The sequence below is a fragment of the Molossus molossus genome, unplaced genomic scaffold (assembly GCF_014108415.1).
Source record: "Molossus molossus isolate mMolMol1 unplaced genomic scaffold, mMolMol1.p scaffold_m16_p_16, whole genome shotgun sequence".
NCBI lineage: Eukaryota > Metazoa > Chordata > Mammalia > Chiroptera > Molossidae > Molossus > Molossus molossus.
Genome location: NW_023425351.1, coordinates 33,694,193 through 33,766,281, shown reverse-complemented (window position 1 = coordinate 33,766,281; position 72,089 = coordinate 33,694,193). Strand labels below are relative to the sequence as shown.

Sequence of the window (72,089 nt, the reverse complement as noted above, 5' to 3'; positions counted from 1 at the left end):
GTCTCTAAAAATAGGTCACTCTTTCATTTAGAGGTGGACTGAAACCGTTTCCCTAAACTCAGCTCTGTCTGACCACGGTTCTGCGAAGTTACTGTCAGTTGAAAAATGGTTTTGTGTTATCCTGAAAGTATATATATATAAAAAAGACAGATCTTTGAAATTCTGCAGATTTTTATTTCTGCTATGGTCAGAAAATTTGGAAGCACGGTCCAGAGACTGTTTTTGTGCATTTACTTGAAATTGACCAAGTCTGAGGTCATGGCAGCAGTCCTTTCCTCGTGAATTCTCCAGGTCAGAACTGCTTGGATGATGGCTGAACTCTGACCTCCCGGAGAGTTCCCCAGGCCGCCTCAGTCCTAAACCACAACGGGCCAGTGAGGAATAAAACCAAGGGTGCTGAGGAGTCTGCTTTACCAATGAGAAGCTAGAATGGTGGCCCTAGGGAAGTAACATAATCCTCTGTGAGGTTGGCTTTAAAATTACGACACAATTTTCATTCTGCAAATCTCAAGATACAACTTGGTCTGTGGATGAGCGGAGGTCTCAGGGACGAGCCTCAGGTTGGTGATGATTTGTGTAACAAATAATCTTTTCACTGCTTCGCTCCCTGGGCCCAGCAGCAGCCTTCCCGGCCCTACAGCTGTACTCCTCACACTTCACATATTGGCCTCATCAGTCTAAGCACTCACATCAGAGCTGGAGTAGGAGAACATTTTGACAGGTCTCAGAAACTCCACCTTTCTTGATGGGAGGAGGTCTCTTGTATTAAAATACCCAAAGATCATTAAAAAAAATTAAAAACGAACTCTGAAAGACCCTTGAATACGTTTTCAAATCTTTCCCTTCTTTGGCCGGCAGAGAAGTGAGCTGAGAGGCTCAGATTTCCGTCACTCGCGCCTAACGGAATCCTAGCACACTGTCTGCATTTTAATGAACCAGGTTATCTTTGAGGCGGAGCCTGCTAGTTGTCTGCTCAGTATCTCTCCTGGCTGTCTTCCTGAGTGACAGATTTTCAGCTGAGCACGTTGCTGCCTTGAATAGCACCTATTTTCAGCCCCCCGCGTGGCTTGGATCAGCCGATCGGTTCCAAGTGGAATTTGTTGGAAGGGGTTTCTGGAAAGTGCACCTAACGACAGGCACTTTTCCTTGCCCGGCCTCACCAGATTCCTTCCTGGATCAGGGACTTGAGGGCTAGAGCTTCAGCACCAGAATGGACCTTGAGGTTGACCTTGAGGATGGAAGCTCCTGTGCCAGGGATGGTGGAGCTGAAATAGAGGAGTGTGGAGCCCTGATTCTGTGGCGCCGCCATCGCCCCGTAGACTGCTTATTCCTGGACTTCACTCCTGTCAGGGGATGATGGACTTTTCTCTGGTTTAAGCCACTAATCCCATCGGATGGACTGCACGCTGACCCTGCTCCTGGGATCGAGAATGAAATATATTGGAGAATTTTACTAACCTAATGCTGGTTGAGAGCAAACTCTTTTTTTAAGTGCTTACCCGAGGATATATTTATTGATTGTAGAGAGAGAGAGAGAGAAACATTGATGTGAGAAACATCCTTTGGTTGCCTCCTGTACCCAACCCCATCGATAATGGATCCCACAACCTTTTTGTATTGGACAATGCTCCATCCAACGGAGCCTTCCGGCCAGGGCAGAGAGCACACTTTTCTTGGACTAAATGTGATATTAGTATAAAAACATAAAAAAGCATCAACCTAGGTGCCAAATATAGACCTTGACTTTTAAAGCCTCTGCTAAGAAATCATATATTCTAATTTCCTTAGGTAGCAGGGAAACTGTCAACACACACATGCACACGAATGCACACAGGCGCACATGCACACGGTCACGCCCACGCAGCCCTGTTGGCCTGCAGCCCAGGCAGAACTGTGCTGGAATTCAGGGCCTCTGGTCCGCTATCTGCTTGGTCAGCTGCGTGACCTTGGGCCAGTTACTTAATGTGCGAGCAGCCTCTTTGTTCTTCACCTAAAAGTTTGGGGAAAGGAGTATACACTTGACATTTGTGGGGATAGTCAGATGAGGTCATCTGTGCACAGCAGAAGCCGGTAAAATGCAGTGAGCAGAGCTGACATGGTAGAACGTGGGAGAAAGATCAAGAGAGTTGAAAGGAGGGACAAATACTAAACATAGACTTGGTAGCCCTTCTGACGGACCACAGTCCCTTGTTGACATACTAGTTGTTCTCTGGCTTCTTCTTCCTCTCCTGTGACCCAGCCACTGCGTGGTCACCACACAGGCTTCTCGGGCCTGTTTCCGCTTTGTGACCCTGTGGCCGCTGGGCGTTTAGGGTACTGGAAGATACTGTCAGCCCTGTCGTCTTTGTCACACCTGGGGCTTTGAAACCTGAACCTTCCGCTCTCAGTGTCCCCACTTCCTTTGAGGTCCCACATATTTCCATCTCTATCCAGAGCGCCAGGGACGAGCTCTCCACCTGTGTAAACCTACAAAACCACCTGGAGCCCCTATCTCCCACAGGTCCCTCCTCGGCCATTCCTTCACTTCCGACCACCAACCATGCAATTCAACAGTTATCTGAAGCTGGAATGCCCCCCCCCCATCCCCCTGTCACAGAGCTGGCTTTATTTGCTAGACTGTTAGAATCATGTTCGTTGCATGTTTGACCAGGGGGTGATGACCAGGGGGTGATGGTGCTGGGTGGCTGTCTGTCCAGTGGCTCACAGACAGCCCCCCACAGACAGGCATGTATCTCCCTGCCTCCAAGTCGAACCTTCCGTCCTGCAGGTGCAGAGTCCTCATTGTATTTATCTGTTCACTTTGCAACTGGTGGCTGAGTTTACCACGGGCACTGGGTTTCTAGCAGAGCCAGCCTCTCAAAGGCAGACTTACAGGAACTAAGACCATTTGTAAACGGAGTAACCAAGTCAGTTTATAAGATCCAGCCCTGCTGAGGGGACGAGGGGGCGCTCTTGACCCTCAGCTGGTGCACTGTCCCTCCAGGGGCTACTGGGAGGATCCTCACCATCAGAGGGGCGTGGAGGAGTTAAAGGAACTGCGTTGGGCTGCAGTCTGCTGCAGCACCCATCTCCCGTGGGGCTCCGCATGCCCCTGGGCTGCAGGAACCCTGCTCAGTACTGGTCGTCCTGACCCTGGATATGACAGTTGGGCATTGCCAGTCCTAGGTTAGTTGTTCAGCCTGCTGCCTCCTGGCCCAGCCCAGCAAATGATTGACATATTCAGAGAGCCATTCTGACTCTGTAAGGTGGTTTGACCTATTTTCCAGTACTGACTTGACACCTTATCTCTGGAGGCCTGTCTCACCTCCTGTGTGTGCTTTCTGGGGGTGGCTAATGCTGCATCTGCTGCCGTGCCGAGCCCGGGGGTTTTGACAGACGTCCGTTACTGCATGGAGACTGAATTGAAGGAGCACCAGCAGGAGAGGTACACTTTGAACACAGTTAGATCTCATCTGTGTTCTGAAAGGTGGGGACTAAGGTTAGTTGTGAATCTTAAATGACTGGAGTTGGAAAAGAGGAGTCGTGCCCTGGCAGGTTTGGCTCAGTGGTTGGAGCATCGGCCTGTGAACCAGAGAGTCCGGGGTTCAGTTCCCGCTAAGGGCAAGTACCAAAAAAAAAGAAAAAGAAGAGAGGGGTCATAGTTCCACTGCTCACTCACCAGCTGTTTCAGTGTCTCTGGGGGCCCCTCTCTCTGCGCCAGGCCACACGTGCAGAACATGGGTGGAGGAAAAAGGAAACCCCAGACTACCTCCTGGATTATTGCATCTGCCCTATGCTCAGGGGACCCCTCAGAAGCGTCTGCAGCAGGAATAGCAGTGTCTGTGGCAGACATGGACATGGGCATGGTGAGCGGTTCCTTTCCAGGAGAAGAAGGGAGATCTGGGGGTTCACACCGCCACCCCGGCTATGAGATGCTCCCTGACGTGCTCACCAGGTCTCTGCGGAAGAGGTCCCGCTCTTGTTGTTTTGTCCAACAGGACATGACCTACAGCAATTTAAAAGCTGTTTTTCTTTCCTGTTCCTTGAGACAGCTCATCCTGCCTCTAGCCTGCGAGGGAAGAGAGAGGAAGGAAAAGAAAGAAAGAGGGGATGAAGTTCCTTCCCCGCGTCCAGTGACCCGTCTCCTTCCCTAGAACATTCAGGGACTCGTTTTGGCAAGTCCTCCCCACCCCCACCTCCCCGTACACGTCCCATGTCCCCTGACTCAGCCTCCCCAGGGGTCACAGCTGGCCACACAGATCCCCTGCGGGCAGCTGACCCTCCTTCTTCCAGACAGTCTGCACGGAGCCAGGAAACAATGGAGCAGACCCCAGCGCTCCGTCTCGTGTCAGGCCTGGGCCTTCAGACATCCTCGCTGTTCTGCTAACCGAGGGAGCTATCCCGCCGCTGGCCGCCGGGATGCTGCCTTGTGTGGGCTTCCTGGTCCCCTGCCTCCTCCTGCTGCTTGGACAGGACATCTGTGGCTGACTTTACAGCCTGAGCCTGCCCCCTCTGTGTGTCCTGGTTTCTAAACCCACCATTCTGCTTGGGACGTTACAGCAGAGAAACGTCCCGATTGTGTGTGCGTGTGTGTGTGTGTGTGTGTGTGTGTGGGGGGGGCTTGTATGTGTTTTGAGAGGCTGTACTTATGCTCCAAGTCTCCATAGCATTTCCATTTTTTTGATGGGGATAACAGACATTTTCTCAATCCTATGTACAGTGCATTATGCATTTAGCTTTTCTGGTCCTCTTCCCTCCAAATCGATGCCTCAAGGTCCTTCCTAAATGGACATTCGAGACCTGCCACTGCCATCGCCCCTCTGACTGAGACCTGCCTTCCTGTTTCCCTAGATCGGAGTCCGTGTGACCATCCGGCTGCGAGGCTGGGGCCCTGGGCCCTGCCCACTGTCGTGGTGGCTGCTGTTTGTCAGACCCGAGGGTTTGCCGGCTGCCCTGTCTGTGCTTCTGGACCAAATGGTGGCGGGACCAGGGGCAGCTTGGACGTTCGACCCCCTTCCGGCTGGCAGCCTGTAACTTCTGTTCAACAGGGATTTAGTGGGGGGCAGGAACAGCATTGGAGGCTGTTTCTAATTCACTTGGGAACCTTGCCTCCTTTGTGGCAAGGTTGTCATTTGACCTAATGAGTCCCGGGTGATGACCTGAGATGCTACACGCCACCTTTCAGATGTCTTCCAGTCTGAGGTTACCAGTTCTTGCAGACAGAAGCTCCAGACATCTCGGTGGGGCCCTGGGCCTCTGCCAGTCACGTTGGCACCTGGACATCACCCATCGCCAGGCTGTCTGCAGGGGTCTCCAGCTTGCTCAGTTTTCTGTGCTAAGCTTCTTGCCTGCCTTCTAGCCTTGAGACACAACCAGCACTTTGCAAGAGAATCATAGCTTAGAAATGAGGAAAACCCCTGACATACACTCAGTCTGTCCCCTGGGGCCCACTGGAGTGTCCGCAGGCTCTCCTGGGTCCAGACGAAAACGACCGTTCACAGCAGCCATCTGATCCCTCAGAACGTGGTTCTACTCTCCTCAATGGTGCCGTCAAGACAGTTTTAGGGAGAAAAGGCCATTTTTGTGTCTTCTCCAGGAAATTGATTCTGGCATATCCATCCTCATGGGAAGATCCTGACGGAAGACCCTTCTGTCCAGCTGAACAACAGTGTGATGTGGGCTGGACCCAAAGGTCCTCGAAAAAATAAAGGGAATGGCCAAATTTGTTGAGGGAGGATCTAGTTCATGACAGACTTTCAGGTTTTGAAAAGAACACATATGACTCGTTTCAAGGGGCCCCACAGGTCGCGGAGAATGAATGGCCAACTGTATTTGGAATCTGCTCACATGAAATGCAGTATCAGGAGCCACACTGACCATTAGGCTATGTCCTTGCTCAAGGACCTCCCCCAAGCCTGTGTCCTGCCCCGGCCCGGAAATGGCCCTTGCTCTGTGCTCCCGGATGGGTCTGTCCCGCCTCAGCGAGGGCATGTAAAGCATTCTGTTTTAACTAGATTTTCACTTTTCTCCTTCACTAGGTGGAGCCCTCATTGAGAGGGGCAACCATTTCTTATACAACCACCACCCCATAATAAGCACTGATAGGTGTGTGCTGTTCTAGCCTACTCTCCATACAATATTAAGATGCCGTTTAAACTCACGGCAGCCTCTGGGAGTCAGAGAAGTAGCCCCGTCTGCAGAGAAGAAACTGAGTTATTAGTTATCTTTCCCATGCCATGCACTGAGAATGTGGGGGAACCAGGTTAACAACCCACAATAAAGACCCAGAACATGATTCCCAAACTCCAGCCCTCCAGTCCGATGCTGGTCCCTGAGCAGGGCTGGCAGGTGTCCAGATCCTGTGGTTGACTGACGTGCCGCTGTGTCTGACGTCGCTGATAAGGAAAATGAGTTCCTTGTATGCTGCTGTCCTCCAGGCCTGGAGCTGGTTTTCCCACCGCACGTATCTCTTTCCCAAGAGGTACTAAGTTACCAAGCAAAGGACGCGTCGTGTTTCCACCTCTCCTGTTCTGATCGTACTTTTAAAAAGTTCTTTTCTGGAGCATTTCAAATCAGTTCTGGATAAAGATATACAGCTTTCTGAGAAACAGGGCGATTTCGGCCGCTGCGGGAAAGCGTGACTGGCCTCGGCCCGTCTGTCCTGGCCTCAGATGCGCGCTGGTGTAGGAGTGTGGCCTCTGCCTCGCTGAAGATAAAACCAGGCGCACGCGGGATTCAATGTGACTGTATTGTTTCCAGACCTCCCGGGACAGCTAGACGTGTCTTCATGAACCGTCTACCAGGGTAGTGAGTTTTGGGGGGTAGTGGGGTGTGGGGAGCCAGAAGAGTGGATGCAGGGGAGCGGAATTAGCAGGCCCCAGTGGCCCAGTGATTTTAACGAGTTCCAAGATTTCCAATATTGTGTTTTGTGAGCTGACACACCCCCGGTGAGGTGTGAGGAATGACCTCAGCTCAGCAGTGGGAGGTTCGGAGGCAGAATGAGAGGCAGGGGCCTGCTGACTGGAATCCCAGAGGTCGGGAGCTGAAAGAAGGGTCCGGCCAGGGGGGGCAGAAAGTCTGAGTCCTCCCAGGAGGCTGGGCGGGGAAGGCTGCCACCTAGTTGGGGAGCCTAGCCACTGGGCCTCAGATGGCCACCCCAGCACTTGCCACTGGGTTGACTCCTTACAATCAGTAACGTTAACCGGGTCCGCTGGCCTCGCCCGCCTTCACGGCCAGAGCTCACAGTGATGCTGGGACAGGAAAGCAGAGCCAGGAAGTCCAGGTCATTCCCGTAGAGGAAGGTCAGTGTCGCAGCCACCTGTGCAAATCTGAGAAGGGATGAATGACTTTTTGTCAAGGGACTACTAAATTACAACAATAGCAAACACACACGTGCACACCTGTGAGCGTGCACACATGCAACCAAATGCAAATGCCGTATGTTGAATCCTAAAGCCACTGCCAAACCGCTGGCCATGTGTAAATTATTTTACTTTTTTATAATGGTTGATTCAAAGCTCAGGTGTTGCTGAAGAAATTGGGTAGGATCTTGGTCCTCTCTTCATTTGGGTGTCATTGATGGTCGGCTGGTATCAGAGAGTTAGGGACTTGCTAGCTGGTCCCGAGCAACCAGTTTTCCGTTTTATTCTATGGAGCACATGAGCTGTTTAACTGATGACTCGTATTCAATATTTGATGTTTTACTGGAGACCTGATGTGTGTGGGTTATATCTCTGAAAGTTGGGTATCATCATTCCCATTTTATAGAGGAGGAAACTGAGGCCCGGAAGGCTAAATGACTTGCTGCAAGGCCCCAGAGCTGGTGAGAGCTGGTGTTCAAATGCAGGTGTCTCCGAGTGTCGGTGACGCCAGGCTTCCCGGATCTGCTGCTTCTGGGTTCGCTGCTGGATGGCTAAAGCCAGATTCGTGGCTTATTTCTAGCGAGTGTACAGAGTTCGCTAAGATGTATAAAGTGTGTACAATTCAACTGTCTTTCTTTTATTTACACTCCCTGTATGGCCCCATGTCCAAGATGTATTTACCTACTTATTTGTATCATATATATGATATGCATGTATAATAAACTGACTAAAATGTTTTTGAAAGAAGTTGAGGAGATATGGGAAGGGAAAACCTGTGCATATAATAACTGTCTAGACCCAATAATTGCTAATGGTTTTCCACAGACTCACACAATCCAGCATATCTCGCATTTTCCATTTCTTTACCTCTCCCTTTCTCTCTCTCTCTGTCTTGCTCTCTCCCTCACGCTCACTCTCTCATTCTCTCTCTCTTTCTCACCACCCCACCCCTTTTATGAGTTGCAAAGCCTAAAGCTATTGCACACGAATTATTTTTCTTTTCTAATTGATTGACTCAAACTCAAATGTTGCTCAAGAAACACTTGGTGGCTCTTTCTGTTCTTTATTCTGGAGTCATTGACGTTCAGCTGACTTTGGTTACGAGCAGTCCGGCTGTTTTCTAAGAGATCATTGGCCCAGGCAAAGTAGCAAATGAAACCCATGATGTGAAGCTGGCAAACAAGATAGTTTTCTCTCTTTGTTGAGAGAGAACAAAGTGACCATCTTGGTCACTGTTGCGCATTTTCTTTAACCAAACACATTCTCTGAGCCTGAGGCCAACTTAAATCCTTCCAGTTGATGAAATAGCCCAATGCGTTCCTGAGAGATAAGGTGGTTATGTGCACCCCTTTCCGGAACATCAGAGGCTCAGCTCACTGGTAGGTCCCGTGAGAATGATGCCTCCTTGTAGCTTGACCAGTGGTGCACAGAATGTGCATAATTGGCCCAAATGGGGGACTTTTTCAAGTTGTATTATTTTAATATGTACTAGGAGAAATATAATGAACACATCAAATCTGTTATTTTAGGAATAAAATCCCTTAGTGTAAATCTAAAATTTTAAATATGAGCTGATTTTTCAGATAGTAATAAGGAATTAATTATTCTGGTTGCTGCACATGGGAAACACTTAAGGTGATAGGCTAATAACACAAGCCTGGGGCACCTTAGTGAGGACAGTCATTCATGGGGAAATAGGTGGTGGGGTGCAGTTGAGGGACTCCTGGGGACCTGCAGTGACAGAGCCTGTCAGATACTGGAAGGTCCTGAGGCTTTTCTGCCCCTCTTCACCTCTTGAAACTTTGCCAAATGTGACCTTTTTGCCCCAAATAAAGGTCGCTTTGATTTTTGTTGTTAGTGACAGTTGATGTGTGTTTTGATTATCAGCTTCTTATTGTGCAGCAAATCGCCTTTATGTCTCTCAGATCGTAGCTTTTCTTTTTTTCTTTGTTGATTTTTAGAGAGAGATAGAAACAGCGATGAGAGAGAACATTAATTGGCTGCCTCCTGCACGCCCTCCACTGGGGATTTGGCCCACAACCTGGGCATGTGTCCTGACCGGGAATCAAATCAGTGACCTCTTGGTGCATGGGACGACACTCAACCACTGAGCCACACTGGGCTCAGGTCAAAGCTTTTTAATCAGAGCTCCGGTCTTCAAGACGTTGCTTGCATATCTTTTCTCTGAATTTGAACATTTAAAAATAAAAGTCTATTTTTTCTTCATTGCAATTTTAAATAGTTGTCAAGGATTGACTTGCTGGTATTTTATAAATACTGACACAAATATATAACTTGCATATCACTTATTTTAATGAATCTAATGAAGTATAATCCTACAGAATCATGACCCATTTATGAAAAAGGTGCAGGAGAAGTTTCTTCCATCCTAGTCAAGAAGTTTACATTCTTCTTTTCCTCCTAGAACTTTGCCTTTCTGTGGTCTGCATATGCCCTTTGTATGAGTCATGTTAAAATTCCCAATACAGAATAACTCACTGGGATGGCCAGACCCCATTCTGTAGGTATGCCTCTTTGGGGCGGAGCTTCCCACCAGGCTCCTGGTTCTCAGACCTGTTTCGTCAGGCTGTGGGCAGGTGGGGTTACCTGGTAAAACGCATGGCAACCTATGGGTTAAAAAACTCTGTGAAGAAGATTGAGGCAGATCTATAAGGGGTGATCATCACAGCTGAAGATGTTACACTGAAAACATCTATAAGAATTACCTAGTCGAGCCCTGGCCGGTTTGGCTCAGAGGTAGAGCGTTGGCCCGCGGACCAATGAGTCCCAGGTTCGATTCCAGCCAAGGGCATGTACCTAGGTTGTGGTTTGTCCCTGGCCCTTGTCGGGGTTGTGTGGGAGGCAACGGTCGATGTGTCCCTCTCACATCGCTGTTTCTCTCTCCCTTTCTCTCCCTCTCTCTACTTGAAGATAAATGGGAAAATATCCTCTGGTGAAGATGAAAAAAAAAAAAATAGCCCAGTTGATTTACCATACTTACATAGTAATGGATTTTGGATTCATGCTTTTTGTATTCCTCATGTGTCTTGGACATAGAAAATGCCTAGTAAATATTTTCTGGTTGGCTATCTTTATATCTGATTTGTTAAGTAGCCACAGCCTATGGGGGATCATAGTAGCATCTTGTGTTGTGATTTGGGGTAGATAAACCAAAAGAGAACCCCCAACCTTCTCCAGATGTTTTGAACTTAAGAGCATCTGAACTCAAACCCTGAATATTTTTTTTTTATCCTCACCTGAGGACATTTTTGCATTTATCTTCAAATAGAGCAGGAGGGAGAGAGAGAGAAAGAGAGAGAAACATCAATGTAAGAGAGACACATCGAGTGGCTACCACCCACACAACCCCAACTGGGGCCGGGGACAAACTCAACTGAGGTACATGCCCTTAGCGGGAACCAAACCCGGCACTCTCTGGTCCATGGACCGACGCTCTAACCTCTGAGCCAAACCGGCCAGGGCAGGAATATTTACATTTCCATTGTTGCCTTTTATGATTACTAGAGTTCCTTCTGGTATAATGTGTTTGTGTGTTTGCATGTGTTAAATTCTATTTCCAGTGGGAAGCTTGATATTTATATATAAATCCTATACTAATGATGGACTAATGGCACTTAAAATGGAAAACACAGAATGCCTTCCTGCTTAAAGGTTTATTTCATTCTGTTCTGTTCTAAGTGATATGCAGAGGAGAAAGATAAAGAAATGTCAATGTTGGCAATTCTAAGAGCAATGAGTGACATGCTGAGTCAGCACAGCGTATAGAATTTGCAAAGTACCGAGTCACCTCTAAGAGCTTTCTGGGCACCGTTTTCGGGGTAGCCACAGTGAAACGGGCCAGACAGCATTAGCTGACCCATTTTATAACAACCCACAGTTCTCTTAACTATTCCACTCTGAAATCCCTCAGTGGAAAACTACCTTTGTGGAATCACGACATATACTAGTCTCAGCTGCGGAAGGGCAAAACCTTAAGTATTTCTGCAGTTTCTGGTCTGGTAAACGTGTTGTGCAGTTTATTTTTCAAAAAGTGACACATAAAACACTTAATTCAATTTAACAACAAGGGTTGGCTCCTCGGCAGTTTCTCGTGTGTGACTTCGACAGGTTTTCTTGGGTGGACTACGGGCATTTGTAAAAAGGATCGCATGAGTTAACGATGGCTGCGCACACAAAATGGAGTGTTACCTCGCTATTTTTGCTGCTAAATCCCTTGGTGCAAATCCCAACGGAAGACCTCCTTCTCCATGAACAATTCCTCGCAGAATACCCTTCCATTCTGATACTGGGGCGAGAACTTAAAACATGTGAGGAAAGAAAACACACCGGGCTTTCTGTTCTTTATTACCTCGGTGGAGCGGTCTTTTTCTCAAAGCCATAAAGCTTTTGCTGCAATGAAATGCTTCCTGCCAGGTTGCCCAGAAACAGCTGAACCCCAGTAGTTACAAAGTCAACCCTGCGTGGAAGGAGATGGGACTCGTAAGAATCCTCTGTGTCGTGTGTTTATTCAAATTAGGAGACCAACAGTCCTGGTTTCTTGGGAAGCAGAAGACCTTAGCTCAGTCCTGTCTGGTCTCCATTTCTGATTTAGTTTGGTGGAGACGCATGTGGGGTGTTTGGTCAGTGTCACCTTGGGAGCAAAATTGGGAAGAGAGACATGCTGTCTTCAAAGCCAGCTCCGATGGAATCTGATCTCTTCTCAAAATTAATTTGTAATTGCACGGTAACACACAAACACATTCTCTTTATAAAAATGCAAGGATAGGATCAGTCTGAGTTTCTCTTGACCACTCTTCCCACGCATAACCTGTTCCCAGAAGTCTCACTGAGCATCCTTCTAGAACGTTTTCTGTGCATTTGCATACATACATATGCACATGTAGGGTTATGGGACATGTGCGTTTGCTTCACGAAAAAGGAGCTCATACTCTGCTTTGTTCGGTCATTTGATTTTCTCAATCAACATGGAGCTCTTACCATATACCGATCTTTTAGCTGCTGTGTATTCGCCGTCGTGTGGTGAACACGCAAGAGTTGACTTAGCCCTTCTGCCCTGATGAGCAGGTATACTGTTTCCAGGCTTTTACTGTCCTGTCTCCTAGAGTTGGCCAATTCCTTATAACTCTCAGACTCCCAGGGTCCATGCATTGTCCCCTTGAGGCCAAGAAGGACTCACTGAGTCTACTGGGTCACCTGCTGTCATGTAAAATTTCCCTTCTACCCACTGGATTAAACCAATGGAACATAACACCACATTTTGCAGGTGAGGAGTCTGGTGCTGGAGATTTGCCCAAATCCATCTAGACAGCAGCTGAGCTGACTTCGATGTGTCATCAATAGCTTATGACTCGAGCATGGACTGCCGAGACCCCCTGGCCCCTGGAGCCTCACTACAGGGTCACTGCAGGTGACAAAAGCAGAGACACAGGCTGCTGTTCACCTGGGTAGCAGGCGCACAGTGTCCCGCTGGCTGAGGCTCATTGGGGATGACTGGGACCTTTGGTGCAGTGCAGGGGATCTGAGTCCCACGTGGCCAAGCTCCCTGGAACCCACGGAGGGGAAGCCACCCACTGTCTGTGCTCGTGGACTCTGGCCAGAGACCGATTCACCGACACTTGCTCTCCAGCTCATGGGAGGCTGAGACACGCTGTTGTGACAGGTGCCCAAATCTGCTCAGCCAGCCAGGCTGTGTCCCGGCCGGAGCCTCAGCTCACCACTGTGCCTCTTACTGGCAATGGGCTGCTCGGCCAGGACTCCAGGGATGTTTGAAGAGGTGCTCGTGTGACACATGGGAGGCTGGCTGAGGCTGGTTTGCAGGAGGTTGTATGTGTTAGAGAAAGGATTCCCAGGCTGGAGTTAGAGCCTGGAAGAGGAGTTCCAGCTTCGAAGGCGAGGCTGCCTGACTCCAGAGCACAGGTTGTGTTGTCCACGTCCCAACACCCACGCCACTGTGACTTCCAAACTAGGCATTTCTGAGCCCTTCGCTTTACAGAAGAGGGAGCAGGGGGTCAGCGAGGTCAGCGAGGAGCTCACTCTATGGCCAGACTTCGGGTCCTGGTCTGAGGCCTGCCAGGCCCTACTCTTTGTCTTGCGGGGTGTTGTTTTTTAGACTGGCTTCATATCAGAGCCCAAACTGATGGCTTTTAAAATGTTTTGCAAGTTTCATTTTATTTCAAACAGCAAGCGGTCAGGGCCTCACTCACTGGCTGTAGGTAGACACCGCGGTGCCAGCCCTCACCTGGCCGCCGCATGAGGTCGAAGTTCATGCTCTGCAGTGAAGCAGAGGAGCGGGGGGGCAGGCGTGATGGGGCGCAGGCCTGGCTGCAGTCGAGTGTTCACGGTGGTTTGGAAAATGAGAGAGGCGTTGTGACTCTGGGATGTGTGGTCAGGAAGGGGAGCGTTTCAGTGGTAAGTTTGCTCTCCCCACTGAGGGGTTTTCCTTTCACACCCGCTCACCTGACATGGCCCCACATCGCCCTGCTTGCTGTGTGCCTGCTGTGCCTCAGTAGGTGCGTCCCGTTGCCCAGCGTCTGAGTGTCTGGACGTCAAAGCAGGGCCCAGGAATGCCTGCTGGGTTTGGGGGCAGTTTCTGCCCAGGGCACGGCATTTTGGAGGGTAAAATATGCCCAAGTGTTTGTAGCTCATGTGACCCAGACATAACCTATTTGAAACAGGAGAGCTGGGATGACAACCATGACAATATAGCAAGGATACCGTTGTAGCACTTGTCCCCTGTGTCTCCTGGAGGCTTGCAAGTGAATGTTGTAGATACATCTTATCTCCGGGCGGCAGCCATTACTGGTGGCCTGTCAACCTCCCATTCACCCTGTGGCAGATTGTATTTTCCAAAATAAGTCGCAGCAACGATTCTACTCCCATATAGTCTTCCAGAACCTTGCCCTGGGACCACCAAGATGTGGGATTTATGTTCCCTCCCTTGAACCTGGGTTGGCCTTTGTGACTTGCTGTACAAAGAGAAGGCAGGCCGAGTCAGAAAAGGCCATGCAGCACCCCTCTGATTCTTCGATCGTGGGACTGTGCCTTCAGAGCCCTGAGCCACCGTGTAAGAAATCTGGGGAGTTGGAAGCCGCCTTCTGTCCCAGAGAGGCCACATGGAGACCACACAGAGACCGAGACACCGAGGCGCCCCGGCTGATCGTCAAGCAGCCCCTCCCCTCCTGGCTGATGCCACGTGGAGCAGAGGTGAGCTGCCCCTGCTGAGTCCCACCGGCGTCGCAGACTTGTAAACTAAAGACGGTGACTGTTGAGAGTGTTTTGAGGCCACCGAGATTTGGGTGGTGTGCTCTGCTCATAAGTAACCAGAACATTACTCTTCCTCCTTCCTAACACAATTTCAGTTTGTTCAGCTCTCCAGCCCTTTCCCATCAGTTCGAGCGCCTGGCCTGGAGGAAGCCGGCCCCACCCCGTTCCAGGGGTGGCTCTATTCGGTCTAAGGGTATTCCTGTCCACTTGCCAGTGATTGTTTCAGGATTCAATTCAGGTCCAAATACAAGGGGAAAGGTTTGTTGGGGACTTCTTTGTATGTTCTTCTCTCTTCTGGGAAAACTACTGGAAGCCACTTTTTCTCTCTCTTTAGATTTTTGTCATGTACAGACACGAGTTCCAGAGCCACAGCACCTACATCATTACCAGCCTGAGATGAGTCTCCCTCAGGGAGCAGACAGAGACCAAGAGGATGGCAGAGGCATGGAGCCAGAGCCACTAGATCACACCATTCCTGAAGCTCACCCACAGCAGGACTTCCCATCATACGATGTATCATTAAGGTTAGCTTTTGCTGTGAGTCAAGCAGACCCCAAATAATAATGACTTCAGTAGAATAGAAATTTTAAATGCTAAATTCTTTTTCATGTAAAAGTCTGTAAGAATGCAGATCAGGGCTGGTGTGCTGACCACACTCTATGAAGTCCTCTCTTGCCCATATTTTCTAAGGTTAAAAAAATCCAAGGAAAGTTATTTCTTCATTGAAAAGGGGGGATCTGCACACATGATCCCTCCCACTTTGCGAGTCCTGGGGACTCTGTTACACCACACTGCGACTTCATGATGCCTGTCTAGGATGACGGGAAGATATGGTGGAGCAGGCACTGAAAACTCAGCTGAACCACTCTAGGGGACTCTTGTCTGGCCCTTGACAGCAGAAGTCTGGCTTCCTACACTTTCATCTCCTGGAGCATCCAGCAAGGTCATGGAGTCCATGCTCATTCAGCTCAGACCGTGGAAATGCAAGACTCTAGTCTGAGCTGCCTGTCTCCCTCGTGCTGCTGTGACCTTCCAGAGGAAAGAGACCATGTCTTAAAAAAACAACTGACACTTTAAGTTCCACACACTAGATGTTGTCTGGCACAATAATTAAACTGTGGTACATGGTTGTGCTCAGTAAGTGATGATACAGTTGAATTTTAGGTGTGTAAGCAACTCCTGGGCTGCATTTGAGCATATATACAGGATGTCCCCCAAAATGTACGCGTACTTTGAATAATCATAAATTGCAATGGGTTAAATCTGAAAAGAAAGAAACATCAATTGAGCTATCAGCTGTTAATTGTGTATACATTTTTTGGAGACATCATATATATACGAAGGGGCATATAGTATATTAGGTGATCTGTTTATTCTGCAATTTTATTTATTTATTTAAAAACTTTATTGAATTTATTGGGGATGACATTGGTTAATATAATTATATAGGTTTCAAGTGTACAATTCTATAATAAAACATCTATATACTGTATTGTGTGCTCACACCCCAAGTCGTCTCCTTCTATCACCATTTATTTACCCCCCTTTACCCTCTTCAATCTCCCCCCACCCCCTCCCCCTCTGGTAATCACCATACTATAGTCCATGTCTGAGCTTGTTTTTTTGCTTACTCAGGTATCTTAAAAAAAGGGTAAACGGGCACCAAGAGGGCTATAAGCTTGGCCATATATATCCAAATGTCAGTGGCTGTGGCTTATTGACTTTTCTCTGTAGAATGCTCCAGAAATCTTTCAGCCACGAACACCTGGCATGTGGACATCAGTGTCGCATGAGCCTGTGTGCAGGGCTCTGCAGGAGACGCCAGGTGCAGGCGTGAGCAGGGCAGGACGAGCAGGCACCAAACGGACAATCACGAGGTGGGCTTTTGGCTACAGAAACTTACCGACTTTTGGGTGAATAGAAAATGCTGGTAAACCTATCGTCTCTTGCCACCTGACCATGCGTATATGGGTGGTTCTGCATTTTTAGCTCCTCAGTAACCCTAAAGAAGCTGTTTTGAGGCTGTTAGAATTTGCTTTCTGGAAGCAATGACAGATCACTAAGTTTTTCCAAATGAAAATGTTTTTCCAGGCGCCTGTCTACACAGCTGTATTTTATTTTTTTATTTAAATGGAAACTATTTTTTAAATGTTTTTCCTTTATTGATTTTAGAGAGGGAGAAGGTGAGAGGGAGAGAGAGATAGAAACATCGATGAGAGAGAACATCGACTGGCCGCCTCCTGCATGCCCCACACTGGGGATCAGGCCCACAACCTGGGAATTGAACCAGTGATCTCTTGGTGCAAGGGTCGATGCTCAACCCTGAGTCACACTGGACGGACTACACAGCTGTATTTTACACATATGCACGCACGACACACACACACACACACACACACACACACACACACACCCCTCAAGGTTACCTTCGTTAGGGTGGGTCCTCTTTGGCCTTGCCTGAGTTTTGTCACATTCCTTCTACAAATAGTGATGACTACAGACATCGGGTTTTCCTAACAGCTCCTGGTAGCCCAGCTCATGGATGCTCTGGGCAGGCTTATTCTCACCACGAGGTGAATTCACCTTCCTGACATGTTCTCAAGGAGCTACTTCTCAGGGAGCGGGATCAGGGCAACCTATGTAGTATGTTCTACCAACAAGTCCAAAGCCGCTGTAGACAAAGCCCCATAGATCTCAGCACGCCTTTTCTTTGGAGGAAGGTGGGGTCCCGTTTAAAGGGAGGGAAAGTGAAACAGGTGAAATTCCTTTGTTGAGGTCCTGGGTGCTTGTGCAAAGAGGAACAGGAGCTCGAGTAGGCTCTCTTTTCCATTACAGCGTCCTGCCCTCAGCTTGAGGACCGGAACGGCTGATTTTGACTCAGAGCAGGTCCTCTGATGGAAGGTGATCCAACGACGAGCGTGAGCTCTCCTGAGCTCTCCTGAGCTCTCCTGAGCTCTCCTGAGCAGCCCGCTTCCCTTGGAGTCAGGAAGGAACCCTATGTGCTGAGCTTTTGCTGAACCAAATACAGGGGTTCGTATTTCTTCCTGGTTCAGTCTTGGAAGGTTATTCTTTTGTGATTCTTTGTATTTCTGTGGTTTCAGTTGTAACTTCTCCTTCATTCATGATTTTATTTGGGCTCTCTTTTTTTCTTGCTGAGTTTGGCTGAAGGTTGCATCCATTTTATTGATCTTTTCAAAGAACCAGCTTAGTTTTATTGATCTCTTCTATTTTTCAAGATTTCTATTTTGTTTACTTCCATTCTGATCCTGTTTCTTTCCTTCTGTTTACTTTGGGTTTGGCTTGTTCTTCTTTTTCTGCTTCCTTTAGGTGTAGAATTAGATTGTGTATTTGGGATTTTTCTTGTTTCTTGAGGTAGGCCTATAAGCTGTGAACTTCTCTCTTAGAATTGCTTTTGCTGCATCGCACTTTAAAAAGTTGTGCTTTCATTTTCATTTGTTTCAAGATGGTGTTTGATTTCCTCTTTTACCTATTGGTTGTTTAGTAGCATGTTGTTTGGTCTCCACAAATTTGTGTATTTTCTCACAGTTGATTTCTAGTTTCATGCCACTGTGGTCTGAAAAGATGCTTGATATAATTTCAGTTTTCTTGAATTTAGTGAGGATTATTTTGTGGCTAATGTGTAATCTGTCCTGGAGAACATTTCATGCCCACTTGAAGAAAATGTGTATTCTGCAGTTTTTGGATAAAAAGTTCTATAAATGTCTATTAAGTGAATCTTGTCTAATGTGAAATTAAGGCCATTATTTTATAATTAATTTTCTGTCTGGATGATCTATCCATTGATGTGAGTGGGGTATTAAAAACACCCTATGATTATTGTATTACTGTGGATTTCTCCCTTTATGTCTATTAATAATTGTTTTATAGATTTAAGTGCTCCTATGTTGAGTGAGTAGATATTTATGGTTATTATATCCTCTTCTGGGATTGACCCCTTTATAATTATGTAATGTCCTTCTTTGTCTTTTTTTACATATCTGTTTTAAAGTCAATTTTGTCTGATATTGCAACTCCAGCTTTCTTTCTGTTTCTACTTGAATAAAACGTCTTTTTAAAATCTCTTCACTTTCAGTCTGTGTCTTTTGATTTGAAGTGAATCTCTTGTAAGCAGTACATGTTTTAATCCAGTTATCCAGCCTATGTCTTTTTAGTGGAGCATTTAATCCACTTATATTTAACATAGTTATTGATGAGTACGTATTAACTGCCATTTTGTTAACTGTTTTTTGGTTTTGTTTTTTTCAGATTTTTATTTTTTAATCCTCACCCGAGGACATTTTTTTTTTCCATTTTTTTGTTCAGATAGAGTGAGAGGGAGAGAGAGGAGAGAGAGAGAGAAACATTGACGTGAAAGGGACACATCGAGTGGCTGCCACCCGCACGACCACCCAGGGCCGGGGACAAACTGCAACTGAGGTACGTGCCCTTAGCGGGAACTGAACTGGGGTCTCTCTGGACCGCAGGCCGACACTAACCGCTGAGCCAAACTGGCCAGGGCTGCTTTTTGGTTTTTATCATTGTCCTCTGTTCCTTTCTTCTTCTGCTGATCTCTTGTGGTTTGCTGGTTAGTATCTTATTTAGGTTTCTTTCTCTTTATTCTTTGTGTGTCTTTTGGAGGTTTTTGGTTTGTGGTTTCCATGAGGTGTATGTATCTCATTCTTTATCTATAGCTGATAGGCATTTAAGTTAAAATATATTCAATAAGGAATACACTTTTACTTTCCCCTCCACGTTTTGTTACTGGTATCATATTTTAGATCTTTTTGTGCTGTGTATTTCCTAAGTACTTATTGTAGTTTGAGTTCAATGTGATACTTTTTTATTTGAACTTTTCTAGTAGCTTTTAAGTGTCTGACTTGCTGTATTTATTGAAAGTTTGGCTGTAAGGTTTTTCTCTCCCTCATATTTTCTTATTTCTGGTTATAGCCTTTCCCTTTGTACTTAAAAACCCTTCGCCATTTCTTGTAAATTGGGTTTAATGGTGATGACGTCCTTTAGTTTCTCCTTGTCCTGGAAACTCTTTATCTCTTCTTGAATTCCTGGCTGGGTGAATTTTTCTGGGTTCAGCACTTGAAAGAGGTCCTGCCACTCCCTTCTGGCCTGTAAAATTGCTGCTGAGAAATCAGCTGACAGCCTTAGAGGGTCTCCTTTGAATGTAACTTTTCTCTTGCTTCCTTCAAGACTGTCTCTTTATCTTTAACTTCTGCCATTTCACCAACAACATGTCCTGGTGTGGGTCTCCTCGGCTCCTCTGGTTGGGAACCCTGTGCTTCCTGGACCTGAATGCCAATTTTCCATAACTCTTTTGCTTTCTTCTCCTTCTGGGATCCCTATAATGCAAATGTTTGCGTGCTTGATGTCATCCCAGAGGTCCCTTGAACTATCACCTATTTTTGTAATCTCCCCGCTGTTGTTCTGATGAGTTGATTTCCACTAGTCTGTCTCCAGGTCACTGCTTCATTCTGTGTTAGCTAATCTACTGTTGATTTTCTTCTAACGTGGTTTTTATTTCAGCGGTTGTATTCCTCAGCTCTGCTTGGTTCTTTCTTACTTTCTTACTCTTTGTTGAAGTTCTCCCTCAATTCCTTTACTCCACTCTCAAGTTTGGTGAGCCCCCCTCATGACCGTTTCTATGAATTCTTTGTTAGAAAGTTACTATTTCCTTTTCCTTAGGGTTTTTTTTCCCCCTGAAAATTCTTGTCCCTTTACTTGAGAGATACTCATTTTGTTTGACATTCTATTTTTGTCTATATGAATTAAACAAAGTAGCTGTCTCAGCTAGTGTAGAAGCAGGCTCAGTGTAGACCACGTGTTCTGGGTGGTGTTGGCTGGTGGGTGGAAACCGAGCTGGTGTGCAAGGCTTGGGGGACACGGGCCCACCCAGGGGAGCTGGAGCAGCGTCGGGTTGGGAGGCCGGGTGCGGGTAATAACGCCTGTGCATCCTGCCTGCTCCCTCTGCTGGGGCCCGAATGGCTCAGGTAATGTGTCCAGCAACACACCCCTGTGACCGCGCAGGCGGGTCAGAGCTCCCGGACATCCTGGCCTGCCCCGTGGGGGTGGAGGGGACATAGGCTCTCACCACCCTCACTGACAGGAGAGTCCCTGCAGACCCCAGAGGACTCCCCAGCCTTCTCTCTCCAGGCTCTTTCTCTGGGTCCTGGTACTCAAAGTGGTGGATGCAGAAGCGTCCCGTGTGCCCGCTCTAAGAGCCAGGCGGTTGTGGGAAGGTGCTGGGCGGAGCATGCGCTCAGGGCACCGGCAGGGCCTGCAGGGGGAGCCAGGTGGGGGTGCTGAGGCCTGTTTGTGGATCCTGCTGCTCCCTTCCTTCAGAGGCCAAGGGCTCCAGCACCATCGCAGAGGCGCAGAGCGGTGATCCTGCAGGTAGGCCAAGGCGGTAGAGCTCCGGCCGCCCTGCCCAGGTGGAGGGGACCGTGAACAACCCGCAGAGAGTTCCCATAGCGCCGGAGGGCTCCCTCTGCTGCCCAGGTCCCCCCGCCCTCCGGCCTTCTCTGTTCGGTTCCTTTCACTTGTTTGTTGTCAGAAGCTGGACATTCGGTGCTTGGTTGTCTTGCAGGAGCAATTGCTACCTCTTTTTTATTTTGTTCACAGGAGGGGCCAATTCATCGCCCTCCCACGCTGCCTCCGTCTTGGTACTCCCTGGACTTGAAATTTTAAGTTCACCTCCAGCTCTTATAACAAGATGCTCATTCAACTCTGTCAAGTCCAGGCCTTTCCTCTCTATACCCAAAGCTGGCTCAATACTTACAACTTTACGGGGAAATACTCCCATTTTTCAGGCGTGTGATTCCTTCCAGGTGGACACACCATTTGCGGTGGTGTGTTGGGTTATGCTTGGAAGAATGAAGACACACTTCACGGTGAAGGTTGTGGGCGTGGGACCCTGGGCAGGAAATCTCAGGGCTAGAATAAAGTCAGGTGGGATGTCAGGCACCAGGGAACAGGTGGGTCCGCTGGCAAATCTGTGGAAATGAGGAAAGAATTCCACTAACAGGTAGTTGCTCCATATCACCCATTTGACAGATGATTTGACCACCTGCAACAGACCAGAAGGTGAGGGTGTCAGGCGAGGGGCTGTAGGGGTGGCAGTCGCTGGGGCGAGTGTTGTGCTCAGAGGAAAGCATAAAGAACAGGGCAGCTAACTATAAAAGCATCAGAGACTTGGGTTTTATTAGTCAGATTAGTTTTCTGAGCGCTCTTCCTGTGTGTCCACTTGGCTTCTCTTTTACGACTCAGTAAAGATTTTTACAGGTTTTGACTTGTGTCCGTGCTGCCAGGGCAGAGCAGACCTCCCTCGAACCCACATGGTGGTAGCGATGGATGGGCTCCAAGGGAAGGCACCCAGTCAGAGCAGCTGTAGGGCTTGAGGTGATGCGGTGAAGCGATGGAACATGTGGCCACAGAGCTCACGGCGTCCGCCACCGACCAGCTCCAAGAGCCACACCGAGTCCCTGGACACCTCTGTGTCTCAGGTTCCTCATCTACAAAATAATAATGATGATATCCTCTCCATATGCTGGGAAGATTATATACAGGGTGGGGCAAAGTAGATTCACAGTTATAAATAAGAATAAATAATAATACAAGAGTAATTCATATATTCACAACTGTCAACCTACTTTTGCCACACCCTCTAGAGTAATATGTGTCAAGTGCTTAAAACAGTGCAAAGTATATAACAAATATTATAGCACCCTCTCCTTTCCACCAGGAACCTCTACTTCTGGTACTGGATTTTTGGAGGTTCTGCCTGTTACTTTGTGAACATAGATGACAATCTTATATTCTTCATGCCCTGAAAAATGTACTGACCTTCACTTGCCTCTCTGATCAAGATTTCTAGTCTCTAAACCATATAGTACATCTTGTCACCAGACTACGACTCTTCCTCAGAGCCCACTTTCACCATGACCTTGGAATTATTGTCTCTGGAATGTCACCCTTTTGTTACCTCTACTTTGTTGAGGTTGGTCTCATCTACTCTTATTGTTCCTATCTCTTTGACTTCATTAAGAATATACCCTTACCTGAACTGTCCTCCATTCCCAAGTATTTCCCCCACCGCCACCTCCACTCCTCAAGTGTTACCTAGATTCATGCAAATGTTTCCAGGAAGTATGCTGTGACTACCTCAGCTTCCAACCATTTATGGGTCATCTCCATTAGGTGTTTCACCTGCTCCTTGAACTCAGCATAGTTACATCTGAGCTCTTCATTCTCCACTCCTCTTATTCATTTTCTTGTATTTCCTCTCCTGTTGCTGCTGGGCAGGGGTGAGTTGAGGACACCCAGTCACAACCCGATAGAAATTAAGAACACTCAATAGAAATACATCATCATTGACACTTCGTATCCCTCATTTCTAGTATCCATTGACTATCACGTTGTCTTTATTCAACATCCTAAATAATTCCATATTCCATCTCTCTCATTAGCTTTTGTCTTGGTTATTGGAATAGAGTCCTATTTCCCTGCCTCTAATCTTCTTCTCCAAACCATCCTTGACACAGCAATTAAAATAATCTCACTAATAACAGATGAAATGTCCCTGGTCTCCTCTTCATATGTTAAAATTTTTTTTTCATTATTGATTTTAGAGAGAGAGGAAGGGAGAGAAAGAGGGAGATGGAAGCATCGATGAGAGAGAACATTGACTGGCTGACTCCTACATGCCCCCACTGGGGATTTGGCCCACAATCTGGGCATGTGCCCTGACTGGGAATTGAACTGGCGACCTCTTGGTGCATGGGTAGACACTCAACCACTGAGCCACACCGGCTGGGCTCTTCATATTTTAATGGCTTTCTATTGTGTAAAGCTGAAGCCCCCTTTTGTTTGCCATCTGGTCTCTGCCTGCTTATTATTCTCATCTCCCATCATTGCTCAGTGTCTACTCTGAGCTTCAGCTGTGAATAAGTCACCATGTCATTTCCCGACTCTGCCTTTGCACACTCTGTTCCTTCTACCTGGAAGACCCTTCACTCATGAGTCTACTTGGAAAACACTTTCAAGACTCTCTTTCAATGCCACCTTTTGGTGATGTGTCTCCTAGTTCTCATGTTCATCTTAAGCATTATCTATCTGTCTGTCTATCTAGAAATAGTTCAATCCTTAAAGTAATAATATATATATATTTTTTATTTTTTAATTTTCCTATACACACACACCACGTACATGGAAAGTAATTGATTTGTTTATAGGTCTGCATCCCCTACCAGACTGAGTTCCTCATGGGTGGGATTGTGGGTTATTCATTTCCCTCATTTCGTATGATACTCCATATGTTATAGGCGGCCCATTAATCTGCACTGAATACATTATTAATACACTGATGAAATCATACTCTTTAGAATGAGAGTGTGAAGTCTTCAAGGGCAAACACAGGCCTTTTCTACACACTCTTGCATCTCACAACGTTTGGAACTAGTAAGTGATCAACACACTCTATTGACAATCTCTGTTGAACAATGCCACACAGAAGTAGGGTCTGTTTTATATTATTGTTAACAAATGTTTTGTGACTATATGCCATGCTCTCATAATTAGATTTAAGTTCCTTTAGGGTAAGGACTCTATTTTATACACCGCTATCCCCACAGTGACTCCTGCAGTGCCGTTTAATGAATGCCCGTCAATCGAATAACCAGGTGGCAAAGCCTGGATTATTTCCTTCCAACTTTTATGGCTTTTTATTTCCTGGAACAGTCTCTGGGCTCTCCCATTAATAGTTCCTAGTGAAGATGTTGCTGAGGCCTCTGGGAACCACCTTCTTTATACAGGTCCTGATGTGCTCGGCCAGGAATAACGTCTCCAGGTGTCTCAGATAACACACCCTTGAAAGCACCTGGCCATTGACGTTTGCCAGGAAACGGCAGTGCTCCAGGCCTGTTCACCGGGCTGCTGGGGAGTCCAGCAACTTCTGGGCAGCCTGTCAAACTTGGGAGGCTGCTTACAGTTCTGCCCCAGCCGGCAGAGCGCTCCTCCGTGTCTCCTTATCTGCCAAACAAAATGATAATGGCCCCTCGTCTGTCTCAGTGAGTCTGAGGAGGTGAAACAGGGCCATTCAACATGAAGGCAGCGGCAGCGGATGCTCGAACAGCATCAGTGCTGAGTAGACGCCGGAAAGCTCCTCCTTAGTACCTGCTGTGACCTGTGGCTGAGTGATGAAAATGATAAATGATTAGGAAGCGGAGATTTGTTCCATTAGATAAGGATAATTATAGAATCGTGGATATGAAAGATTTTTTTTGTTTTAATACATTTTAATCAAGTCACAGTATTTGTCATCATTGAGTATTGTGTATTTGATTAGTAATGGCAAAGGAATGGATAGCATTTTATGTCCAAGTTTTCTATTTTTTAACAGATGAGAGGACAGGGGTGCCTCCTGTGCAAAAGCCGATCCTGGGGGCCAAGGGTTGTTGCCACCCGTGATCAGACACCGCCCCCTGGTGGTCAGAAAAGATTACTGTATGGTGCTTGGCTGAGCAGTTAGGATGAAATGGGGAGGAGAATGGGATTGGGAGGGAATACTGGGAGTTTTGTCGTGGAGGTGTTAACTTGGGGTGTCTGTTGTACAGATATGCACGTGTGGAGAAGTCAGTTGGCTCTGTGAGACTGAAGTTCAGGTGATGAGTCTAGAGATGAAAGTTTGGGAGCTGTCAGCATATAGATGATGTTTACTTTTGGGGCAGTGAAAACCACATGAAGAAAGATATCACCGAGGAGCTCTGGCCGGGTGGCTCATTTGGTTGGAGCATCGTCCTGTACACCACAAGGTTGTGGGTTCGATTCCCAGTCAGGGCGCATACCTAGGTTGTGGGTTTGATTCCTGGTCGGGGTGCTTATGGGAGGCAATTGATTCATGCTTCTCTCAAAAAAAAAAAAGAAAAAAAATCAATAAAAACATATCCTTGGGTGAGGATTAAAAAAAGAAAAAGAAAGATATCACAGAGGAGGGAGTTATCAGTGATGTCAAACAACAGGTCAAACGAGATGAGGCCTGAGGACTTACCTTGGGGCCCGGCAGCATGGAGCTCAGTGGTAACCTGAAGACTCGTAGGTGCGCCACTGGTGGGTCATGAGAGGCGCGGAGGAGAGAAGTGACACAGGGATGACAGTGCTTTCGAGTTTTGTGGCACAGTGGAGTGATGAACTGTGTCAGTAACTGGGGGGAAAAATACAGTAGACTTTTCCTAAGATGGAAGAAATAATAGCATGTTGTTATGTTGATGTTGTAGAAGAAAATGATGAGATAGGAGAGGGAGGAGAGAACTCCTGGAGCAGTCTGCTTGAGTTGGCGGGAGAAGATGGGCCTGGTGTGGAAGTGATGGGCTGGCTTTCGATGGCTCATCTATATGGTAGACAGGCAGGAAGAGCATCAGTGTGGGGGGCAGGGAGGTGTGTTGTGGGGGGGTCTGTGCACATCACATCCTCATGACTTCACTTGCTCAGCGAGTCATCAGCTCAGTGTGACGTTAGAAGTTTGAGGAGCTTTAAGAGAGTACAAGAAGCGAACTAGAGAACCAAAGTGTAGTTACTGGGAAATACGAAGGGCTTGCTTGAGTTCATGTTCATGAACTTGAAGGAAGACCAGTCAGAGAAGCTGTGTGATTTCTGTAGCTATGTTCATCTGCATGGGAACAGGAATGGTCTAGATGGAGAGTTAGTTGAGCTTGGATTATGGGTTTGGCCAACTGAAAACAACAACCTAAGGGGGGTAGTTGTCTGGACTTAGAAGAGAGATTGCAATGCTTTTCCATGGAAGCTAAGCTGGCAAGGAGGGAAGCTATGACTGTGGGGGGAAGAGACATGGAAAGGAACTGTGCAGGGATTGGAGTCCCAGTGTGTTTGAAGGACATCCAGGTACCCAAGGTATTCGGCTGGAAAAACAGGAGGTGGAGGTCCAAGAGCGGGATGCATGGCATGGAGATGGTAGAGGGATGGTGATTATTGATACTGATAAGGTCTAGGGAATAACCAGGAGATCAAACGGCTTGGAGAAAGCAGAAGAGCCAGATCACTAGAGGAGGGATGGTCAAGGGGCTCAGTAGAACGTGGAAGGGTCGTCTGTGTGGATATTAAAATGACCAGTGGCTAGGTCAGGAATAGACCTGAAGAAAGTGACAGTGACCAGGTACTAAAATCGCAGGGAAGTGAGGGGCTGCGCCCTGGGGGCTGGTAGTGAACACCAGCAATGAAGGGAAGAGGCTGAGGAGTCTGGTGACATGAGAGTCAAGGGAGGAGGTAGGATGGTCTGCAAGTGGCCAACAAGGGCCAAGCAGAGGCTCAGCCCATCTCCCTGAGAGCCTCAGGGGAAGCGGGGTCCTGGGGTTCCACTGGGGAAGACATTTATAGAGGGAACTCGAGGCTTCAAGGGGACAATGCACGTGTGGTGTTCAGGATGGAAAGGCCAGGGATTTCTGTGTCACCAAACCCTGTGCTGGTGCCATAATCTCCCATTTCGGGAGGTGGCTGGGGATTTGAGACCAGCAACGGTTTGATGGTGTGTGGCTGAAAGTCTGGGTTACAGTTCCCATCAGTGCATTGTCCTCAAGTGACTTTATTCGGTTTTTCTTTTATGGTTAGATGTTAGCAAGTTTTTAAATTTTCACAGAAGTTTAATTTTCTGATCATCTAAAATGGTCCTTTGTAGGGCATAAAGCTTAATTTCAAGCTCAGATATTTAAAACCAAGTGTAAGGTATCTCTCTGAGGAAAAAAGAGAAACGAAACCACAAAAGCAGGCAAGACAGTTTTTATTTTTATTTATTTATTTTTAAAATTTTTTTATCCTCACCCAAGGACATTTTTCCATCCTTTGTTCAGATAGAGTGGGAGGGAGAGAGAGAGACATCGATGTGAAAGGGACACATCGAGTGGCCGCCACCTGCACGACCAACCAGGGCCGGGGACAAACTGCCACCGAGGTACGTGCCCTTAGCGGGAACCGAACCCGGGTCTCTCTGTACCGCAGGCCGACGCTCTAACCGCTGAGCCAAACCGGCCAGGGCCAGGCAAGACAGTTTTATTGAAGCTTTCCGGGTGAGGTTCACCGGTCCACCTGGCGGGGGCCAGGGAAGTCTGCTACTGCTTTCGGCCCGGGGAACATTTATAGGGACATTAGGGCCCTGGGTGGGGTGATTAGGTGTGGCGTCAGGTGACTGGCTAGCTGCTGGGGAGATTCGGGTGTGGCGTATGTTGATTGGCCGGGAAGGGTGGGGATGTGACCAGGAGTGTCCCTCAGCCGCATCCTGGTAAGGTGGAGCGTCCCGCGTTAGGTTTCGATTTGTCCTCTGGCCATCCGTTTCCCCCTCATGCGGCTCCCGGAGCCCGCTGACCGTACACAAGCAGACACTCAGACTACAGGGGAAGGAAATGTGATGGAAACTAATATTTATTAGGAGCCTACACCTGCCAAGTACTACACCATATATTTTTCTCGTTTGAATTCATTAATTCATTTTGGTCATTCATTCGTGTGTGTGTGTGTGTGTGTGTGTAACCCTTAAATACTAGGGGTTCAACAATAATTGGAGATTCTGCCTTACAGGAGCAAATTGTTAAATGAGAGCAACAGCTAAGCCAACAAAAATGATAACACAGTGTGAAATGAGTTAATAGTGAATAATTAGTGACTATTTTCTGTGCACCAGGTTATATTAGCTCATTAAGCCTCAGCATTCTTCTCAGACCTTATATTAACCATCTCATAGTCATGCTGTGTTACACATCGTTTCAGGCCTTGGTGGTTCATGACAACAACTATTTATTTTGCGTGCGTGCTTTCTTTCCAGTTTCAGGCTGTTGGTCAGCTGGGCTTGGCTCCAGGCTTTTGAGTGGGCTCAGGTCAGCTCCCAGTCTCCACAGTCACCTGTCCCAGCAGCTCCTTTATGACAGGTCCTCATGACAGAGTGTAGGGGTGAAGGCTGGCCAGTCTCTGCACATTTCAGGACTTTATTGATGTCCAGTCCACTCTTACCGCAGTGGTCCATGTGTGACACACGGCCAAACCCAGCATCGCTGGCTCCTCTGCTGGGAAGGGCTAGAGTTGCATGGCAAAGAGCAAGGGCAGTGGAGACAGTGAGGAGTGGAGAACAATGGGACCATCAACCACCCTCAACTTGCAGGTGAGGGAATTTAAAGAAGATAAGCAATGTGCCCAGAGAGCTAGGAACCTTCACCTTCATCTTAGCCCTTAGCCCTTGCACAGGGTGCTTTGGGTGCACATTGGAGGGGTGGGTGGCTCACCAGCTTAGTGGAGTGGGAAGGGTTTAAGGAAGGCTCTTGGTGGGGTTAGGGTTAGGAGAGGTGGCTGGATCGTCAAGCCAATGGGATTCTGTGAATTTTCTTCACGGAACATTTCAAAGTCATGGACACAATTTAAACATAGTCTTGAGGATCCCGAGACACTCTATAGAAATATCTGTAAGTGGACTGAGGCTACCAAACCATGACTAAGTCACAAAGTGGTCTCATCTCTGCAGAGAGCTCTCAGTTAGTCTCTTACAGGGTCAGGAGCATCTTCAGATGACTTGAGCCCTACTGAAATAACCAGTGACCTTCCTGAGAGAAGCAAGGTCATTGGTTCCCTGCCCTCACCTGTCTCAGCCCTGCCCCAAACCCTCGGTGCTTTCTTCTATTACCCTGCAAGGCATAGGTGTTCACTTTGTTCTTCTCTGATTCCTTTGCATTCACTCCCACTTTTTTGAATAAGGTGGAATGAGTTTTCTTTCACACCCCACCACCCATGCAACATGCCCCGGTTGCAACAGAGACTCAGTGTGGCTGTCAGCAAGAATCCACATGCCTACATCAATTTCTTTGTTTGTATTGGGTCTTCTTCATGAGGCTGCAGACAAGAAATGCACATTTTCAGGCTTCACACAGACCTCGGAGATCAGACACTCCGGGGTGGGGCTCAGTGATTTGTTTTTGTTTTTATTTTTAATCCTCACCTGAGGATATTTTTACATTTTATCTTCAGACAGGAAGGGGAGAGAGAGAGAGAGAAACATCAGTATGAGAGAGACACATCAGTTGGCTGCCACCCGCATGACCCCAACTGGGGCCGGGGACAAACTGCAACCGAGGTACATGCCCTTGGCCGGAATCGAATCCGGGACTCTTTGGTCCGCAGGCCGACACTCTAACCACTGAGCAAAACCAGCCAAGGCTCAGCGATTTGTTTATAATGATTCCTCTAGATGTCTCTGAAACACGATAAAACTTGAGGACCACTGGTCTAGGGAAGCATCTCAGACATAGTCCACCCCTGCCGGGAGGTGAGATTCAGGGATGGTCTGCTGGTGGGCTGCTAGACATGGTGAGAAGTGGGCGTTGTGGCCCGGAGCAAAGTCACTTGTCCCTCCCTGGGCCTGAGTGTCTTCACCTTTGAGATGAGGCAGTTGGACTGGTCATCAGTTCCAATTTAGGGACCCACAAAGTAGTATGAGAATACTACCCACAATGCAGTGAGAAATAGTTGTTAGCTATTTCCAATATTTCAGAAAGCTTCATGGAAATTATATGTTACCCCTCAATATGCTGTAAGGACTGGCCCAAATAGCCTGTTTGCTGCCATGGCCAGTGTGCTCAGTGGTTAGAGTGTTGGCACATGGATCGAAGGGTTGGGGATTTGCTTGCCAGTCAAGGGCACACACCTGGGTTGCAGGTTCAATCCCTAGCCCTGGTCAGGATGTGCATGGGAGGCAATCAATCGATGTGTATCTCTCACATTGATGTTTCTCTCTCTCTATCCCTCCCTCCCCTCCCACTCTTTCTAAAAATCAATGAAAAAAAATATCCTTGGGTGAGCATTAACAACAACAAAAATTCTGTAGGCTAGTTCTGGGCCAAAATAAGCAACTAGACTGTGAGCTTCTCATAGTTACTTATTTTCTTGTTTCCAGGGCTTAATCTTAGTTTGTGGCCCAATAGAAGCCCTTCACGTAAGGTTTTCCAAACTAAGTTATACAAAAACCAGTGTGAAAATACAATGACTTCATGCCAATCAGAAGCTGATTGATTTTCCAAAAAAGAGCTCACGGAGCTCATGTGTTGAAGCACGTGTGTGTATCCGGTGTTGCAGTGTTGCATTTTCCCACGAGCAAAGATGTTCAAGGTGAGGACCAGATGGCTTCAACCTTCAACTTGGCTTGTTAGTGCCGCTCTGGATGACAGCCCAGCTTACTTAGTCATAACTCTGTGTGGTTTCAATTATTTATAATTTCCTGCTAGAACTGGACATAGTTCCATTGGTCCTGTAGGACCATCTGGGTCATGGGCAGGACCCAACTGTGCCCATGTGCGCACCGTGTTGATTGGCAGTGTGAAATTCAGAAGGTGGCATGGGGTCTGAACTTTCACAGGCTGGGGATGGTGGCTGGGCCCACAGCGGAGGCTGCGAGGGCTGCCAGGAACCTTCCAGGTGCTCAGAGTGGTCAGGCTGAACCTGCGCTATCTAGTCAGTCCTGAAGGTTTTCAAGGGGAACAGATTGAAGCTACCCCGTCGTGTTGGCCTGACAGAGGGACAGAGAAAAGAGGCCGCCCGCGGCTCCAGAAGGGAAGTGGGCCAGCAGGACACCGGCTTCCTCCAAGCTTGAATTACTGTCTCTTTGCTTATTTATTTGTTTGTTTGAGACCATTCTTAGGAGTTTGAGCCAAACTGAAGACATATGCCGTGGAGCAAGAGCTCAACTGCTCCCGTATGTCTTTGTTTCTGAGATGGTCCAATCCACGAGCCACTTGGAAATCTAAACTCCGCGGTCAGACCCGTGAAGGGGCAAGAGAACAGACCAAACCTTTGTTAGTTCACAGAACTCCAATTCTTTATTAATCACAGCTTGCTCACAATGACATACAGGAAAGTAGCACTAATGAAGAGTAAATATGCAGGCAGCAACCTTCAGGAGTTGGGAGTTGGGGGAGAAACGACTTCAAAACTGCAATAGGTACTTCTGGTGGGTGTCTGGTGACTCTCTTAGTTGGCACAATGCCCTGCCTACCCCCTCCACTGTGTCAGCCCTCACAGATGGAGTGATCGCTTTTTTTTAATTGGCAGGATTGCCTCACACTGGGGAAGAAAGACCAGCTTGTGTGAAAGTCCACAGTGTTTCTGATTGTGTGTGTGTGTGTGTGTGTGTGTGTGTGTGAATGCAACGACCAGCTCACAGTTTCCAAGTGAAAACTATTCAGTAGCATCAGGTACTTGTACTATAGGTAAGAGCGTAACATGAACATTGTCAATCATGGCATCCACAAATAAGCCACCTGGCACATTAATTAATTCATTCCATCAAAAGAACGTAAACTAGAGAATTAAGCCCACTTCATGACGAGCGATTTCACGGCTGCTGGAACTGTTTAACATGTAGCACTTCAAAGGGTCACTTTTTTTTTGCTTCTACCCAGATTGATCTCAGGTCTGTCTTCTCATCCATCCCTTTCTAAAAACCAAAGCGTGTTGATAGCACATAATCCCACAGATGCGGATGGCAATGCTATGACTTGTGGTGGTTCTTAGCCTGGTTGTGTCCTTTCTAGGCAGTAAGTAGATGATGAGCGAACAAATGTAGAGTTTGGTGTGGAGTCATGACACCTGTGGTCTAGGGATGGGCTTGGTCAAGTTCAGGGATGACAGAGCCATCTAGGTCATTAGGCAGTGGTGGATTTCTAGCACCAGAGACTGTCTACTGACCTTGTTTTTCCGTTGGAGCAAAAAGGGCAGGGCAGGGAGTCAGACAGGGGGAGCTCCGAAAAGAACAGACCCAGCAAATTCATTGCGTGGAAAGAGACAACATCAAAAGCCTGTTACAGGACATGTAAGGTTATGAAATAACTTGCATAATGCAATACTTGTATTTTTTAACAAAAATGTAAGTATTTACAAAATAAGATCCAAGGTATTTTTTAAACATCAAGCAAAACATTCTGCAGAGACCGCATTGATTTTTTTATTTTTGATTGTTTTTTTTTTTTTTTTAATAGTGAGTTCTTTTTAAACCATGTTGTACATTTCTCATACTGATATCACATGATCCATTATGACATAGGCAGGGGGACGTCCTAGCGGTGGGCGTGCCGTACCCTCCGTCGCCTCAGCCAGACAGCTCCACCTGCAGCTCCTTGTTCCTGCGCACCTCCGCGGCGTGCCTCTCCTAGAAAACACCAGGGACAAGCCGCGTCAGAGCCTGCGGTGTGTGGCGCGCAGAAGCAGGAAGGCCTGCCCACTCATTTGCATGTGTGCTTGACTGGAAAGAACTCAGTTTGACATCTACCTTTAGGAGATTTTCTCATTTCCCAAGAAAGGAACACATGGGACCCAACACGTGTCACATTGCTTTTATGAGACTCACAGTATCTTAGAAACAAAACAAAACAAAACAGAATACTGTATTCAATTGAAACTATAGCCAAAATAGAGTTTTAACTATGATGGCCACTGGATAAATCCAGAGAATAACAATAAAGCATCATATCATTTTCCCTCTTGTTTTGTTTTATTTTTTTATCTGCATCCGAGGACATTTTTGCATTTATTTTCAGATAGAGCGGGAGGGAGAGAAGGAGGAAGAGAGAGAGAGAAATACCAATGTGAGAGACACATCGACTGGTTGCCACCCACACCACCCCAGCTGGGGCTGGGGACAGACTGCAACCGAAGTACGTGCCCTTAGTGGAACCGAACCAGGGACTCTCTGGTCTGTGGGCTGACACTCTAACTGCTGAGCCAAACTGGCCAGGGCTTCCCTGTAGTTTTTAATGGTCTTTTCCCTAATGTTTTAAGGCCTTTATCATTGCTGATGGACGCATTGGGAGAATTCATTACAAAAAGGTCCTGGCCTAAATCAAAAGATAGTAATTGAATGTACATTTAAATAGTTAACAAAAGTCATATGTTCGCCCTGGCCGGTTTGGCTCAGCGGTTAGAGCGTCGGCCTGCGGTCCGGAGAGACCCGGGTTCGGTTCCCGCTAAGGGCATGTACCTCGGTTGCAGTTTGTCCCCGGCCCTGGTTGGTTGTGCGGGTGGCAGCCACTCGATGTGTCCCTTTCACATCGATGTTTCCCTCTCTCTCTCTTCCTCTCCCTCCCTCCAACTCTGTCTGTACAAAAAATGGAAAAATGTCCTCAGATGAGGATTAAAAAAAAAAAAAAAAAGTCATATGTTCGATGGATGTATGCATTAGCATGAACATGATTATACCTGGTTTTTGACTTATACAGTGATACCTCGGTTCTCGAACATAATTCGTTCCAGGAGGACGGTCGAGAACCGAATTGTTCGAGAACCGAAGCAATGAAACCCAATAGGAAATAATGGAAACTGGATTAATTCGTTCCAAGCCCCAGAAAATGCCTATTTACTGGCCTAATTTGTATATAATATGTAGAAAAACATAAGTCTCAACAAGAAATAAAAGTGTACAGTATGTCTAAGGGTTAAATTCAGTGTAAAGCGTGACTCTCTCCACACAGCGTGACTCTCTCTCTGCACTCACACTGATGACGCAAGCAAGGCGGCTGGGCCGAATGAACGCCATTCGGCTCAACTCGGCTCATCTCGGAAGTTCGAGTTCCAAATATTTGTTCGGATTCCGAGACAAAAGTTTCTCGAATCTCCTGGTCGAATACCGATTTGGTCGAAAGTCAAGGCGTTCGAGAACCGAGGTATCACTGTATTTTTCAAAAGTAACTTCGTTACAGTTCCCGGTTGGGTCTGTTAAGGGAGCGGCTACTGCTCAGGGTTCTAACTTTCCTGGTGGGGTATTTTCTGTGGGTCGATGGAAAATCCTGCTGCATTGAACTAGGCTTACCCCACTCCCAGCAACACCACGTGACTCTTTAGGGCCCAGGATGGGAGAGAAAGATGGAGTCATAATTGTCCTGAAGAGAACACAGTGGTTCTCCGCTGTCCATGGTACCAGCCCGTTAGCAGGCATCTCAGTTAGGTGGGGAAGTGGAACTGAGGGCACAGGGAGGAAGGCTGACTGGTGCAGGAGGGGGGTGCATTTTAGCCAGTGGGACTCTGCTCCCCTGCACCTCAGCCAAGCCCTCGCCATGGTTCCACCATATGTAACCTGCAGTGAGCTGGTTTCTGGTGCCCCCTCCCAGTCCTGACCCGACCCGTGTCGTGAAACCTCACAACATGGTTCTGAGAGTAGGAAAGGACTGGCTTTGTAAGTAAGTTATCTCAACTTGAAGGGGTTGACTAAGGCTGTTCTGGCTCCTGCCCAGGTTGCACTGAACTTCACCCTCCCGAGAGCTCACACACCCTACCCCAGCAAAGCTTCCAAGTATTCCTGACGAGTCCAGGTGCCCATGAAAACCCCTATGGAATTAAGTGTGCATATTTGTAGGTTTTATGTCTGGTTTCCTTTGGTTTTGGCCTGGTGTTTGTAGCCAGGGAATGAGAGTGAAAACACAGGATCACTAGTGTCAGGATAAGGCTGCCTGAGTCTTAGGTGACATGGGCCAAGTCCAACAGAAGACATGAGCTTCCTGAGACATACTCAGAGAATGGGGTGGGTCTTGTTTATGCTCTCAGTGTTCTGATGATGGGACAGTCCCATATCTCCCGCATCTCCAGTGCACATCACGTGGTAGCACCCAGGGCAGGCGGGGAGGGTCTCTAGAGCTCAGAAAAGGACCGAGGCAGCTTTCCACAAAGATCCTGTTTCTCAGTGCTTAGTCTGATTCTGGGAAATGGACAGAAGTAAGCTACTCACAGCTACACTGTCCATTTTCAAAAGAACGTTCTTTCTCGGGGTGGTGGCGCTGGCAGGGGCTAGATAGCGCAGAGCCCACGGAAGGGCAAGAGAGAACATTTCCAAGAAGATCTGCAGCCTTGCTCATCCGGACCGGTGGGACTGAGTTTGCATTCGGTGGTGGACAGAAAGGCACCAGGGTACCAGGACAGGAGGAAATGAACATCCCCCCTCAGCTTCCCCTCACTTTAGCTCCGTGCAATGTTACCACAGCAGACTTTTCCATGCAGATGTCCCTGCATGGACAGAATGGGCTTCCTGCCATTCATAAATACTCCATCCTTTTCTGAAAAACGTATTTTTCCAACTTGATATATTCATTATTCCATATCAATTAAAGGTTAAACTGAATGAAACATTACATATTATATACATATGAAATTGTTAATGGTTCTAATTTATAATTTCCAATGGATTGGCTCTGCAGGTTTCTACAGCAGTCTTTCATACATTGCAAAAGCATGAAGTAGCCTTCCCGAACCCATTCCCCGCTGGAAGTTTGACACAATTCCAGCCTCCCTGTGAGTTCCTCACTCCCTGCCCATGTTGCAGCCCTGCTAGGTCCGTCTACACTGGGAGGCCCCATGCACGGTGAGCCGTCCTCCGCGTGAGCAGGTTCTGACCGAGTCTCTAGTGCCCGGATTTGCAGTTCACCCAGCTGTCTGGGCGAATGCACCTACCTACTCAGGACCCAGCCGTGATTACCTTTTCCTGCAGACGTTCGATAATAGCAGCTAGATTAGCCTCACGATTTTCTTTAATTTGTTCCATTTTCAGGATCAGCTTTTCCTCGGCCATTTTGCTGAAGTTGTTGTTTTCCTCCAAGGCCTTCTGCAGGACTTCCCGCTCATGCTCCCGCTTCTCCGCCAGCTGTTTCAGCACCTGGGCCTCCTGAGACTGGGTGAGAGAAACACGTCCGTCTTAGGCACCCAACACAAACCCGGGGGAACAGCGGCCCTGACCCCAGAGCGCTCTTTGCAAACGACGGTGTGTCTTGAGTCCAGCACCACTCCCCAATCTGTCCTCGCCCCTGCCTTAGGGTTTTCTACAGTGTGCTTAGCTGGGGAACGTGTTAGCTGGATTTTTAGATGTGAGCTTTTTGGACAGGCTGTCTTAGAAGAAGAAACATGTAACCCTCACTGAGGAGTTTTTGTTTCTGTTTTTTATAAGTTGTTGCTAAGCATGTGTGCAACGGGGGATACTGTAGTTAACCACTGGACAGCGGCAGCCACTGAGGACAACAGGTGGGACTTGGGCAGGGTCCAGTCTTTTTTATGCCTCGTTGTTTTTCTATCAGCTGTAGGCTGGGTCCTGCAACAAACTTCTCAGCTTGCATCAATCTAATCGCCAAATTCACTTTCTTATTTTAATCCATGCCCACCTCCACCTCCCCAACACCCCCCATTTTTTCGTGTGCCAAATTACCCTTGGAGGCTTGCCTATAGTGCGAACTCAATGTCCCCGTGGCTGCAGACAACAGGAAGTCCTTGTTCTGAGCTCTCTGAGGGCCCCTGGGTCATCTTTGAGGCCCTGTGGCTGCTCAGTTACCAGAGAGGAAACATCAGAAGCAGACGCCCCTTACCCCGGCATTTTCTCCACATTTTGTGGACTATTGCTCGGCTACGGCAGCAGGGGGAGGCATCATTCTGTACATGAAGGTAACCAGGGAGCTTGGTAAAAATACAGAGGCCTGGTATCCACCTCCAGAGATTCCGATTCCGTGGCTCTTTGGTGAGACTCCGGAATCTCTATTTTTGATCAGCATCTCTAGTGATTATAATACAGGCAATTCTCAGTCTACTTCTTGAAAAGTACACTGGCATGGGCTTCGATGTGAAGCCTGTGGTCAAGTTTTAGCTGTGTTGGTGACCCTGGATGTGTTAACTTCTTTCCACATTCATTTGCTCCTCCACAGTTACATAGTAATTAATACCAAACTATCTAGGTTGAAGACTAAATTATTGCCCGGCTGGTGTGGCTCAGTGGTTGAGCATCAACCCATGCACCAAGAGGTTGCGGGTTCGATTACCAGTCAGGGCACATGCCCAGGTTGTGGGCCTGATCCCCAGTGGGGGACATGCAGGAGGCGGCTAGTTGATGTTCTCTCTCATCGATGTTTCTATCTCTCTCGCCCTCTCCCTTCTTCTTTCTCTAAAATCAATAAAGGAAAAAAAGTAAAAAAAAAAAAAAAAAAAAAAAGACTAAATTATTACCTACTTATAATTTCTGGGGAATACCTTGGGATCCACTGGTCCTCTGAGATGGCCTTCACAGGATTAAATGTGAGCATCTACACAGTGGTAGAGTGAAAGTATATTCAATGGGGGGGGCATCTATAATACTCTCAATAATCTATCTATCTATCTATCTATCTATCTATCTATCATCTAACTATATATATATATTCCATGGGCTGTTAAGTATTAAAACCATCAAAAGCATTAGTAAGAAAACATTTCAATTGACGGTAGTGGTTGTGGGGTCCTCCTGGAGAAATCTTGATGTGTAAACAATATGGGGTCGGACAGGGGAAGAAACTTCTCTGATAAAATTCTAGAGGAACAGTAAAATTGTACCGAAAGCCTTACCAGTCCTTGTGGATGCGTTTATTCTGACATTTATCCAGCTCAGTGACTCACTGGAGATAAGACAGAACATCCTGGGCACCGGCCCCACTTCTAGTTCTAACCCCACAATGTTTCACTGACATCTTGGTGGACCTACACATTCCTGCTCTGTGTTAGCCATCGAACCGATGTGAGAAACCAGGAGGAAATGTTAACACAATTAAGTTCAAAATCAAATGGAGCCTTTCTTTAGGAGACATGAAAAATATTTTCTAGCTGGTTCATGCTTCTGCCTCTAGGTGGGACTATTGGTAAAGCATCCTGCGTTGATTTTGTTTCTTTCCTGCTACTGAATTGTTTCAGAGAGAGAGAGAGGCTGACTGAAGGTGTGTGTGTCTACAGTTTCTCCCCGAGAAAAGTCTTCATGCAATTATTTTTTGGCGTGTAGATATAGTGCCTACCCCAGAGGGTATGTAAGCATCAAATGAAATAATGTTTGCAAGGTACTCAGCACAGGGTACCTAGGTTTCTCTTATAATGAACAGGAACCCTGGGGCAGCTGCAGGAAAGAAAACAAATAGATCAAAATAAAGTCTAACAAAATGCAACTTTTCAGAATCCTCTGTACGGCAGTGCTTCTGGATGGTTTTTCTCTGTGCTCAAGGCAGGCAGACTCGTGACACTTCTGCTCAGTGTGTTAGCAGGCCCTGCTCTCTCTTCCTGCTCAGTGCATCCAGCAAGGCCCTAGATGGGAGCCACCTGGATAGATGGGAGCCACCTGGATAGATGGGAGCCACCTGGGTAGATGGGAGCCACCTGGATAGATGGGAGCCACCTGGGTAGATGGGAGCCACCTGGATAGATGGGAGCCACCTGGGTAGATGGGAGCTACCTGGGTAGATGGGAGCTACCTGGGTAGATGGGAGCCACCTGGGTAGATGGGAGCCACCTGGGTAGATGGGAGCCACCTGGGTAGATGGGAGCCACCTGGGTAGATGGGAGCCACCTGGATAGATGGGAGCCACCTGGGTAGATGGGAGCCACCTGGGTAGATGGGAGCCACCTGGGTAAATAGGAACTACCTAGATACATAGGAGCTACCTGGATTTTTTATGGCCATATTTTGCAGATAGAGTTACCATGAATAGTTATCAAGAGGCAACTGTGTCATTTTTAACTGTCAGATGTTCAAATAACTTTGGCACTTTGCATTCTTAATTTTTTTTTTTTTTTGCGAGTGTGCCAATGACAGTCAGGAGACAGCAAGGGAAAAGGCCAGAGAAAGGAAGCCCTTGGAATTAAAAGGCTAAACTATAACACACCTTTGCTAACTTCTTGCCTTGGTGGAAGGCACTGGGTCTGTGGGAACAAACCCCCACAACCCCACTGTCAGCGATGGAGAGAGGCCTGTTGCATTTACTGGAGCTCAGCTGAAATGCCCCAGTTCGTGGTGTTAGTACTTTTGTAGCCACTGGGGCTCAATGAGATTACCAGCCCAGGTGGGAAGCGCATTTTGTTGGGGTGGAACAGAAATAGAAGGCAGGCAGTCCAGTGCCTTTACGGAGGCCACTGTGCATGACCAAGACCTGCTCACTCAGGGCTGCTCACTTCTGTGGTGCCTTGTGTCAGACGCTGGAAGGGGCTGCTGCAGCCACCTGTCTCAACCAGTGCATTGCTCGGACCTGGTGATTATCTGTGTTTCTAATATTCAAAGCTCAAGTCCGTGAGAAATTACAGGATGCGAAGCTGATTACGAAATCAAGTCCTCACTGAGAAACTATTTATGCCTCCCTGTTTCGGTCCTTCCTCACACACGCTCAACTCTGAAACAACTTCTTCCTGGAGCTAAGAGTCTCGAGGGCCTTTCCTTAGCTTCTAAGTTGCTGTAATTTCGTCGCCGCAAAAACTCGCATTTCTTTTTCCCTCTTTCATAGCCTAGCATCCAGGTCCCACTGCCTTCCTTCCTGGGAGACGTTAATTCTTTCATGAATCTTGCTGACTCTCCCAGGCACAGCCTCAAGGAAGAAAACCAGTTCTGATCCCAATATGTCTGTTGATGAGCAAATGAGCATGTAGTCCAGGGGAGTGCATGAAAACATGACATGAAATGAGTACGAGGTTGTGGAATAAAAACCCGAGCTGCCAGGTGGGAGCATTTGCCTCCATTTTTGCAGAAGCCATGCTCTCACTACATGGTCAGAGGGGTCCTCTCCCTTGATACCTTGCTTGAGTAGATTAGCAGAGAGCAATCTCGATGGCACCGACTGGCAGGGAGGCTGGACAGGTGGGGTTTGCGGAAAGCTGTCAAAAATAAATTGTTCAAGGGAAAAGGATCTGGCCACAGAGGGACGTTTCTGAACAGCATGTACCTAACATAGAAGGTCATTGCAATACTGAAATAGGAAATTAGGGCATGAGAGTGATCAGCTGGTATAATGCAAATGTCAAGGCAAAAAGTACTTGTAGACCCGAGACATCCCCTGTGGCATTCCGGGGGACTAAGGAACCCTCTCCATCCTGCTGTTGTAATAACACCTTTTCTAGGCGTTCACACTGAACTCGGTATCACTGGAGTAAGTACGCGAGAGGCACGCGAAGGGAGAAATAACGAGTCTGGGAGAAGAGTTATTGTACATGTAGGAACACTTTAACATTTTCCAGAGAGGTTCATTACCATTCCTTATATTACTGAGTATAAGAGTTTAATTACTGTGCAAATGAAATGGAAGATAAATTTGAGTTAAGTGGTATATAAAACTCACTTTATGTTAGGTACACAGAGGAGATTTAAGACTACATGTAGATAGGGCTAGTTTTCCATTTACTTCTGAAGTAAAAGGTATTTTCTATCTCATTATTTTCTTGTCCCTTCTCATCATTTGGACATATTACTTGCCATCTAGAAGCCTTTATCAGACACTCAATGTCCTTATGGTAGGTTAGATGATATTTCTAATTATCAGTTTACTATTAACAGTGAAGAAAATGTTAACCCAATTAAAGTTACGAATGATGTCTTGTCAGAATATGACAACTGAATATAATCGTGTGAAACAAAAGGGTGCAACCTGCACTTTGTGTTGAAGGATCAGAAGCATAAGAAATTTAAAATGATTGAAATCTGAAGGCTTTTAGAATAAGCCCTTCTGCTAAAGCCTGAAATGCATTTCCTGTGGCCAACTCCTGGGGCAGAACCCCGGGGGAGGGAGAGACACGCCTGAGAAGTCTGTGGTCCACAGTCACGTGAATTGCAAATTATCCCGCACTTTAGTGCAGAATCCATCACTATACAAACCACCTCTCTTTTCCTGGGTTCCACTTTAATTGCCATCTACAGCATGAGATGCTAACAAACGGAAGAGAGAAGACTATCAAGTTTGGTGACTGATGGCCCTTTTTCACGCCATTTTATTAAAAATAAGGGATGCATCTTTCTTGCAGCAGTTCAGTGACTTGGGAGTTGTCTGTGCCAATACTGTCTGCATTCCATTACATGTTGCTGGACTGGTTTGAGTGGCAGTCTTTAATTTCATCGATTTTAGCGTGAGATTTTTATCAATGTCATTGACATCCTTAAGCTTTCCTCATTGTTTCATAACATCAATTTTTTCCAACCCACTTATATTTGTTACCTATCAAACTATCTTTATAATTTGACAGATAATATTCTTAATATTTAAAAAGATTTATGGAGTACATTTTGTGGCAACATTTCAGTATCGGCGTTAATGAGAAACTTATTTTCTTTATAAAATTATGAGTTTGCTAGACCATGCTATCTGTGAGGTCGGGAACCGGATGTTCTTTTGCACAATAGTAGCTGACGGTGCTTTCACAGTGTTCGTTGTTTGCATTTCTGTGGGGTAAGTAACCTCCAGTTCTCACAGTGACTCTGTGGTGTAGGCTCTATTAATTGCCTCATTTTACATATGGCCAAAATAAGACAGAGAGTTGGGTGACTTGCTCAAAGTCACACAGTGATTAAGTTTCAGAACAAGAGTTTGAATCCTAGGCATTCTCTTAACTATTTTCTTAACCACTATGCTTTAAAAAACACCTGTAAACACTGTGCTAGGTTTGGGATGTCCATGTAGTGTGCTGTCCATACGGGGACACTTAGGAGACTGAAATAATAACAATGATGTTGGAACAGCAGGAGTAAGCTGGCATTATTCTGGGTCAACTGGGATATATGGTCAACTCAGCTCTTCTGCCTCTTTCTGAATAAATGTTTGTTGAATGACTAGATGGGTGGATGGGTGACTACAGTGTTCCTATAATTTCATCCCTGTGGGTCAGCTGCAGTATGGAAACTGTGATTTCAAAATATGAGTTTCAGGCTGACTTCATGAGATAATATGGTTCCATGGAGGTGAACGCCCATTCCCAGAGATCATTAAAAAAGAGAGAAAAAGCAGGAAAAAGTCTTATTTTTGAAATAATACACTGCCGCCAGCTAATCAACGGAGCATTGATTCTGGTTCAAAGGAGCCTAAGGGAGGATGGCCCAGTGTGGTAACAGGTGATCAGGGCAGCACTAAGCCCAGCAGAGGGGGCGAGGCCCTGGGGACACTGTCAGAACACCCAACACGAAGTGCATTCCGGCCCCCGTGGCCGCCTTCCGGCTGTGAATCCAGAGGCCCCCCAGCACAGCCAGGCTCTCGTTCCCTAGCTGTGGTTCCTGAATGCTCAGAAGCAGGGACTAAAGGACGGGGACGGGGACTCATGCTTATAAGAGTTTTAAGTATGTTTTTATTGATTTTTTTTGAGAGAGAGGAAGGGAGAGAGATATAGAAACATTGATGTGAAAGAGAAATATAGATCAGCTGCCTCCTGCACGCCTCCCACTGTGGATGGAGCCCGCAACCTTGGGCACGTGCCCTGACCGGGAATTGCACTGGGACCTCTCTGTCCATGGGACGATGTTCAGTCCACTGAGCCACACCAGCCGGGCCTTTTTAAAAATATTTTTAAAGCCCTGTCAAATGCATGTTATATATTTCACATCTATGTGTATACTATCTTTATATTTACTTTGAGTTAGAATTATATCAATTTAGTGAGAAAATGCTTATTTTATGATGATCAGAATTATTGGCAGTTACTGACTCCTTTGGCTACAACCGTGACAGAAGGAATTTATTAATTCCTATTTAAATGTAGTACATCTGGTAGGCTGACTCTTAAAGAATTTATAACATACGGGGAAGGGAAGGGGTCCAGGGCAATGAAAATGTAGCTGGCCACTGGGCTAGGCTGGGCATCTGTGTATTTGTGAAAGCCGTTAGTGACTCTGTGCTTCTTATGCAATGGAATTTGAGCTCCTGACTTGGCATTCAGGGTCCTCCACAATCTCTTCTCATCACTCGCCTGCTCCTCACCCAGATCCACTAGTTCAAACTGAGGGTCTACCCACTGTCCTGCAAACACTCTCCCTGAATGCTCACTCTGGGCATCAGCTCTGGAACCATTCTCCTAGACTAGAACACTTTCATGTCTTCTCTAACACTATTTTTTTAGTCACTCTGCTTTTTAAAGCAGACAGTTCTCTGAAAAGAAGCTGCAATTTACATCAGGTAATAAAATGATTTTATTTTCCTCAGTGACCCCCCATTTCCCTTGAAAGTAAAATTCCTTAAAATGCTACCTTCTGCTTCAGCCACACTGCCCTCCATGTTATTTCTCAAACAGTCCTGGCACACTCCTACCTCAGGGCCTTTGCACGTGCCATTCTCTTTACTTCAAATGTTCTACTCCCCCAGAGAAGAGTTGTATGACTCACTCCTTACCTTCATGCTTCTTTTCAAATGTTCTCATTTTCAAGAGGCCTTTTCTGACCACCCCCTATGAACAGAGCCTTCCATGCCAGTACAGTTCCCTTTGTCCTGCTTTATCTGACATGCACATTTCTATATTTGCTGTTTCTCCCCCATTGAAATGTCAGGTTTATGAGGGTCTCCCTGATGTCTAGAGCAGTGCCTATCAAGTAGGGAATAAATATCTGCTGATGGAGTGATTTTCCCCAGACGAAGAATTCTGTGGATTATAGTTTATTTAGTGCAATTTCAGAAGATGTCATTTGGAAACTTATTGTTTTAGGATGGGAGGATGAAATAAAATGTCAAAACAAGTTACATGTTGCTGCTCTAACAGTCGGCTCTGCCAGTTATCGTTTACCGACATGAGTAGTACTGTGGCCAAGCACTATTACACAGAAGGGACAATCCCTCCCTTTGAGGAGTTTACACTCTCATGGGGGAGGGATATGGGGTTAAATAATATGCAGATAAACATATGCTCACCAGCTGTGCTAAGGCTACAAAGGAAAAAATAGACCTGAGTACCCTGAGAGAGAATAACAAGTGGAAACGGAGCTTGGGGAAGGCCCCGCCCTATAGCGAGGAACTGACATGTAAGCTGAGACCCAGGTAGACAAGGAAGAAAGTGTGGGATTTAAAGATCCTATCATGCCCAGCCAGTGTGGCTCAGTGGATTGAGCATCGTCCCATGGACTGAGAGGTCCTGGTTTGAGTCCCGGACAGGGCACATGCCCGGGTTGCGTGCTTGATCCCCAGTCGGTGGTTTGCAGGAGACAGATGATTGATGTTTCTCTCTCACATTGTTGTTTCCATCTCTCTCCCTTCCTCTCTCTCTCTCTCAAAAAAAACCCCAAAACAAACAAACAACAACAAAAAAAACCCCACAAAAAAACCCCAACCATTTAAAGGTCTTACCACTTACAGTAGCTCCTAAACTCTACCCGGGTTGATTCTAATAATGTAAAGATTGCAATTAGAGTGTGGAAGTTTCTTTTTGACTTTATATCAATGTAATTCTTAGAAAATATGTAAGGAAAAAACAACAACAGAATAAAGTTGAATCTGAACAATTATCTGGTACCGATTTGAAAAAGTTAGGTCTAAAGTTTCCCCCTTGTTCACGACAAGTTTTCAGGTCTAATCATCTGTATCTGTGCCTCAAACTTAGAAGCCACAGGTAGCTAGCTTCACGGATTTTTATTTCTTAATTATTTTAAATACTTTAAATTATTTTAGAAACTTTAAAATACATCTGCGGCTCACATTGTGTGTCTGTTGGACAGTGCTGGTCTATAGCGCTGCATTGCTGGCTTTTTGTTCTTTTTATATGAAAATAACCACATAGGATGTCAGCTGGGCTAAAGAAGAGAATTACAAATTGCGTAGTATTTGAGCTAAACAACTCTCCTAATGGTCGTGGAAATATTTGCAGATCAGAACTGTGGATGCTTGCAGTTTTGCTCGTCTAAGATTCGTTTCCCTTTCCTCAGGTAAGACCTCAGTGCTCTCCCCACTTCTAACCTCAGAGATCCTACTCAGCTCCTCTGCAGGTCAGCGGTGATCATGTGATCCAGGCTGACCAACCAAAGAGCTGCCTCCCCTTGGCCCTGGTGCTCGGCTCAGGGTCGGGCATGTGATCCGGGACAGGCCTTCAGGACTCAATTCCAGGGCTTTTGCTAGAACCTACTAGGAAAGAGGATCTCTCTTTCTGCTGGAGTTGCTAATTTGTGAGGAAAATAATTTGGGATGGGTCTTTGAAACTAAACACTCTTACTACTGAAACCAATTAGAAGCAGATAAAAAGGAAGTTTTCTGACAATGTTGCTTGATCTCCTGAATCCAGCTATGTTTGAAGCTACAGCCCCTCCTGGACTTTTTAGTTACATACTCGGTTCTTGTTTCAGCTGGTTGAGCTGGGTTTTGGTTATACATATGTCCTCACTTAGATAATTACTGAGCTATATGCACTGGCCGAAGGCTTTTAAAGAGAATTAACAGTTCTTTAAATGAGCACTAATTAAGTCAGTACAGCCCAACAGAATAAAATCAATTAATGATTTTTTTAGGTTGATACTTACTGTTAATTAGTTGTATTTTCTTCTAATTAAAGTCATGCTGCCAAGACATAATCTATGTAATGATTTCTGCTTTGAAAATTTTAACAAAATGTCATATTAAAAATGCGAAGGGATGCTGATTTTAAAGGGTTTCAAAAAACGCTTTTCCTGAGAGTCATAATGCTGGATGCTGACAGGTGTAGCTGTCTATCAGCCACATGGCTGACTTCTAGTTCAATTCAGTTTTATAAACGTATAATTGTGGCTATGTTCTTGTTGTTAGGTAGGGGTAGGAATTTTACCAGAATCAGTAAGTAGTTAACTCAAGGAGTTTTATGAAAACTCCCGTTTAATTTTGATCATCTTTGTGTTGTTCTCCTTTTTCCTTTTATAATTTCCTTCAAACTAAATACCTAAACTAGAAATGCCAGCAACTTCCTGAACCATGAGGTTGAATTTTCATCTCTAAGTTTTCATTTGAGCTCAGTCACTGAGTTTGGATTCCAATCAAGTCGCAGCATCAGTGTATGTGAACCCGGGTCCGATACTGGGGACCTCTAAGGTCCAGTGCTTGGGCGAGGACTTGAGCTGCCTGAGGGCCTCCGCCCTCTGCTGTTACAGCTCCTTATTCCCACCGGCTGGCAGCTCAGCCCCGATGGACTGTCGCTGATCAAGTCGACTCAGCTCTGCTATGAGGGGAAAGCTGTGCATGACAACCGAAGAAGCTAACAGATATTTTTAAAGCAATTTTCTCTACATATTTTTGGGTCAGTAGCTAGTTTCCTCCTCTTAAACTTCTTACCCAGGATGACAGTAATTGGGCAAACACAATACACGTGGATGTATAGAAATAAAGAGGCCCTCGTCAGACACGCCGAGAACCTCACTTCGTGAATGCTGGAGCCACAACCAGTGTGTTACATGACATGGGAAGAGGTTTTCAACCACGAAGGTTAAAACAGAAAACACTTTCTCATTCAGAAAGTTTAACCTGAGAACTTCTAATCTTTGAGCCTTGTTATTTGATACTACATAGGTATGTATATATCTGTGAGCATATATGTATGTACGTATAGATATATGCATACGCATACACTCTTGGGTTTGTTCTGCACTCCTTGTTAGAGAGTTTAGCCTTTAGGAGAAGGACTACCTTCATTCTCTTTATAACTATCCCATAGAAGTGTTTGCTGGGTGGGCTTTAGACAACCTCTTAATACAATGAAACATTATTATATATGCAGTTTCCATTCAAATCATAAGATTGGACATGGAGCATATTCTTAGTGACGAAATAATCCTAAAAATATGTGATGATGAAGTCAGTACAAAATACAGTGTAGGCATTTTATTACTTACAACAATTCCATTTGAGTTGACTAAAGATATCTTGATGGGATGGACTCGCATCATCACATCATTGGTATAGACAGACGTATTCAGACATAACTGTGTGTAACGTCCTTGGGACTTTGGAGTGCCTTCCATTTTTAATACCCTTGGCTTACTTAGCTATCTGATTGTGGGGAATTAAAATCTGGCAAAAGACATGGTCTCTAATACAAACAGGGACCAATGTAAAAAGAGAGAAAAATGCCATCAAGGCTGAGGAGTGAGCATGGGAAGATCGCCTAGGTCCCAGAGAGGGTCAGATCATGGAAGGAGCAACTTCACTGGTAGGGAGCAAAACCTCGAGGAGGACAGGGCAGGCTCCGGGTGCTTATCTTGGCGACAGTGACTTTTAATAAAGGATCCAGGATGGGGGAGGGGCACCAGGGCACTGAAGCTCTTGTGTCTGAGGCCTCTGGCTTTACCCAGGAGTCTTTACTTGAAGTTGGCCGACTCTAGATCTCTTGAAGACCCTCACATATTCAGGTGTCATTGTCCCCTGCAATGTCCGCTAGGTGTGCATGTGTTCGTGAGAAAGATAGAGAGGTATATAAATGTCTACTCACTATGTTATACACCTGAAACTTCTAATGTATGTCAACTATAACTAAAAATGAATAAAAAATAAAACTTAGGGAAAAGTTACCTTTCTTCTTTCCTCAGCGGCCTCCAGTTTCTTCTGGATCTCCTCCAGGGATAGGTCTTTCTTCTTTGGAGAAGCTAAAGTTCGTGGGGCTTCTGAGATGGGCGATGGTGGCTTTAAGATCAGCTCAAAAGCCTGGCCGGAGGCACGCTTGTTGATCTGCTTCACTTCCATGTCTGACAAGTGAATATTTGAGAATGCTAAGCACACAGGGCAAGAAGCAAGGTCTTATTTTGATGATTTGAGTTCTGGCAATTGAAAATAGCATTGCTATTCTGTCAAGTAGGAGCGAAATGCTGCGTGGGAGCATTTGCTCCACCTTGTTTTGAAAATACAAGACCTCATTCTTTGGATAGTTATGGATATATTTTAAGGGAATAAATACTTACAGTGTTGGGGAACTCAACAATGTCCACAGGGAGTGGAGTAATGGCAGGCATACTTAGGAAAATACAGCCTGGATTGATTTTAATCTAAAGTTTATTTTCCTTTTGAATAAATATGAGCTTCCCATGAAAACCAAGTAGCACAGATTTAGATATTTTTGGGTGCGAAAATCACCATGGCCAGAGGCATTTTCAGGCGGAACGATGAGAGAAATAATAAAGTTCTCCAGTTCCCATCTATATATAATCCTGTTATTAGCACCAAATCCAAACTGTTTTGAGCAATAGACAATCAATAAGGCCTAATAGCTAGACATAATAAGTCAATAGTGAGACCCGCCGGATACTGATTTAATGATATCAGGAGCTGTGAGAGAGAAACAGATGGATCCCAGCTTTCCCGAGTGATCTAGCTGGCCGGAGCATTTCCGGTGTCAACTCACCATCGTAGGTGTAGATGTTGATGTTGCGAGGTTCCGGGTAAAAGCAGGAGCAAATCAGCGAGAGCATGGACAACTCCTTCATTTTCTCCTTGTAGGCTGAAACGAAAGACTCAGGGTTAGACTCTTTCATTTCCTCAGTTTCCTCTTAACGCTTCGATTCACTTGAATAGCAAGAGCCTTCTCCAGAATGTCTATGGCCAGGGTTCCTGCTTCACTCTCTTTCACAAAATATAAATGTGCGGACGATGAAAACAGAACTCACAGTGCTCGTTCCAGAGGGCGTAAATGACATATGACAGCCAGTTGGGTAAGAAGTGGGAGAAAGGGGTTTAAAGGAAGGGAGGTAGAAAGAATGCCGGACAGGGGGAGAGACAGGAAAGGTCTGGGGGACGCGGAAACAAGATGAGCGGAGACAGGTGCATTCTAGTTCTTGTGCAGGTCTGTTGTGTATAAGTGAGACTTAGGAGGTGCCCTTGGTTGGCTCAGCCCGAATGGCCACACCTTCATTAGGAGATAGGCAGAGAACTCATCAGGATAATTAATAAGCGGATACATCCTCCAGAGATCCGTGTTGCTGCTTTCTCTTCATCTCCAAGTTTACTTTCTTATGTCTCCCACTTTCAACACACACCGAAAACCTGGCCTGAGACCTGATAAGGATCTTTTTTGCTCTCTGTGTAACCCAGTTTGGGTGCCCATCTTGCCAAGTGGCTGTAGGAGTTCAAAAGGGCCCCCCTTCCTCCTTATCTCCCCCTCCCCATTTCATTTTCCCCTTTCTCCTTCAAGGGGTGAAGGAGACGACCTTGGAGGGCATTTTACCACTATTGATTGCCACCAGAACAAGTAATGGCCAGATGGGGATAAGAAGGTGAAACCCTCTCATCTTTGTTGGTTCTTTAATTAGTGAGATTGATAAATTAAGAAAATGGGAGGAAAAATGATAGGTATATTGTGCCCTAACTTGTGAGGAAGTCTGAACAGATGGTGATCAAGTAACATTGAACCTCACTGGTAACATGTGCCTCTTGGTAGGGTCTTCTGGTCACCACTGTAAGCCAAGGGAGAGCAAGTTCCTTGGGAAGGTGAAAACTCTCTGAAGATTGGTTTGGGCTCCAGTGACAGGTGTACCTTTTATTGGCCAGCAAGAAACAGATTCAACACCTGGGTGCTTTAAGCTACAGAATGTTAGATTGGGAAGGTCCTAAGAGAGCATTTAGTCAACTATCCACTCACCTCACCACCAATGAAACTGGCCCACAGAGGGCAAAGTCATATGTGGCCAATGACAAAGCTGGACCCCTGGATAAATGCAGTAAATCAATGTCAGGGTTGCCAACAGGCCCATCAATAACATCCCTTTTCACTATCAAAGTTCGGCCATTACATTCACCCGAGCAATAGGGAGCCACTGAACATTTCCAGATGAGAGGGTTACCTGATGAAAGCCCTTTCTTACATTTATTTGGCTACATTGTGCTGGAAAGACCTGCCACCGGGTGACACGCTTAAGAAGCAGCTGAACAAAGTTTGGTGGGTAATGCGGCATGGCTTTGGGAATGGTAGTGCCAGGGAAGAAGGAAGGGAAATGCGAGAGAATGTATGGAAGAAGAAGTGACAGGAAATAATATCTGAAGTGGGCCCAGGGCAGAAGGAGGGGGGAGATCCTTGTGGACAGTGGTCAGGGGAAGTTTCCCAGAGAAAGTGTTACTAAGATGGAGTCTAGTAGGTGAGTGTTCTTGCAGAAAATAGGGCGTGGGTGGAGGTACTGAAATGTGTACAATTTGGCTAAACTTTTGTATTAACACTAAAAAATACCCAGGCAAATGCACAGGCTATTAGAAACGTGCTACTATCTCACTATGGATATTTCATACTTTGAATTGACAACTGTTTTATATTGGTTTTTGGAAATCAGCGTATATTAATCTTTTCACAACACCCCAACACCAAGCACAGTTGTACGCATGTTTGCAAGGATGTGGGAGGCAACGAGTAATTCCACATACTCTTTTTCATAGTTGGTTGCTCTTGCTATTAACTATAATGTTTGCAAGTAGGTGTGTTTCTCCAGCGAATTCGTTTAAAATTCAACCCAGATGATGTATAATGATTCTATAGCAATATCCGCTCAACCTAATGATGTAGGAACAGTGACAGTTTTTCCACTCCTCCAAATGGCTACAGTGAACTATGGATAATGGTAACAGATATTTGTTGAGCACAAACAATGTAGCAGGCACGGTGCTAAGCTATTCACTTGCCTTTTCTCATTTAATCATCTCAACAAGGCTAGGAGTGGGGTACTATAGTTAGTCCAGACTTGGGCATGAAATAAAGATTCAGAGAAGTAGAGTCACTTGCCCAGCACACAATAGATCATAGTGTGGAGCTCAGTTTGAATGTAAGTATTTACTTCCTCCAACAATTTGCTCAGATTTGTTACACACACCTTCACTGTCTACATGATTTCTAACAAGAAAATAATAGGATTACTTTTTATTTATTAGTATATTAGGATTACTGATTTTTAAAATAAAGAGTCCAAGTCTTTTTTCTCTTCCCATTTTTCTTTGGCATTTATTGTTTAATTTGCACATGTGAATTCTGGACTCCGTGGCTACAAGTACGTACAGAGGTTTATAGAAATAAACTTTTTATTTTGGATTTGTGGATTTTACTTGGTGCAGATGGCTAGAAAACTCAGAGTCTCTCAACAAGAACTCTGAGTATGCATATTCTTATTATATGAGTAAGTTTACCCTTACACATTTATATTACAGCTAAGGAGATAGTGGCAATTATCTGGGTATTTTTAAAAAAACACTTTGATATTATTTGGATATTTTGAGAATGATATATTTTGGCAGGCAATTACCTGAAATTATTCTATTTTTCCCCTTTTTCCTGTGTTTGTATAAATCTGGTATATAAAAGTACCTCTTAATTTTATATGTGTTGTATTTCAACAAGAAAATAATGTATATTATTCATGACAATATGCCCCATGATTTAAAAAAAGCCAAATAAATAAAAAAAATTAAATTTCTACTACATTTGGCTTGTGTGAGAACGCACCAACGTGGGCTCTCATGCTTTGCTGTTATTTGATTTGGAATCAGTAGTGTTGGAAAATACCTTGTTCATTCTTTATGGGCAAATTTTATGGGACTCCTCAGTTTTGGCTAATGCCCAGTGTGAAGTGGTAATCTGTGTTAGGTTTCCTGTTAATGTGTGAAAGATAGCAAGGAATGCTCTAGAAATGTTATTACAGTGCTTCTTTGGGAGAAAATACCTCCTGCTGTCTGAATGGACCACCCATCTGTCTATGACCCTACGAGCAGTCACGCCGAGGACTGGGCATGGCCGAGGACGGGTGTTCCGGACGGCTGCCCTGACGGGTGCCCGGGTCTGTTAGCACTTTCTCCGTCTCCTTCCCTTTCTCATGTTTTCATGTTCGTCTCGTGGGGGCTGGGAGTTTCTTGGCTTCAGTACTTAGTTTGGATTCAACTTCAATTTCTGTTTTGAAAGCCTCTGGGCAGAACGTCCAGGATGAAACCAGATGGCACGTAGGGTGCAGGGTGTATACCCTGCCCCTGGTTTCACAGCCATCGGATTTGCATTGGTTTCTGAGGGATTGCGTTGGAAAATTTTCTGTATTTGAAGTTTACCAAATCTTATAAACATTGACTAACGGCACCTCTTTTCTTAGGGAAAAAAGATCTGTCATTTCCAGTGGAGGTGTCTTGAGGACCAGGCGCACTGGGGAGTAACGACCTGGTTGGCAGCCCCCACTGAATGAACAGCAGACAGCGGCAGAAACACTGTTCTCTGCTGCTCAGTGCTGAAGACCCCAGTCTTCCACGCACGATTATTAAACACTGAGCCCACACTTTCCCACCTCTTCTCATTGTATCCTCTACTCTCTTGGCCTCCCACTGTCTGAGCCTTAACATAGATGAGAATTGGTGACTTCTCAGCTCTTTTGTGGTGCCTGCTTTTTTATGTTATAAATTAGGTGCCTGATAGTCATTTTAACTTGATTTTGACCATATCGTATGTGTGTGTGTGTACATGTGCATGTGTGTGTGACGTGTTTGTAGTTTGATTGCTTTGGGGTCCTAGAGTCAGGTCAGATTATTTTCTACAAGTCAAATCTGTTATCTCATTTAGTAATAATTTTGGAACCTCCTTCACTGTGATTTTCTTCTTGAAAAACAAAATAGATTAAAGTGATTTTATTTAAAACACTTGCATACTAGATTGGTTTGAATTTGGGCCTTAAAAAAACTTTGCTTGATGAATATATAATTGAGGATTCAACATGTAAATGAAAAATACATCTCAGATTTAAAAAAAATCTATTTTAACATCCCAGCAGATTACTGATATGAGGTAATGTCCTAGATATTTCTGCTACAATGATGTCATGCTATTGGGTTTAGAATAAATATGGATCCAGTTTGTATTCATCCTGCTCACCTTCCCCACAAGATTACTGTCTCCTGAGCTAGAGTGACTAGGGAGGTTGTGGAAGATTAATATTTGATCAGCCAAAGCAGCATGCTGCTTCTGTAGGAATAGATATAGAATCAAATGAAGTAAACTCTGCGAAGATCAAAGCTGTACAGACCATCATTGGATTGTACAGACACATAGGAGCCTCTTAAATTTCAATTAGATTGATTCTTGGCAAAGCAGTTGTGACAAGGAAAATAAATTGGATGACACGCATCATTCCTTGCGATCAACATTGTAATGAGGACAGTAAATTGTACCAACCTGGGGCCGCGCCTTACTGGTGATGACGGGTAAGCACCTGGAGTGTAATGAGAACACCACTACACGGGGCAGGGTTTTGTCCATTTCGATGAGAGAAATTCTTATCATCCTCCATGGAGACCGAACTACACGGTGGTGGACAGGAGTCACAGAAGCACTTTATTCTGTCTAGTTTTTAAGATTTGATTACCAAGCCTGATTCTGGGTACTTATTTTTTCTTAAGTCCCCAATACTACCAGGAAGTGGTAACAAGGTAAAAGGACAGAGTCTGTCTCCCTGCATGAGCGTCGTTCTCACATAAGAGCGACTCTTCCCTCCCCTTCCCTCCATCTCCTGAGCTGCATGTAGGTGCCACTTGAGGTGGCTGTGACATTCTCTGAATTGTGTCTCCAAAAGAGCTGAATGTGGCCCCCAGGTGATGTAAATCTCCCACCATTACTTCTTAAATTTTGGGCCCAAAGAATAGAGAAATACTTTGTATTTATTCCTAATTCAGCAAAACTCATAATACTTCCCTATGCCTCCTACTTGTTGCATTGATGGGGTCAATTTCTGGAGTCAGAAATGTTTTGGTCATCGCTGGTATGGAAGTTGACTTCCTTGTTTGCATTGTTGTAATGTGTGGACACTCTCCAGAAAATAAGTCCCAGCTTCTCCTTCTCTTGGATTTTAGAATGAAGTCTGACTGCCGTATGTAACTGTCGGGTGAGGTGTAGAAGGCTAAATATGTGTGAATTGCCTATGTTCTCAGTGAAAGCAGGGGCTTTCAGAAATGGAAAATGTGAGACATTTATTACAAGTGCAAAATGGAAACTTGTACTATAAGATTCAGATGATTTTGTCTCAGTTAATGAGCCTGTTGACTCTTGGCTTGAACTGACTGGTGGTTTCGATTCTGAGGATACACACATTGGATTCAGAGGAATCCTATATATGATCAGGAGATGAGCTGCCTGTCTTCAGAAAATGGAATATGCTAATTCATAGAGAACATGAGAAGAAACAGTTTAAGCAGAAGCTCTGCAACAATTTGTGTGACAAACCCATCGGTCATAACCTAATTTAATTCCTCTGCCAATGAAAATTTGCTGGAAGTTCAGAGACTATTTCTTTTCTTTTTTCCCCCCATTTTCCAATGTTTTAATGAAAACTAAAACTACAATAACATCAACATCATCTACAAAATTACAAAGTATCATACTTTTCATTAGAGGTTTATTCATAGAAGCATGTCACATATTCAAAGACAAAGGCAGGGCCACATATCTGAATGCAGAGACTATTTCTTGAACAAGTTGCACATAAGCCTCTGTTACCCTGATGGGGTAAAGCTGTGCATTCCAAGGGGTCCCTATTGTTGCAGTAGTTCTAGTGTGTCTTTCAAAACTCGCGTGACTTACAGTAGTTACTAGCACCAACTGTGAACTAAAGGACTATTTTATAATTCGGTGTTTGTGCCAGATAGTGCTCATTAAGGTTCCATTGCATGGACTAGAATCCTCACCTGGGTAAGTCTGTCACCTGAGGCTTATAGCATTCTTCCCAAATGCTTCCTTAGGAAATAAAGGATGTGTAGGTAATTCATAGTAACTATTTCAGACAAGGGCCACAAAAGTCTCAGGTAGGTTTCATTTGCTTCCAAAAACCTAAGGAGAATTCTAGCCTTATTCAACGAAACTTGGTAAAATGCACGATATGGAACGTTTCCTCAACATTGTCCTGCAAACTAGATTTTCAAATCACATTTATTAGATGGCTATTTTAGTCATCCATTCAAAAGCTGTGCAGGAATGCTTATGTAACTGGCGTAGTGGGCAAACACTAAACAGTCAGGGAGTATTTTCCTCTGAATGAAAACAGGTCTCAGGACGAATTTGTGACTCATACTTAAGTGACATGTCCTACAGTCGCTTTGGGTCAAGGAGAATAGAATGAACAAATAGATATTTAAAAAAATAAAGCATATCATTATTGTCAGGGTTTCGAACTATTCGGTATTTAAAAAACAACTGCAGTGGTATTATTTCTGACGTCTCTGGAGGATGTGAATGGACTTGGAGGTGAGAGTCGAGCACCGTATGTTCAGCTCCGCGTGTCTTTGTCCTTAGTGTCCATTTTAGAGGCAGTTGGCGTGTGAAAGGGATCCTTCGGGAATCTAAACATGCTCTGAAAAATGCTTTTTTTGTTTTGGAAATCAAACGTGACTTCCTTCAGCTTTGGTAGGTAAAAGCTCATTTTCTGAAACAGGATTCGTCAGAGCACATACCAGAGTATTTTCACAAGTATCGTTTTCTGCAGGAGCGAAAAGCAATTTACAAAGCACATGAGTCAGGTCTGAGGCCCCTGGGTTCCACCGTCAGTTTTCTGTCACAAACAGGATTCCAACACACAAGACAACGTAGTCCAGGATACTTTTTGCACCTTTCATGCCCTTTGTGTTTCTTCTGGTTATTTGGAAATAAAAGTGCTTCCAAGAAATGGTCGTTTCCGGCAGCGCGAAAGTTTTGCATGCTCCTGCTACGACAAGTGTCGCTTTGCTAAGTTACTATTTTTTTTCATGCCGAAATATCACTTTGCTTCTTTTGGTAATAAAGCCAATGGCCACAGAGAAGATAAAGTAATGGAAAATTGGGTCTTGATTTACTTGAAATAAGTAATCACATGGCATAAATAACTCAGAAAGATTTAAAAAGCGACCGTATGGAAGTTGTCTTGCAGGTTGATTTCACAGTACACGGAACCCATAACGTATGGATAAGAAGCCCCGAGAGACCAGGCTAGTTTTCACACTTTGGGGAAATAGATCACATTTGGTTGTTGTGTTTTGTTTTTCTGTTTTTATGAAGCTGGTTGACTTGGATTGGTGGGCACTATTTTTCAAAAAGGGGTACTTAATGTTCCTCAATTTACATGTTTAGATTATTAATAAGTTTTGGTTATGTGTTATTTGTCAAGAATGACATCTTCCCTTTCAATTAGTTTAGGAAATTAGTTATACTTTTCAGCCGTGCAGGCAGGACAGGAGTCTGGTGTTCTGTCCCAAGCCACAGTGTCCTGCACAGCTCTCTGCAGCAGGTTGTAAAACAGCTTGTCTCCGTGCATCACCAACACGGGGCAACTGCGCTTTTTAAAATTTCACTTAAAAACTTCAACAAAAGGAATCCAATTCTTTCGAAGCTGTTTAAGTCACTATTTCTTCAATGTTACTCCTGAACTAAGAAAAAAAAAAAAAGTTCATCCTAATGACTGAGTTTCATTTTCTTTTATTTGCTGTACTACTAAACGTTTTTTAAAACTAAGTTTTTGGTTGGTAGAAGAGAGGCCGTGTTTTTCTCTTTCTTTGTGTGTTGGTGAGACATTTCAGAACCTTGCCAGATTTTATTATTTTTTTTTTAAAGGAGGAAATGTCTACATTTTCTTTCAAGCTGAGCTCCCCTTCCCAGCGCAATATGTCCTGACCCTGGAAGGATTTAAACTGTATTAATGCCTTAAGGTGAAGCTCCTCATTTGTCCCTCTTTCATGTTTCTGGGGAAGTGGGTGCATATTTTATCTGTACTTTAGGGCCTAAAGTGTGAAAAAAATATAGAATATTTTTATCTGTAGACTGTTATTATCATCAACAGTATCTAATTTGAACAAGGACTGTATGACACTTGTAAGTGTAAGCACGTATTTCTATGAATATGTCTGCATTTATGTCATAATGTAATTCCTAGTTTATGTGCCATACATGTATATGAATTGATATTTTGGAGGCAAATGGAATAGTTCAAATGCTCTTCTATATGGGTAGCCAGCTACCCTGCCTTAGGCTTTGTAAAGCCAGAGGCCAGGTGAATGAACGCTAATTTGATTTCTCAGGAAATCTTTCTTATCCTAATAATGAGCTTCTGGTAACATCTTATAGATTTTTTTTTGATTGGCACCAGAAACACTATTGATTGAAAAGGTATTACTTTCATGAAAGACTCAGAGAATAATACTAAACTCTAAGAATCCACACCCTTCCCCCACTATAGTCGGCTCAGGAACACTCTTTTTGTAGTGTCTGGTTCGAGTATCCTCCTTGTGTTTATTGACTACTAATGGGTGGAGGGGAGGAGGGTTAAGCAGATCTAGATTAAAACGAAAAAAACAAAAAACAAAAGAACCTGGAGTTGCCTTTACCTGTGAAAGAAAAGATCTGGCTGAAGGAAGCGTGTAGAAGATGGAAATAGGAGGCAGATCGGAGCCAGGCAGCGAGGAGACTAGAGAGGCAGGAACAAGGGATTCTGTTACTGACAAGTGGGGAGGTGGTGTGGGATTTGATTGACATGGATGGTTTAATAAGATTTTAAGAAAGAAACTGTGTGTGTGTGCATTTCTGTGTGTGTGCGTGTAATGTAATTCCCCCTTTCTTGCTCTTCACGAGACCTTATTGCAGACTTCTACGTTTCAGTATTCCTGGAATCAGGGTTTACCTCGACTGAATGTGACGTTTTATGTTGATGAGCCTTACTGGGTAGGTAAGAAGGGTGAGTTTTCATTGATATATACATTTGAAGTGGGATGAGCTATGAAGCATGACAGAGAAACGTAAGATGAGGAATAAACACAGGAGAAATGTACTTGTAGTTCTGGCGTTACTCCAGGGGGTTGTCCTGGAGAACCGCTATATTGGCAGCTGCATCATATATGGAATACCAGTTCTCCCTCTACTACAGGGATTATTGAGTAGTGATCACATCCTAAATTCTAAGCAATTTTTTGTAGATTTGTTATTACATGTGGAAAATCACAAAGTAATCAGGATTTCTAAAAGCACATACAAATATTGATCATGCTGTATGCCTGAAATTAATATAATGTTATATATCAATGATATATCAAAATGTTAGATTTTTACTTTATTTTGAAATTTAAAAATAATATGTTTTTATTGTTTTTAGAGAGCGAGAAAGAGAGAGACATCAATGTGAGAAACATTGACCAGTTGCCTCCTGTATGCTCCCCAAGCAGGGATTGAACCTGCAACCTGGGCATGTGCTGTGACTGGAAATTGAACTGGCAACCTTTCAGTGCACAGGACGATGCTCAGGCAGCTGAGCCATACCAGCCAGGGCTAGGTTTTGACTTTAATGTTTTTATTTAGTGTTTTCATCATTCATCTTGAGCAGCAGTTCTCAACCTTGCTAATGCCACGACCCTAAGGCCACCACAGTTCCTCATTATGGTGACTCCCAACCATAAAATTATTTTTGTTGCTACTTCATAACTGTAATTTTGCTACTGTTATATCTTAGGCAACCCCTGTGAAAGGGTCATACAACCCCCCAAAGGGGGTCACGACCCACAGGTTGAGAACCGCTGATCTAGAGGGTCTGGAAAGGGGATTGATATTTTTATTACAAAGTGCTTAAAGTTCAGTTGTTTACTTAATCCTCTTAAGCACCCTGTGATTTAGATGGTACTATTGCCCCCTTTCATAACTGATAAAACTGTGGTCTATACATCATAATGTGCTCAAGGACCATCAGCTAGTGAATAGGGAAGCAGGGTGCTTTCCCTTACACAGAACAGAAACGTTTCCTGACCTGCCCATTTTTTTGCAGAACTTAATAGTACTGCTTTTAATTTTCATGAAATTTTGCATTCTTTTGAGCTCCATGACAAGTTGCTTTTCTTATATACAGAGCTTTCCCTTTCTGCTTTTAACTTCTGGGGGCAGCTTTAAACCAAATGTCCAGCACACTTGACTATGTGGTCCTGGATGGCTTTGCTAGGATGGGCTCGTGTAGCTGCTGGGGGTGGTGGGCACTCAGCGGGCAGAGAAGGTCCAGGTGATGTGGAGCCAGAAGAAAACTGTGTGCTGTTTTACCTCTGGCTTGTCAACCCTCTCACATTTCCCATGTTTGCTTGCGGAGGTACCCTGCTTTGCCCAGCGACTCTCTGCTTGGCCACTGCCATGTTGGGCCACCTTCCCTTAGAGAACGTTGGGTTGGGAGAAAGTTGCTTCTTCGCAGCCAGTGCTCATTAACATGAAAGGATTTTAAAGAAGAACCTTTTGGAGCTGAGCACAAGCCCTTCAAAATATGATGCTCTTATCTGGGCAAGTCATTCAACTTTCATTTCAATTTTTATTACTTAGGAAATATTTTTCAAAAGCAAAACCACTCAGTTTCCGACGATGCTCCTTGCTGCCTGTTACTCATTGTGAATGCATGTGCATTGGCGTTTTCATGAATAAAACATCCAGCTATTCCATCTAACTGACAATGAAAAATGCAACCCCTTGCATTTATATGGTGCTTGACAGATAGGAATCACTTTCATGTTTGTTTCATTTTAAGACACAGTAACATGTATACTGTGCCTGTCTCATAGGCATTATATAAAGATTAAGAAGGATGAAATGGGTGATTATTTTCTACAGACTACAAGGTCCAGTGTAGGTAGATCATGCTACCTCTTAAATCCTTTTGAACATCTTCCAATCATCTGTTTGTCTACTCTTTTTTTTTTTTTTTTAATTATAAAAGGAAAGAGTTGCCCTGAAGTTGAATGAAAAGATTTTGAAAGTGACTGGAATCTTAGCTCATGTACTCTGTGCATCATAAGACTAGAATTGACCTGCAATTTTTTGTGTTTTTGAACAATGATAGAGAGAAGGATGCTAACAGGCACTTGTGAGACAAAGCTAGGACTTAAATAACAGCTGTAGATGTCAGTGTGGGGATTAAAAGCTCTAGGCAGCAAGAAAGACAGTTATGTTCTGTAGCAGGGCCCCCAGCGAGGTGATAGTCACTCTGTCCCCGTCCACAGCCTGAGAGGTTGGTGCCCTTCCCCTTAGAGCCTCGAAGTGATCACAGTGACGTTTTCATGAGATCCTCTGGCCTCAGCTTTGCAATGGCCAATATATTGTAACTTGAGCTTTACCATGGGAGATTGGTCTCTATCCACCGGGAAGCCCGGACTGAAAGATCACTATTTAGGTGTACAATGAGTAGTTCTGTTGAGTGAAATTAAACTATATGGCTGCATTTTGTAGGAAAAAAACCTTCCAAGAGACGGAGTAGAAGGCTAAAATTGAAACTTTAAAATGCTCTCTCGTACAGGTATTTGTGGGACTAGGTTTAGCTACATTGCATCCATTTCTTTGAATCCTGCTCTAAAGACATCCAACTAAAAGACAGACAGATTCGTATTACTGAAGACCACTGTTGTACTAAGTCCTTGTCGCAATGACGCTGAACAGACTCTGACATCAAAGCGCAGCTGCCCAGGAAGAGTAGATGCCAAATAAGCATTCTTACGGTAGTGCTTTTGTAATGATTTCGGTTAAAAAAATAAATCATTCTCGGGCACCATTCTTCTTAATGTGTTATATAAGAACTGTCCTTACCTATTCTGATCACAAACACATTTTTGGAATCTCATAGTTCTTTAAGTGTTACATATTTTAACCTGGAGGTCTGCAACATTACTAATGAGGAAATTCTTCAATTTGTTGCTGTGGTTTGAGTGTATAAGGTGTGGCTTCTTAAGTGTGATTCCTGGAGAAGCTGTCTTTCCAGATGACTTGCAAAGTGATTGCTGAGGTGCATTCATTAACCTTTACATTCACATAAAAGTGTTTTGTGAGAACAAATGTACACAAAATGTTATCTTTAATCACAGCTAATAAAAATGGATTATATAAACACAGGTTTCGCTGCTTTAAATGTCTCCTTGACAAATGCCAGGCATGACTCCTTTATTCAAAGGTAATTAAGAATGTCTCAGGGTGTCACCGCCTTCCGGCGGATCCCACCGGATGCCTTGGAGGTGGTAGGGTGGAGAGTCCTGAAGTGATATAGAATGATGAGAGTGAATGGGGATGCCTCGGGTGCATATTTCTTTTAGTTCTGATTTATTTCATTAGACAAAGGATTAGAATTGAATAGCTAGAGTTTATGGGAGGAGTCAAGGATCTATTTTGAAATGCGTTAACCATGGTGACACTGATTAAATTAAGTCAATATTTTCCCCTGAGTCTTGTCATCAGAGTGTGTCCACGTCGGAAGTCCCTGCTGCCTTTGGCTCCCCTTTCAGAGAGCCCTGTGCTCCATACGTTACAACCCCCAAGACTCTCAGCTCTCTTCCCCCAAAACCCAAATCATGGCAACTCTTTGAATAAGTCCCAGGTTAGCTATTAAAACTAGTCATCAGCCCTGGCCGGTTTGGCTCAGCGGTTAGAGCATCGGCCTGCGGTCCAGAGAGACCCGGGTTTGGTTCCCGCTAAGGGTATGTACCTTGGTTGCAGTTTGTCCCCGGCCCTGGTTGGTTGTGCGGGTGGCGACCACTCGATGTTTCTCTCTCTCTCTGTTCCTCTCTCTCCCTCCCACTCTATCTGAACAAAGAATGGAAAAATGTCCTCGAGTGAGGATGATTAAAAACAAAACAAAACAAAAAAAACTAGTCATCAATGTGAAGTTACTCCTCTTCCAGGTGAGTCAGTACTTAGAAAGGGTTAGACCATTTCAGGTCTATTCATCTAAATGTTGGCATCATAGGTTTGATCTTCCTGATGGGAACACCCAATAGGGAGCAGGTACGAAAGTGTCTGGTACTGGTTAAAGAGAATCTGGAGCCAGTGGCCTGGGCCCAAATTCTGGATCTGATGAACTGTGTGACCTTGGGAAAGTCACTTTACCTCTCTGTGTCTCAGTTTCCCCACCTGTAATAATAGCTACTTTTTAGGAGACTTGGGCAGTTAACATAGCTAATTGTGTGAAGTGTTTAGTGCCTGGCAAGTTATACAAAGGTTAAATAAATAAATAAAAGTCACTTCTTATAGACATTTTGAAATCTTTGTCTATGCCAGAAAAATGATTAAGAGAAAGTGATGTCACAGTAAAATTGTCAACTAAAGGACCAGCCAATAAATGTTTTGGCTAAGCTTTGAAGGTTGTCAGGATTGGATTTTTGTTATCTCCAAATGAGGGAGACACACAGCCACTGCAGACTGCCAGCATTATAGTCTGAAATGCACATGACTTTGTGATGCTGTCTTAGCATGCTTTCTTTTTTCTTTAATGTACCAAAAGTTGCAAAATTGAAAATTTCCTAGCTTTTGAGAGACCCCGAAATGAACAGTTAACAACAATAACAGAGGAATTGATAATGTTTAATGAAACTTCATGTTGAATAACAGTATCTCCTCCCAATTTTGTGGCCAGTTTTACTTGGGACCTTTTTAGTACCCTATTTAGAAAACACTGCATTTCTAATTTGAGACACTATTTCATGTGTAGCATTGTTTTTGCAGGATAACATTTCCAGAAGTGTGGTAATGTCTGCATGGGCAGCCACCCACTGCACGGAGGGACTGACATGTGATATCTTTGCTGATAGTTCTCGAGACCATATTTCCCTTCTGGGTTGACTTTCTCAGAAAGTGTTAAGAAAACAAAGGGAGGTCCTTTACCTACTTGAGTAAGCAGAAAGCACACAGATAAATCTATTTTCAGCTCTGCAGCCATACTCAATCATGAATTTCCTCATGAGATGTCCAGGAAAAAATTCTGTTAGAGAAATTGGGTGAATAGGAAGTGTGGGACACATTGAGAGGCTGTTTTAATGCAGTTCACTCTCTTTTTTAATTGCTTCAGTATGTGGAGGATTGGCAGAGAATTAACTGTGTGGCAAATGGGGTGTCAGACTCCTACACAACTAAACCCTTCTGAGTTGAATTCATTGTTTTGTAAATATTAGTAAGCTAGTGATACTGGACATTGATTTATCAATACTTCTCAACTGTGCCACAAGCCACATTCATTTTTCTTAGACGTGAACACACACACACACACACACACACACACACACAGCCAAATGCTCATTTTCAACATTTCTCCTGAAGATCTTTTGCTGCAACAGGAATATACATATTCAAATCCAATTAAGAGAGTGATGGCACAAATATAACTTCAGAGGAATCAAATTCCTAAGCATATAAGTTTGGAAGTGAAATATTTTGTAAAGTTGGCCATGGACTTGAAAATATGAAAGGGACATGTGTATCGCAAATTGTGTATTTCTGAAACTGACCTGTTCGGTGGTTAGAGTCAGCTCTGGGAGCTCGTTAGGAATATGCAGGATGTCTGGCTGAACCAGACCTCCTATCAGAATTCACATTTTAATGAACATCACAGGTGATTCATATGCACACTAAAGTTTGAAGAACACAGTCACGTGAAACCATTAAAAACCTTGCACATGGATTATACTTAATATAATAATTAATGCAATAATGAAATATAAGAGAAAAATTTCTCTACCAATGCAAACATAAAGAAAACCCCACTTTTGATGACCCTATAAATTAGTTATGTTTGTTTTTGGTACCATTCCTCAGTAGCACATTGTATCTATTTTACCTAGGAGCCCACAAGCTCTTGAAGGTGGCCACTGACATTCAGGAATGTCCCCAACATTGAGCACATTTTAAATAAATGAATAAATAAACAATGTTTTTGTTTAATTTATTCCTTTATTTAAACATGAATATAGTCTGTTCCTAAGTAATTTTTCTATTACTATGGACCATTTTCTATTTATCCACTAGCCCCCCAATTAACATCAATGATATTACAGTAAAAATGTAATACAACTAGAGAGTAAAATTGTATGAGAATACATAATTAATCAGGTTCACAACCTTTTTTTATCCACTAGGGTAAAGCATAGCACTAAAGTATTGCATAAGGAATTGAATAAGCCAATAAAACAACAAAATTTCATGAAAAACTGGTGTTTGAAAGTGGGTTTAAATTAATCTTCCTCTTTAGAGAACTTGATTGCCCTCTAGTGGGGGGAAAAGTTAATGCAGACTCCAAGGTTTCCAATTGAGAGAATCAGGAGAGGGAACCAGCTTTGGTACTGGAAACATGTGGGTCACTGGTCAATTTGGTATTTCCCCCCTGTCTGGCAAATTTCTTGCATTTTTTATATAAAACCATACATACTGTAACCACAGAATAAAGTGTGTTTTTGCAAAACCAAAGGGGAAATTGGTGTTAGATGGAGTTAGCTAGCAGCAACTTGGGGTCGCCACGCCCAGAGCAGGAGCCACCTGCTGGGAGGCCAGCTGCAGCTGTCTTAGGTGAGGAACCAGCTACAGGGGGGGAATGGGGCACATAGTCAGTCTCATTCCATCGGATGAAAAATGGTGACTGATAAATCAGAGATTTTTTTCTGAAGATGGTCTGGATTTATCAATGAGAAAATATCCCCAATTAAATCTGTAATTGATTCATCTTCCATGCACTTTTTAATTATACGGACTTAACTTAAAATTATGATTGATAGCAACTACTAAATAGTCACAGAATTAAGGAACTATTTTGATCCTAAATTACAGGGAGGAAAAACATTGGATCGTGTGAGTCGGCTTTCTGGAACTCGGCAGCATTTCCGTCACTGAGAATGAAAACATATTGGGCCAAATGATCGAATGCTTCTTCCACAACCTATCCATTAATAATAGGGAAAAACCCCAAAGTAAGTAAAAGTATTTTTAATGCAACAGATAAAACCCTGCTAAAAGTGTTAATGACTAAGGGCAGAAGCAATTTCTCTAACAATTAAAATACTCTCCTCCCCCTTAGACTAGAATAATTCACTACAAATCTGTAAATCACATCACAAAACCTTTGTGAATTTTAGCTAACAAAATTCTGATTTCAATATTACAAATCAGTCGTTTAATGTATTATTTTAAAATATACTGTACTTTCTTTGAGATCATTTTAACATGCATATATGCATAGGTAAACACCACCAGTGTATTAATTTATACCATCGCAGGAGTAAAGTGATCTGCATTGGGCTGAAAGGGGTCACATAATGCTTGCTGCAGGCTCAGCTTTATTTTGCATATATATGCAAAAGTAAGCTTACAGTTTGCTTTGTATAAACTTAATACAATAATAAATAAATAAATAAATAATAATAAAATAATAAACTCTGTTTTGTGTACTCACAACTGTATACCTACTTTTGTCCACCCCTGTATATTTCTGTATGATTAGTTGATAAGCTAGTGCTATTTCTCTCACTTTATCCTGAAATCTTGACCAAACCCTGACCTACTCACTTCTGTTATTTATCCATCCATTTAGAAGGTGACCACTTCATTAGAGACGATATGGGGAATATACTACGCACCTAGTGCAATCATGCCGAATACAATAATTGTTTAATGAATCAAGAAAAAGCACCCACCCTGGTGATTAATTGATTATGCTTTGCAACTGGAATGATTTCAAAATCCATTATTTTAACATCACTGAGGTAGTGACTCTCCATGATTTGCAGATGCAACTTGCCTGTGTGGTATTTGGGGTGGGGTTTTTATTAATGGCATGTTGGCTACCATTTCATGAGCCATGTTTCTGTGTAGAATTGAGACCGTATTAAGAATCAGCAATGGGAAGAACAGTTTTTGGGAAAAAAGTTAAAATTTTGTGTCCAACCTATATTTATGTATTTGTAAATATAACCTTATACATAGTGACAATTCAAAGATCTCAATTACATGTGTGCATCTCCACCCGTTGCAGCCATAGTTCTCTGCAGAGAATTTTTCAGCAATCTTGAGCACACAAGCCCTGCCCTTAGCAAGCACCTGCACATATATATCCGACTCACATGCATACACATCATCTCCAGAAAACATGAAAATACGTTTGCTTTATAACGTAACCTAAACAAATGGACACAGAATTCCTGTTTTTGGCGGAGGCGAAGGAGGAGTAGGAGAAAGACACGGCAAGGGTTAATACTTAATCAAAGGCAATCATTCAAACCTTTTGAACAAATCGGATGATTTGATATAATAACAACACTGATGATGAGTTTGTAGCCGCATTCCCACCCTCTGGGTGCTAGGGTGCTGGAGCAGAGCTCAGAGCCAGATTGCCTCATCTCCCATTCTCAGAACCTTCCAGGACTTTCTGGTGAACCTCGGATTGTGGGAAGCAGGGGTAGCTCAGGACACTGCGCAGAAACCAGTCTCCCAGGATGCACCCACGGGGGCCAGCGCCCAGCTCGGCCGGGAGGGCAGGGCACGTTAGGGGCTCTGCAGGGCTGCCTGGCTCCAGGCGCCAGCTCCGCCACTTGCGCCCCCACCCTGCTGTTGTTGGGTCCAGCCCCAGCTGCGAGGGGTGGAGCCAAGCCGCACCCGGCTTCGAGGGTCCCTCCTAGGGAAACTGCTCAAGTGGTCCCCATCCGGGGCATCCAGGAGAACGGAGTGTGCACGGTGGGGTGTGGGCTTGGGCTGCAGAAAACAGTCCTTAGCTCTACGAGCTGTGGGAACTGACTGTGGGAATCGAGGCGAGAACCACCCCCCACCCCCACCCCTGGCAGGGGTCACCTCTGAGGTCTGCCACCCATTGGGGTGGGGCCACGCCATTGTGTGGCCGCGCGCTGGGCTTCAGACAACCTTTCCGCAGAGCCACGCTGGGTGACTGAGCACATGGAGGGGGCAGGGAGGTTCCAGGTTGCAGGGCTGGAAAAGGAGCCCCAGCCGTCCCCCCAACCCCCTTCTCATCCAGCCTCCTTTCCCAGCCCAAACTCCGAGTCCAAGGTCTTCCCAGCTCCTGGCGGAGGGTGGGGCAAGGGCTGAGCTGTCCGGGGTACCCCCAGGTGCTTCTCCTAGTGCCTCACCACACCAGGTCCCTGGGGAGCGCAGTGTCCAGCCAGAGACCTCTGCCCCTCCCGGGGCCACCAAGTCCCGGAACTAGGGGGCACTTGCGGAACAAGGCAAGCTGGAGATGGAGGCCCTGGATGCCGAATCTCCTTCGGGCTCTGACTCCATTGGCAGCCTCTTTGATCTAGGCTGAGCTTATGAAATTTGCCAATATTTGGCTCTGTCTGACCTACAAAACGGATATTTCACGTGGCTCAATTTAAGACCTTGGCCTCTTTTGTATTTGGATTACACACACACACACACACACACACACACACACACACACAGTCTCTAGGTTCCAGAAGCATTCCCTCAAAATGATCAAAGGAGTTTAAAGAAGCCTTTATCTGTGTCTATGCCTAATCACCCTTTGCATCCTGGTTTTGAAAAGAAAAATGTTAACCCACTTTCTCTCTCTGTAAAACAGAACAATGAGGCCAGGGTGGGGAAGGGGGGCGGCGATGCTCTGGTTGCACTCCCAAGCGAAGGCTGGGAGTCAGGAGTGCCCTTGCGGGTGTGGCGCAGTGTTTCCCGGAGCTGGGCTCCATGGGGTCCTGCTGGAGCTCCCCCACCGCGTCCCCTTTCGGCTGGAGACGCTGCACTGGGCTGGGGGGTGGGGCGCCTGTGAGGTTCTGCACAGGGTGGGGCCGCCCGCATTGTGCGCCCAGCCTGCAGGTGCCTCCCTCAGGGACCCAGCCTCTTCACACAAAGAAACCCCACCCCAGCGCCCGGGAAACTGCGGTCCTTCCACACCTCCCCACCACGTGTCCCCCCCTCCCTGCAGCTGCCCACCCTCGCCCTCCGCCCTCCCTTCCGTGCCTCCCGACTTACTCCCTCCTTCCCCTCCCTTCCCCTAAAACAAAGGAGCGTGGTGCCCCCCCCCCCCCCCCCCGCACCCCACCCCAGGACTAGCGGGTACTCCAGCCTGTGAGACAATACCATAAATCGGCCCATTCTGTTCTCCATCCACCCCTGGTCTCCACCCATCTTTCAAACAGCCTAGATGGGACCGCTTTGACTTTACATTTTTCTTTCCTCCCACCCCTTTTCTCTCCCTCATTTTCTTAAACAACAACAACAACAACAACAAAACTAAATAAGAGATAAAGGACATTACAAAGCACTTCCCAAAATTTCCCTTAACCCCATTTAAGGCAAATGTTAACGGTAGCCCCCTCCCCCCGTGACTGAACCTTAATTTTAAATACTGCATCATAATGATTCCCTACCCATGGGAAGGCAACTTACCTGCTTCTACTTTTAAAAAGAAATTCTTAGCTTTAGATTTCCAAGACCCCCCCCCCCTTCCTCTTGGCCCTGCCCAAACCCCCAGAGCCCCACCGCCCTTCCTGGTTTCTGTGTTACCCGTAATGTCTATAAAATATTTCCGAATGCCTTCAAAGTTCTAAGAGAGAAGGTTAGGGTGGGCTCCAGGTCAAGCTCAGGGAGAGCCAGGCGCGCTACCTTACCCATCGCTGTTTTAGCCATTGTAAGGATGTGCAGATGCTGAGCGGTGGCGAAGGCGAGGGGTCCAGCGACAGCAGCGAGAGCGCGAGAGAAGACTGAATAAGGCACTGAGTCTGCAGCGTGGGACCGAGCGAGAGAAAGAGCAAGAGGCAGGAGCCCATGAATAATTATCACCCAGAAGCTCAAGCAGATTGGCTCCCAAGGTCCCCTGACATGACTCGCGCAGAGTCAGAATCTCTGAGCATTAAATATTGATTGGCCAATGGTGCTGGAGTACAAAGTACCAGAATGCAATTTGAAGTGGAAATCAGTCCTTCCTCTGCAGCTCCCCCCCGTTTTGGGGGCCTGGTAGTACAGTCCAAGTAGAGTGGAGCCTTAGCCCAGAAGGCTCCTAGGTAGGAGCTAAGAACTGGGTTGTGCCTACCTGGGAGCCAGGAGGCTTGGCTTCATTCACACGTGTTTCTTTGCACAAATAGTCATAAACAAGGGAAAGGGATTCAGAGGCCTGAGAAGTCTTCCAACATTCTGACTGTTGGAAACAGCTGTTTGGACACTGTTTTTACTTGTTCATCTTTTCTCTTTGCCTTTGGTCCTGGATTCTAGTTTCCCAGGGTGACCCCATGTCCTCTGTGATGGCCACTCAGAGCAGAACTTCACCCTTGTCATTTGCCTCCAGCACAGCTGGACTCAGATGTCTCTGGACTCTTGAGGATCCCTCAGCAGAGCAAGGCCTGATGTTTTCTACTCTTGGCATAGACAAAAGGGGCTGTCTGGGCTGCTTGGGAATAGGGACAAGTAGTTATAATCTACCTGGGGACTTTGTGGAAGAGGATGAGAGTTAGCCTCCTGTGCCTGCGTCCTGTCCATCTGGTAGCAGGGCAGAACCAGGTTGATTGGTTGCTCTGAGCATCGGAGGAGCCACAGGTGGGTAGGTGCCATGCTGGCCTGCAAATGTAAGATTACAGGGGTTGAAACCTGAGTGACCTAGCCATGTCTCTAAGGAGAACCCTTTCCACTGAAGTCAGAGTAAAGATAAAAGGCATGGTCTGGAGCTTTTTTTTTTTTTTTGAGATCCAGAGACTCCATCTCTCTAGGCCAAGGGCAGTTGTGTGCAAATTTCTGGTTCAACAGTGTGGTATATGAGGATCTCCAGGACCACCTGCAAAAAGTGACTTTTCATTACAAGTGAGGCATTCATGAATTCACCCCTAGTCACTTAACTAATGCAATTCATTAATTCATTTGTTCTCACCCACTCACATAAATACTCACTGAGCACTTACCACGTACCAAGCTCTACGGATACAGCAGTGAGAAAGACATCAGGATTCGTTCTCATGGAGTTTCAAATGGCTGTTAGTGTAACAATTCTGTGACTTTACTGAATCTCCTTTAGTCTGGATCCATTCAGATACTAGTTTTGAAATCTGACAGTAGGCAAAGATCTGCTAATTCCATTGCATTGGAAGTAAAAGAATGGCATAGCACATTATCAAAATCATGAACATGTATGAAACCTGGCACTCTTTTATTTTATAGGAATAAGTAAATTTTTTCTCAAGTGTGAAATGAGTTCTTAGCAACTTCTCATCAAACCACATTTCAAAATTTCTTTCTAGCCTCATGAATAATACGCAGTTTTGAATGCCTAAAACCCATTGAAATATAACAGAGCACTCTCCTTGGTGCTGAAATAAAATAAATGTCTTCACTTTCTATTAACTTGTAAGACATTTAAATCCCATAGACATCTTGGAACTGAGGCTGTTCTGACCTGCTGAGTCACAAGAAAAACAAAAGATAAAGTGCAGATCAATAAAATTATTCCTTGAACAGGAAGATTGAAAATTATTTTTCCTGTCATTGTGTAGGTCTGTGACTATGACACAGCAGGAGAACAACGTGGAAGCTGGCAGTGTCTGGAAATAAATAACCATTTTATCCCTCTGTATAGTCATTTCCCACTTTAAATGTGAGAACTGATTCCCGCTCATTGGAGTAGTTGCCAGTCAGGAGACAAGGGATCCTCAGCAAGTCTGTGTGACTAATGTCTTTAAAATACCTATTCTTCTCCCCACCACACCCTTTCCTCTCAGGCTGTATGTCATCTCTGCACATTCTTTAGCTTCCTTGGATAGAAAGGTTCCTAAGTCATGGCCCTAATATCTTTAACAACCACCACTGGAAGTTGAATAAGATCTATTGCACTTTTAGTTGCTATGAGTAAAATGGAAAAAAACAAACAAAACAAAACACACACACAGTCTACTATCTAATCTCTCATTCTCTGGTGACATTGTTACTGATGGATAGGACTGACAGGAGGAGGTCAGTATATGCAAGGGCAGCATCCAATGTGGGACTCTTCTGTTTCTGACTCCCTGGGTGCTAGGCACCTGAACTCAGATATGTATGATTTTCAAATAATGTGAAGCAGGAGAGAGGGTAGGTTAGTATGATTTACTATAGAATATAAAGATAGCAGGCTGCCCTGGCTGTGTGGCTCAGTTGGTTGGAGCATCATCCAGTTGTGAGTTTGATTCCAGGTCAGGGCATATAACTAGGTTGTGGGTTCGATCCCTGGAAGGGGTGTGTATGGGAGGCAACTGATTGATGTTTCTCTCTCTGGCTCTCTCTGTCTCTTCTTTATTCTCTCTCTCTCTCTCAAATCAATAAACATATCCTCAGGTGAGGATTAAAAAAAATAACAGGCTAACATCAATGGGCTAAGAAAAATTAAACATACTCAAAGATGAATTATAATCTATTATTTTTTCTTTTCTTTTAATTGTCAATCATGTATGTCAGCCCGAGAGCATAGGGGCAAAATAGGAAGAAACAAATTATCATATTCAATTATTTATTCATTATTCATACATTTGTTCAGCTAATTCATTCATTGAACAAATACTTATTTAATAAAATTTCAGACTCTAATATTATGAAATCACCTAAATTCTTCCTTAATGTCTAAAAGAAATAAGATGAAGGAAAATAGAAGCCACACTTCTTTAAGAAACATTATTACTTTTGGAGGATGAATATTATCCTATTTATCCTTTGGTTGCAAAGAATAGAAACAAAACAGAACAAAACAAAACAAAACAAAACCCAAACTGACTCCTCTAAACACAGAGGTAGAGTAGATTTCAGAATTCTGGAGATGAGAGTCAGCTTTCCTTGAAGCAAATGGTCTTCATGGGTACAGGTGGGTCTCAAATAAAAGAAAAGGTAGTACTAGATCTGTACATTGTAAAATAAGGACAACAATACCTGTCTTGTGGGATTTGGGTAGACAGAAGGGTTAGATGATCAAATATAAGCGGCCTAAAGCACCATACGTATTTAGTAAATTGTGGCTACTATGTTTATAGTTTTCAATATATTTAAACTTTGTTAGGG

The 72,089-nt window shown here is 44.9% G+C and overlaps 1 protein-coding gene across 1 annotated transcript; it reads right to left on the bottom strand.

Annotated features, from left to right (window-relative positions):
• Positions 1-31,469: 31,469 nt before the first annotated feature.
• On the bottom strand, positions 31,470-68,816 carry STMN2 (stathmin 2). The gene is made up of 5 exons (XM_036264051.1): positions 68,690-68,816; positions 48,732-48,827; positions 47,906-48,078; positions 36,133-36,324; positions 31,470-32,820 (listed from the first exon to the last, which is right to left on the bottom strand). The coding sequence occupies exons 1-5, from the start codon at positions 68,706-68,708 to the stop codon at positions 32,761-32,763; spliced, it is 540 nt and encodes a 179-aa protein (XP_036119944.1). The 5' UTR covers positions 68,709-68,816; the 3' UTR covers positions 31,470-32,760.
• Positions 68,817-72,089: the final 3,273 nt, after the last annotated feature.

Coding starts and splice junctions, on each gene's coding strand:
- STMN2 (XM_036264051.1), bottom strand. Junction 48,079..48,731: donor CAACATCTACACCTACGATG/GTGAGTTGACAC, acceptor TTCACTTGTCAG/ACATGGAAGTGAAGCAGATC. Junction 32,821..36,132: donor TCGAACGTCTGCAGGAAAAG/GTAATCACGGCT, acceptor GGTGTTTTCTAG/GAGAGGCACGCCGCGGAGGT.